The 61,759-nt window shown below is 42.2% G+C and overlaps 2 protein-coding genes across 2 annotated transcripts; both read right to left on the bottom strand.

Moving 5' to 3' along the window:
* Positions 1-10,223: 10,223 nt before the first annotated feature.
* Positions 10,224-13,009, bottom strand: vgll3 (vestigial-like family member 3). The gene is made up of 4 exons (XM_034110195.1): positions 12,692-13,009; positions 11,589-11,946; positions 10,924-11,463; positions 10,224-10,810 (listed from the first exon to the last, which is right to left on the bottom strand). The coding sequence occupies exons 1-4, from the start codon at positions 12,794-12,796 to the stop codon at positions 10,770-10,772; spliced, it is 1,044 nt and encodes a 347-aa protein (XP_033966086.1). The 5' UTR covers positions 12,797-13,009; the 3' UTR covers positions 10,224-10,769.
* A 2,447-nt stretch (positions 13,010-15,456) lies between these two features.
* LOC117466359 (zinc finger BED domain-containing protein 5-like) lies at positions 15,457-30,602 on the bottom strand. Its single transcript, XM_034109568.1, is given in 6 exon segments — positions 15,457-16,141; positions 21,132-21,140; positions 28,896-28,971; positions 28,974-29,059; positions 29,061-29,386; positions 30,594-30,602. Coding segments are annotated over 6 exon segments (1,191 nt in total).
* Positions 30,603-61,759: the final 31,157 nt, after the last annotated feature.

Raw genomic sequence — 61,759 nt, 5'->3', positions numbered from 1 at the left:
ATCAGCAATGTTTCTCCAATCACAGCTCAAAATCTGGTTTCATGAACTGGCATTCATGTCTTTAACTAAATTATTAAGTTTGCCAAAATACGGCAGCAGCCATGGCCACCCACCATCCAAGGAGGTTGATATGTCCCAGAAGTAAAACATTCTGGCAATGGTTGGCATGCTGAATAGAAGGTTGTCTGTCTAACCATCATTCATGGCTCAAGGCACATTTCGAGACACAATTCCAATCAAATGTAACCAGATCAGGCAATTTAACTTCACTTTTTCATTAATCTTAACCATGCAGTGTAGCTTCTTAATCCTAACCACAGTTAAACCATAGTTATTTGCAATACTTAAGACCACAGATATCGTAGAAAGTGAGAATTGAAGAAAAGTTGATAGTAAATTGAACATTGTTTTTCTTAGTTGTCCAAAGTTGACATTTTTTCTTTGGCTTCAGTGTTACAGATTATGTAAATTGCCCTCATGGGGTCAGTCTCTGTAAATATTAAATATGGAGAACTGGTGATCTGCAGTGAGTGCTGCTCGCATTTGACTTTCTCTGCAAAGAATAAAAGCATACATTTCGTGGCATTTTACATTTAAATGAAAAGATGCACTTGTTTGGTCCTGGATTTATTTACTTTTCAGGTTTGTTTTATATGTTACTAATTTAAAATTGGGAAGTTATCTAAACAAATGTGTACGTCTGTTGTGTTAAGTGACTGATCAAATGCAGGAGAAAGAAGGTTTTACGTTGAGTCAACTCATAAAGTGGTTAACCAGATACAAGTTAACGGCCTAATATACCCAAGTCTTTCAGACTCTATTTTAAAAATATTAAACATTTATTTCAACTTCATTTTGTGTGTTGATATTGTAACTATATGTTGTGTTCTTGTGTGGCCTGATTCAGGAAAATCGGATTGCAATATTGTCATTATTTTCCTCATCTTCACAATCCTAAAGATTGCCTTGAAATGAAGTTTGTTTTAGTGTGTTTCATTGTAACATCTAATCAAATTCTAGCCAGCTACTTGAAATTGTTTAAAACATGTGGCAGCCAAAGTGGTCCACTTGGGCAGAAATATGTATCCAAACAGAGGGTCTATTCTCCTCCAAAGCTCATTTGCATTTTCCTTGGTGTTAGCAACTCTGCTTGACAAACTCTTTCCCTCACTTACACATACAGACGCACACATAGTGAGGGGTGTGCGTGGGCAGATAGAAAGGAGAGGAATCCCTGATAAGCCAGTAGCCTGGCGGAGGGCATAGAGAGAGGAATGGCAGCTATGTCGGGCATTCACAACACTGTGTGGTGTCACCAAACAAAGCCTTCCCTTCTCCCGCCTGTCAAAGACACCATTGTGGCGTGAGGAGAGAGCCTTTATATCACACACATGCATTCTGCACATGCTCCCTGCCACCACACACACACACACACACACACACACACACACACACACACACACACACACACACACACACACACACACACACACACACACACACACACACACACACACACACACACACACACACACCACACACACACACACACACACACACACACACACACACACACACACACACACACACACACACACAGAGAGAGAGAGAGAGACAAACGTGTTGATAGGATGGAGACTTCCTGCAGAGAGGCTGGCATTCCCAGCATGGAGCCCCCAGTGAGAGTCACCTGTGAGGGGGTGGGAGCGAGGGGAAGCTCCCTGCTCACTGGAAGTCAGGGAAGTTAATGACAGCTGACACACTCACTGGGGGGTTGACAGTGAGAGTGTATGAGGGTTGTTCCTGTCTGTGTGTGTGAGAGAGAGAGGGAGAGTGTGTTCCTGTTGCTCCGACAAGCTCCTGACTGCTCCTGCCACCTCCACCTCAGCCACAATGGACTCATGGGAAGGTGGACATGACAGGAGGGAGGGACTTCCGTATGTCCCATGTCTGACTTTAAATAGTGACTCTGCAAACACCTGTCAATCAATGTCGAGAGTTACAGTACAGCTGAAATGTGCAGCTTTTATGTTTGAGATTTAACAGTATGGCATTAAGGAATCGGGATAAGCTTTGAATGTATCGGGTGTTGTGTAATGTGGCAGCAGGAAATAAAAACATAGCTTTTTGTGCTTATTTAGCAGAACAAAATCCGTTTTTGGTTCTTGCTATATTTTTTCAAAGTTTTTTATCTTAATGCCAACATTTAGTATTCCAGACTGACATAATTGATTTCTCTTCAAGTCAGACCGAGACAAAATAAGGATTTTTCGTGAATGTCCTTACAAAGTAAAAGATATTAGATAATGTAGTGTGAGAAATCTGTGTTTGGAAAGGGGTGGGTGGGCATCAGATGCTGACAAGTTGAAATTATTTGGGGCCGGCCCTCCTGTCAGCCACGTAGAGATCTTCCCAGCATGGGGGTCACCATCACAGAGGAAGTACCAACTTCACTTCCCCATGTTACTGTGACAGGGCCTACCAGGACTCTGAGCCTGGACAAGAAGCCCTGCTGGGGGGTTGACTGTCTGCAGGGTGCCTGGTTAGATTGGGGGATAAAGACCTAGACAGTAGGGGCTGAGTACAAGGACAAAGGAGGGACAGTAAGGGATAGTAGGGGAGAGGGAATTACCTGCCAATTAGGCAAAGTTAATGTGAAGACTGATGGATGTCAACCTGTCAAGAGCCCGGGAGTTGGGGGATCAGCTGGATAAGCACCATGTTATCCCTGAGATTACACTCTCTCCTGACATGATTACACACACACACACACACACACACACACACACACACACACACACACACACACACACACACACACACACACACACACACACACACACACACACACACACACACACACACACACACACACACACACACACACACACACACACACACACACACACACACACACACACACACACACACACACACACACACAGAGAGAGAGAGAGAGAAACAGTACACATAAATATGATTTATGTGATTCCCGTAATTCTGAAGGATCCATAAATGCGTGCATTAGATACCATTTTAAAACTTGAGCATAGCATTGGAGAAAAAATATGAAAATGTTATTTGACTTGGTGTTATTAGTCCGCAATCATCCATTATGGAGATTTGAGATCTATTTGTTAGTTTTTTGGGAGCTCTTTGTGGTTATCCTTGATATCATCATTAGACAAACCCAGTCACCTTATTTAAAGTTGATATTTGTTCATTGTCATGCATAACTTTTTGTCCAAGTGGCTCTAAAAAATGAATTGTAAAATGTTAGTGTTAAACTCAACATCAGTCCAGCTGTGGTTTACTTTACACACAAACCCTTACGATTATCTGTAAAGGTCCCATCTGCGATGTTCAATGCTGCACAGCTTGTGACACCAGATTTCCTTCAGGAAACTATCCTTTAGTTGTTTTTATCCTCAATGGAAACTTGCTCTTAGTAACAGTTGTAAAGTAAAAACAACAACAATGATCTGACTCAATGGTCCAGGAATGCCCCTCTGTGGCTCTGGTATGTGTGGTATGGTCATTATGGGAAGCATGGGACAGTAAGAACAGGTAGAGTCACATAACACAGGCCGGGATGATTGACAGGCAGGTGGCAGAGGCAGAGATTCCCCGCTGCTCCTTTTCAAACCATTTAGCACTGAAAAACCACAATCTAAGGATTTACAGAGGAATTCTTGGCATTTTACGCATTCTAATTGAAATTGCACTGTTTATTGTAAATTAAGTTCTATCACCAAAAGCTCTCTCTTTTCACGATAATAATAATGTTAGTTTGCCTTGTTATAGCACAATGGCTTGACTTGATTTTTAATCGTTAGCAAACACTGTCACGCACCGAAAACCAGATCAAATAATGAAAGACACTGAAAATGAAAAGCTTCTGTACTTTTATCCAAATGACACCGGTAATCAGCTGATGCAAGCCAAAGGAAGTGGATGCTGGAAAGTCAGTCTACCTCTTACAGTAAATAGTGCACATTCCCCCATACCAGTGGAAGTAACTCTGTTTTTACAATGTTAATATTAGTTTTTGCCAGCAGATGACGTCAGATAAAACACTGTGTTATGGAATAATTTTAAATAGTTTGAAAGTGTCTCAACCTTTTTTGTAATTGTAATGACATAAATAATTCTGTTAATTGCAATCTGTTCTGTAGTTACATACTGACAGTATCCCTGCCTTTGAATGGAAATGCTGTTGATTCACAACAAGTAGCAAGTAATTCAATATTTACTATTTCCCTCTTCATTATAGCCCCTTATACTTACATTAACATATTTTATAGAGCCACTAAGAATCTTTCTAGGGAAACCTTTAACATCCTAAAATGGTTGAAATGTTGTTGGATTTGTTGTTGCTGGCTTGGAGTGGGCTAACTACTACAGAGTGTGAACTAAAAATGGTTTATAAGCTACATTCCAGAAATAGTGATATTGAATATTTCACAAGAGTTGAATCCCTGCTCCATGATGCAGGTCGAGCTGTGGCAGAGCAGTGGAGACTGAGCAGGGGAAACAGGTGTTGGTTGCTAAATGTACTTTCAGTGAGCAGAGGAATGACAGCTATGTACTGGCCTCTGTGGTTACTGGCACGTTACCCAGAGCGGAGCTGACAGGAACAACCTACTGCTGCTGCTGCTGCTGCTGCTGCTGCTGCTGCTGCTGCTGCTGCTGCTGCTGCTGCTGCTGCTGCTGCTGCTGCTGCTGCTGCACTTTATGAATGGAGGGCCTTTCCCTCAGATGGAGTTTGGTTTTAGACAAAAAAGAGCAAGGAAAAAGTATAAAGTTACTCATCTCTGTGTGTTCATCTGTGTTTCCCGTAACCCAACCCGTCTTCTTTAATAACAGTTTCACATCAGCATTTTACAACTTGAGTGTCCAACCTTCTCCTGTGGCGATACTTGGAGTCAGACGTTGGTTAAGGAAAATTCAAATGAAAGATCTTCTGAAATCTGGCGAGGAATGGCATTCTTATGTATCCTGGCCGGCCGCTCTGTGTGTGGGCAGGCGGAGGAATGTAGCCGGCCTGTGTTATGGGTGGATGTTCTCGCTGTATGTTGTAAACAAGTGTAAATGTTGATCTTTTCCCGGGGTGTAAGTGTGTATTGAATTTTGATTTAACAGTGGCTGTTGGAGCTCATCCTTGCCACGCTCTGGATCATGGACCTGTGCAAATATTCCCTTCCTCCTGCCTTATGGGCCTACATACATAAACACCAGCCCTGTTGAAACTGTTACAAATGCCTATTTTGTTGCCTTCAGTTGTAATTAAACATCTTGAAGTGATAAAATGAAGACACACTCAGGGAATTGTTCAGCGCATTCCTCTCTGAGTGAGAGAAACACACAGCAGGCAGGGCTGTCTCATCCAAACCAACACTGTTTGGTACTTTTTATATTCAGTTATCTTTACTGATTCAAGATTCAGATCACGATTCAAATCTTGAATCTACTGCAGGGGTATCTTGAGGTAGTATATATCTTTGAGGCAATGGGTATACAACTATGCATATAACATCATATTAAAATCATCCTTACATAAATATAAACCATAATTCAAAATTGCTTTCCAATATTTTGTGAAGAATTTGAAAAAAAATGTAATATATGTCTCGTTAAAATTGTCATTACATATCCATTGGATGTTGAACTTTTGGCCTCCAATCCAACAGTTTTATAGAAATGACATTAGCAACTTGGCGGAGAGCAAAGTGAAGCATTGAGCAGCCTAAAAAAGTATATTTATCTCAAGAGTTCAAAACTCATAAAACTCATTAAACATAAATAAAGAGTGATACAGTATAGACTAAATATTTTTATGTAAATTCACCAACAAATTCACCACCATTAACATTTTCCAGTTGTCCTATCCTCCTATTCTTTGTCTAAGGTAGCTTCATAGAATCTAAATGAGATGTAATTCCATCCAGTGTGAACGTCCATTGCAAGTTACATAATTGGTAGTAAAATTAAAGAAGAAATTATGATTATTACACTACATAGATAACACAAATATAATTGTTCTTATACTAACACCACAGTTTCACTGGATTATCTTCTCCTTGAGTGTTCTTAGTCATTTTCTAACTAGGTATCATTTATCAAAGAAGAATCCAGGAATCAAGCACAATCAGCAGGACAAGTGTTCCCCGACTCTCCCTGCATGCTTCATTAGGCTGCCCTGTTGACACAAACAGAGTGGTGAAAGCTGAGCCTTTCACTAATACCCGTAATGCCCCTAGTACTTCGCACAAGGAGGGCAAATTATCTCTAATTACCCTGGCATGAAGCTGATTCGTGGAATAAGATGTTTGATGGGAAAAAAGAAGGAAAAGGAAGTGAGAGGAGGAGAGATTATGATTGCTTTATGGATCTTTCTCTTCCTCTTCCTTTCCTCTCCTCTCCTCTCCTCTCCTCTCCTCTCCTCTGTCTCCTCTCCGTCCTGATCTCTGTATTTATATAATTTTGTGTTCAGACAGCTGGTGTTGTGTTGCTGATTGTGAGACTAATCATCCGCTCAATTACTCTGGAATGTGAGGCTGGGCCGTGTTATGACTGATCAGCTTTCCCTCCTTCTCCCGCTCTTTCTTTTCATCTCTTTTTCTAGGAGTACGACTCCCAGCATTTGACTCTCGTCCTCGTGCTGTTTCCTAAGCAGTAGTTTCAGATCAGTTCAGTTCATTTCAGTGACTGGCTAAAATAACATTCGATATTCCAATGAGGCCTTACCAAAGCAATGTGTGAGGAAATTGCATTTTCGTCAGAATTGGTTATTTCTCAGGCACTTTAACAACGTAACAGTCACTAGTCTGGTTTTGCACTAAAAACAGAAACTGTAACTTACTGCAACTAACAATAAACTTCATACTGGACGTATTGATAATAACAACATGATATACAGAATTTCCAGATGAGGCTGAGGCAAATAACGACATTCAATCAGAAACAGTTTTAGCCAATAACAGGAGAGTGCAGCAGGCTGAGTTTAAGAGGCTTTTTCAGATATTTAACTTCTATTATGCAATGAATGAAGGACTGGAAAACACTTAACTTTCCTCCCATCGAGCCTTTCTATGCACTGCTTCTGAAAGAGTAAGCAATTACACATTTTGAAAAAAGGGAAAGTAATACAACATGTAATAGTCAATTAAATGGATAAGTACCAGGCTGGGGTTTGGAGCGCAGCAACGAGAGGAAGTTCAGTCTGAGCCTGGATCATGAGAGGTCCAACCTGAGCTCAGAAGAAGATTTTAATTCCAGGGAAATAAAAAAACAAATACAAGAATCTCCGCTCATTTCTTGAAATCAATGCATTCTCTGTAACAGAAAGGAAAAATATATTGGTTCCAAAGAGGCAATCATGGCAAAGAGGAGATGAGGACCTAAAGCCTGGGTTCACCCTTTTCTCATTTGGTGACTTTTGTGAAACAGGGTTTGTGTGTGTGTGTGTGTGTGTGTGTGTGTGTGTGTGTGTGTGTGTGTGTGTGTGTGTGTGTGTGTGTGTGTGTGTGTGTGTGTGTGTGTGTGTGTGTGTGTGTGTGTGTGTGTGTGTGTGTGTGTGTGTGTGTGTGTGTGTGTGTGTGTGTGTGTGTGTGTGTTTGCAACTTGTTAGGTCCTTTAAAAATGAACATGGCATACATTATTATTACGTTTATGTGATACGATTGCATATTATCGGCTATTTGCACTTTAATGGAAAGCTAAACTACACATGCAACATTTCCTAAATCTCTGCCATTTCTTACATTTTTACAATTTACATATTAATTCACTTTTAGATAGCTTCCAGCTCTGTCTTGCTGTATCTAAGTGTTCTTCCTGCAGTGGAAGTGCCTGTGGTGATGCTCCAATGCTGCCAGTGGGAGGCCTGTTAGCATAAAAGTGCACTACATGCTGATGCAGAAGCTACATGCTAATGCTAATTAAGAGCTCTGGAGAAGAGGACATACTGAGCTGAACAATCTTCCTTGAATCTCTCCATGTTTTTTATTCTCTTCCATTGCCTGTTACCCTGATTTAACAGAGAACTTCACATTAATCATGATACAAAATTATGAAAATGTGTGTTGCTGGAATAAATTCCATTCATGTAAATCACATCCTATTGTTTTACTGCTGCAATGAAAACAAACAGGGCACATGTAGATATATCTCCACAACAGGAGAGATCAAACCAAAAATAGATGATTTTATGGGAAGGGTTTAGTAGCATCGTTGCATTCTGGGTGGCAATCAGTAAAAGATGGAACAGTAAATTAAATTAAAAAACTCATGTCAATGCTTATTCTAATTGTCTTTGATCTGGTTGATTGCATGATTTCAGTTCTGTTTAAATTAAGATTTAAAATTTGAAACATTTGTCCCAACATAACAAACACAACTCTTGGGTTGCCTAATTGTCTTTTTTCACGAGGTTGTTGCTAGACTTTTGTGTTAAATGCATGAGTGCTGTCAATCAATTTATATTCATACAATTAGTTAGGCATTTCACATTTTGAATTAAACTGAATGTATTACAGTTTATTGGAGTTACATTTTCAGACATATTGAGTAGAGGCTACAACTGTCTCTCTGAGCATGTCCAACATATCACTTTTGCGAATTAAGATTCAATCAATCCTTTCGATAGCTGCATGAAAAATGCATTTCTAAGTACATTTATAGATTACATCATTATTATAAAAAAACAAAATCCTCTCTAGCCTGTCTGAGTAAATTGCAGCTTGCTTTATTGATCAGGGAAATATCATCAATTCTTAGAGTTAATAATCTTTTTTCACTGATGTTTTCCACTTTGATGCATCATGATTACTGTGGATGATACTTTGGATGGAAACGCAGCTGCCGTGGTCCAGATTTGAAGTCTTGCTGTTTTGCGGAGAATAAGCAACGTGGGAGAGGAGGCAGGAATGGTAGTGGGCTGCTGCTTATCAAACCACCTGGTCAGACCACTCACACACACACACACACACACACACACACACACACACACACACACACACACACACACACACACACACACACACACACACACACACACACACACACACACACACACACACACACACACACACACACACACACACACAAATAATGCTGAACCTGACACTCAACCAAATGTATATTTTGTATCAGTTTTTTTCAGGCTCATACCAATGAACATTTCTCAAATTCTTTAAGAGGAAAACTCAATATCATATATATCTATGTGTCTCAATGCATTGATTTCTGTTTAATGCATGTGATATTCATGACTTAACCTAACCAAAAATGAAATGTGCTACCTGAAATCTGTCTTAGATTTTCCTGAGTGTATGAGTAGTCTGCTAACTTCTGACAAACTTCCTGTCCAGACAGGAAATGCATTCTTTGGTGTGTACTTCTCAGTCTGGAGTGTGTGTGTTTTCATGTTTGTGTTTTGTGGAAAGGGACAACAAACATGTCATGGTATCTTACAGTAACTCTCTGTGGAATGTAACCCTCTTTCTGTGGACAACAACTCAGCTCCTGTCTGGTTGAGCCTTGTTAGTACCTGAAACATTAATGCTAATATTGAGTACTGCAACAATAAATGCTATCTACATTTGAAACTACAGCCCCAGGTCAGTTGGGTTTTAGATATGATGTTAAAAGTAAAAAAAGTCACCATTTATTGTAGAATGTTTGGAATAATTGGGACAAATCTTCACCTTTGCTGTAGATAACAATAAAATAATGTTGAAGTATTACATATTCTGGTTTGGTCCAATATCACATTCATTTTTCTGCTATTTCTGTCAGCCTTCTCACATTTCTAAGCTTAGATAAGAGTCTGTCTCCATCTGACATGTAATATTCTAGCATTTGAATTTATTCGGAGAATGAAAAGGGTCCTTGGAACTGAGGTTAAAATAGGCTTAAAAGGCTATAATAGGCTACTATACATCAATGTTTTTCTTAAGTGTACAAGAGAAAAAGCACCAATCATTGCATGAGATGTAATAGGATAGTTATGTGTGAAGAGTTGCATTACACATCTATGTCTTTTAGGAGCAGGAATTTAAATGAGTTTTACATATTATTACTTGTTAATGTTGAGTGATTTGCTCAATGCCCTCTCTAGAAAAAGTTAGTTTTACTTGGAGGTAAATCTTTTTGCATGAATGCAGCATATTGTGGGCTCAATGGGTAAATGTAGGTCTGAAAAAGAACCCCCAGTCGAAAAATTCAGTTCAACAATTTATTACAAACTGTACCAATATTTACACTTCACAATCTCTTAAGGCAAAAATAGCAAAGTAGCATTCAGGCAAGAATTTTAGCAAGAGTCATCCAGCAAAAACAACTTAGCATGGCAAAACTGTACACAACAACCCATCAATAACATTTACTGTACAAAACACAATGTGGATCAAAACCAAGCTCTTGAAACAGAACTATTTGGTCTCACATTGAACGAAAGCAAAATTGTGTTTTGTGCCTTTAGGGAAGAAGAATCCTTCCATTCTTAAAGCTAGTAGTCTGTTTAAATTGGTCTTCCAGGGCCTTGACCTGCAGCCAGAGCAGTAGATCACTGTCAATGTAGTCCAAAGTCTGAGTTCATCTCCATAATGCGTTGTGTGGACAGTGCAGGATTCATAGTCTTAGCTACAGAAAGCCTTCTTTCTACATCTTACATTACAGTGCTGGTGTTGCAGCCATACATCGATAGAGCCACATAATAGGTCCTTTTTGGTTTGAATTGATAATCCTTCTTATTGTCCGTACATCCGTTAGAACCAAACTGACGACTTTGCCTTGGTTTGATCAAGAGCTGCAGAAGAAAGAAAAATACGGACATTAATTTTGAGGCTGACTAATTGAGTTAGAACACAGTTTGACAAATTCTTAGAAGTCAATCCGGTGTAGAATTTGTATAGCATTTACCTGAGTCATACCCGTCCAGGGACCCATGGAGGGAGGACGGGGACCAGGTCACAGAGGTAGCCGGGACGGGGCTGCTGCTGCTGGGCTGCATCTCCGTCTTCACCCCCTCACTGTGCGGGGAACTCGCTGTGCTGGTGCTCGGCTGGTTCTGGTTCCTAACAGCGGGCAGCAGCAGCGAATTAAACCTGGGATCCAAGGCTGGGCTGTGGGTGGGGTATGGGTGGAGCATGGGGTGGTGGTGCCGGGTGTGGATGTGGGGATGAGGGTGATAGACGTTGTGGACATTGGGGTAGCCACTTTGGCTCTGGGGATTTAGGCTGTAGGTCCAGCTCTCAGGGAGGGTAGCCGGAGGGGGAAGGCCGGCCTGGGAGAGAACATGGTCGGCCCAGAGAGCTCCATCTGGGTGGTTGAAGGACACCGGGCTGGGGGAGAAGTCCGGGTGGACTGACACCGAGACAGACGGGAGGCAAGGACTGGCCTGGGATGGATACGTGCTGTTCCAAACTGAGCTGCTCTGCCCCTCAGAGAGAGACCCACCATCTGAAACACACACAAAGTATTCAACATGCTGCCAAAAAAACATCTCCAATGTTTTCAGATCTTTAATAATGGTTAACTAAGGGCAGCAGCTCTTTGAGAAAGTTTAACATGTGTTGCCCTCTTACCTTTCCATAAGCCTCCTGTGGCTGAAGGCTGAGTCACTCTGATTGGTTTGGTTTCGCTGTTGAAGGTGCTTGACTGGCTGAGAGCGCGGGAGAAGTGCTCGTCTACCACGTCCCCGATGTCCCCTTGGAAGTAGGTGAACAAAACACACCGGGAGCTCAAGTATTCTGCTTCTGCTGGTTGAGGACCATCCTTCAGCTCAGAATCGGACATGGATCTACGGATTGATTCAGTCCCTGGTGCTGCAAGACCCTGCCGGAGGCCCTGATCTCTGGAGAGCATCGCTCTTCCTCCTCCTTGCTGCTGCTGCTGCTGCTGCTCCATACACTCCTGCATCTTACTGTAAATACTCAACCTCCTCTGGAGAAAGAAACACATAGAGAGATTAACACACAGATCCATTACTTTTCAATAGAATAGAGACTGCATACTTTTTAAGAGCAACCAATTGATATGTGTTTATTAAATAGGCATAATAAAGAACCACATTTTCTTACACATGGTATGGCTTCTGTTTTCCAAACACTATACATAAACTGTTTAATAGTATCATACCAGTAATGATTTTATCTGGTAAGCAGCCTGAGAGCTGTGTGAAAATTAGTTTCCTTTTTCCCATACTGCATTCCAACTATTTGTAAAGCTCAGTGTGCCTCATCCACATTCCTGAGTGACTGACCGGCTGTCATTACATCACCATCTGACCGCAGGATTAATAGATCCGTGTCATCACGCCTGACCTGAGGCGAATACCGAGCATCAGGCTGGAATGTAATCATTCAAAGCCCTTACATTTAAATGAATAGGTGTGTGTGTGAATTGTAAAGAAAGTTTAAAGTGGTGTCCTGAAGAGAGGTCAGGCATCATGGAGTAAAAATGAAAGGAAAGTGATATTTTTTGTGAAAACTAAAACTTTAAAGCATCCTAAAGTTGACTTACACTTAATGGTTCTGTAGAACTTTTTTTTAATTAGTGTTATAAATAACTTTTGTTTTGGAAAGATAATTCAAACTTCCATGATACATTGAAATGGCCTATCCTGAAAAGATATAATAATAACTCTTTGTGATAGTTGTGTCACCCTAGCAATGAAGTCATGTCTCACCTGTTGTTGCTGGTGATGGTGGTTGAAGTACGTCGCCTTGTACGCCGCTGCAGGGAGGAAGTGCGCTCCATAGCTTTGGTGGTACATCACATCCAGGCAACTCATAACGACGTACCCGAGCGGGTAATGATGGAAACAGAGAAACGCGCTGTAACAGCCAAAGGGCGACTCTCTACTCCTGAGACTTCAGACGGGCTGTATCCTCCGAGCCATGGATGCCTCCATATATGCCCACACGCATACAATAGCCATGTCGTCCAGTTTGCATACAGACAATGCACCTCCTGCTGCGCGCTCCACCAGCACCACCCGGGGCCACAAAAGTGATCAAAACGGTATGAGACACACACAGTATCCTAAAAAAGAAAAGAAAAAAAAACTCTTCTCTGACAAGTTTTCAGATCGCTTCTGATTGGATGAGTAATCCTTTCCCTCCTTCTCTCTCTTTCTGTTTTGGAGGGGAGTTATATTTAGAGAGGGCTGGGGCCAGTTACCCACGCCCACCGGAGTACATGGGAGTTTAGCAAGGCACCATAACTCTGCATTGATGGTTATATTCCCTGTCATTCATAAAAGTGTATTGCACTCATATGCTACTGTGGGTCGTATAAAGATCTCACAGTTCAGCCACCTCTGACCTCAGCATGCCAAAGTTTAGGGCTGGGATTTTGGAATAGCTTAGGTAAAGAGTCCCTCTCCATAGAAAGAATGTAACCGACACATTAAAGTGTTTTAAATAGTTTAATTCAGCTCAATGACATGGATTGCACATTTGATATACCATCACGAATGCCGCTTCGAGAAGGAACAAAATTAATCCTTTGTCGATTTAGTTTTCTGATAATAATTTGAAATACTGACAAAATGGCTTTAAATTATCCACCAGCCTCTCCCTTGTAGAATTCACGCCTAAATCCCCCACTCCCCTACTCTATGCTACTGTCCTATCACCTTACTGTAAACGTATTGGCTACTTTAAAATGTTAGGAGCAGATTGTATAAACCCTGTATAAACCCTACCCTATAAACAATGTCATCTGCAGGTCATCTTTGAGCAACAGGTGCTTTTAAGGGTCAGATGCATTTCGGTCTGTAACCTTCAAAAGAAGAAATTACATCTTTTTTTAAGCTTTAGACATATAATTGAAGAGATGCCTACAGTAAAAGCAACATTGTATTAATAATGTATACTGTACTGTTTATATATGTGCATGTTCACCTTTATTATCAGATGGAGTTAAAGAGGGGAGACAAAGGAGCATAACATGCAACAAAGTCCTCTAATTGAAATCAAACAGTAGAAGTTGCAGTGTTATATCCTTCACATTCAGCTGCCAGGACTGATTACTGCCATGTACAGTGGTGACGGCTCCTTATCAGCTTATCCCTCTTTCAATGATGCTCCCTGGCTGACTGAGTTGAGCAGTTTGCTGCCACCTGTTGGCGAGGACAGGGACATGACATGTCTGTCAGTCTGACCTGGTGTAAACCTCACATCCATAATATTCTCTGTAATAGAAGCAAATTAGGAGACGTTGATCTTTTGGGAATTTATTTGCTAGGATTTCAGGGTTTCAATAAGAATAATGGGCAGGGAAACTGTGTTATATATTGTTCAAATAATCGCATGTCCATCGAATAAAGGATGAACATTTTGTGTCACAAATTCCAAACGTGTTGCTATAGAAATGGTATGTATGTAGACATTGAGATTTTGAATCATTTCTTATAAAATATCATGTTTTCCCAATGTGTAGTAAACAAGAAGTGATTCCCAGGACACTTTTATTGTTCAGTAATGCAATGTACTCTTGATTTACTATGACTATAAATGTCTACTTAAAGTACATTAAAGTCTACGATGTTGGTATTTGATAGAGCAGTGGTTCTCAACCTTTTTACACCAAGTACCACCTGAGAAAATAGTTGGCTCTCCAAGTACCACCATATGACCAATGTTAAAATACAGTCTATGTACAGTTCATGCAGGACTCGGAGGAAAATGTATTCATAATAACATTATTTATTGTCAGCAACAGCTACTTGTACAAAGGGCAGTCCCTCTCCCTCTCCCCCTCACTCATCACTCACTCACTCACTCACTCACACACCACAAGTGAGAACATAAAGAACAAAATAATAACTTATTCTCACACAACAAATGACAACTGTACAGTACTTCAATCATACATACACACACTCAATTAAATGCAATAGCTTTATTAGCATGACCATAGTGACATATATTGCCAAAGCTCTAAGTTGCAACATCTATACACAAATACACACAAATAAACACATAAACAGTTGTACACAAACTGCTTAGAATTTGGTGTAACAGCTCAGTTTGATTCTCTCAAACTGTGGTAGGCAGAGACAAACTGTCCTGCAACAATGCATCTCTCTTTATATTCCCCGAGTAGTATTTTTTGTTTTTCATTTTGAAATATTTGAGGCCACACACACACACACACACACACACACACACACACACACACACACACACACACACACACACACACACACACACACACACACACACACACACACACACACACACACACACACACACACACACACACACACACACACACACACACACACACACACACACACACACACACACACACACACACACACACACACACACACACAGCAAGTGAGAACAGAACCAAATAATGACAAATGACAACTGTACAGTACTTCACTCATACACACACTCTCACTCTGCCACACGTTGGTGTCCATTGATAAGTCACCTAAATCTAATGAGAAGGTTGCGCCTGTCTCCGTGAACACAGTCCTTTGATGTCTGGGGCAATCGAGGTGAGCTTCAGTCTCAGCTCTGGCTCAGCATTCAGCCTGCTTCTGTATTTGGTTTTAATAACAGCAAGGGAAGAGAAGCCTTTCTCGCACAAATATGTGGTCGCAAAAAGAAGGAGAAAGCGCACAGCTTTGTCAGACAGGGCGGGGTATTCTCTGTGTTGCTTTATCCAAAAGTCCACTAAAGACTGCTTTCTGAAAGCAGGCTTTAGTGTTTCATCACAAGACAACTCTATTAAACTCTCCTGCTCAGCCACAGTTAAGTTATTTGGCAGTCCAGATGCTTCCATACTGAACGGGCTTCTCATCCAGCTGCTGTCTTCGGTCATCACTGGGAAATACTGGCGGAACTGTTGTCTGAGCGAGACAAGGTGTGCAACCATGTTGTCCCTCACTCCTTCATCAAGGGTCAGCTCGTTCTCAGACAGAAAACTCTCTAAAGCAGGGAAAGCTGAAACATCACCTGCCTTGACTTTGATTTCGAATAACTCCAACTTTTTCAGCATTGTGTTGATTTTGTCCTGCACATCAAACACATTGATGGAGAGTCCCTGTAGTCCCAAATTCAGGTCGTTTAAACGGGAGAAAATGTCTGACAAGTATGCCATCTGGCTGAGCCAGGGTCGGCTCTAGAACAAATCGAATGGGGGGGCAATCATTTACAAAGGGGGGGCACACACTGCCATCAACAACCAACACACAAACACCAACGCAACTTCAAAAAACATGCTGTAAAGTCTATTGTCTTTCACACACATTGCAGGGTGTAGTGCTATTGTATAGCGCACCTATGACTTGTGCATACATGCACGGTTGTGGAACGACCACCAAAACAGAAACATATGGACATAGGCCACCATACAAAAAGTGTGCAATGAATTGTATTTAGTATCCTATCCATGTGAACATGTTTTAGGTGGGGGTCAACCTAACCTCCACTAGGAGGGTCTGGGGGCATGCTCCCCCGGGAAGATTATTTAAAAAATATTGAAGTTAAATGCATCAATCTGGTGCACTTTGAGAGCAACATGAAGAGATCTATGGATAGCCTACATCTCTCAGCATCCATATGAAACAGAACTGTACACAGATTTACTTTATGGATATTTTACTAATCACTCCCCTTTTAAACTGTATTCTTGTGTTACTGTCCTATAGTATTTCATACCCGTTTTTTTATGTATTCTCTTATTCTTTAATAACTATAATAATCATATAAAGGTATTCCTCGCAAATACTGGTTTACATAAATGGTGACCAAACCGTTTGAGACCCACTGAGATAACCTACACTAAAGTTAACTATCTAAACACTGAGAGTCCTTACCTCACTGAGCAGAGGTTATACGATCCTCTCAGTCTGACAGGAGAGGACTCTCCTCCACCTTGGTGTAGAAACAGCTCTTTATATCCGTTAGCATAGCTAGCTAACCAGATGCTAACAACAACATTCCACGTTACCGCTTGCGCACTCACAAAATGCGCTCGTGCCACACACACACAGAGCCGAGCTTGAATGAAACACAGAGGCCCAGAAGTAGGCTACTTCAGAGCCATATAATAGAAGAGTTACGACATCTCCGTTCACTCCAATGGACCACTTTTTTACAGCAATGACGGATCGTGGAGCCTCTCAATCGTTCCCCGGAAGTTAGCGCCAAGGCTAGCAGAGCTGTAGAGTTGCAGCATAATAGACCGTTCGTGACAGACTTTTAAAGGTAAGAAGAAGTTTAAAGATTTATATTGCGGATATTATCAGTACATCTGATTCAAATTAACATGTGTATTAAAGGATGTCAGTGGATTATCCCTAAATTAGTAGATTTAGGGAACGTTTACAGATAACAGATTAAGCTAGGATACTGAAGCAAGTTAGCAACACACGTTGAACAGCCTTTTAATTGTAAATTCCGTTCTCTTAATGTCATTTCGTCCAACGTTGTTGAATTAGAGAAGAGGGGCTTCTAAACGGGATTGTATGCGGGGGTGGAGGGAGTTAAATATTAGATAAATATAACTTTGGTGCGTGTAAGAGTGAGTGTCTTTAGCAGAGCCATATTGTGTCCTTGTGATTATGTTGATTATTACCTGTCTGTATAATGTTGCAGCTCAGCTGATTGTGGATTGATGGCAAAAGGAGAGGGACTTAAGTGAGAGTGAAAACACAAGGTAAGTTTAATACTACTGTTTTATATAAGTAAGCATACCAAACATGTATTATATCACTGTATTATATAAGTAATCTTGTTAGTAACCTACTGTATGGCAGGTGGAGGGGCAGTGATGTTACAGGTGGAGGAGCAAAACTGCAAGACTGCAAACTCACAAGACAGAGAAATCAAAGTTTGTTCTCCAGAGAAGAGGTTGATTTCACTTCAATTTTTTATTTCATATTTTCTAAAGATGTGGAAATGGCAACAAAAAAAACTTGAGAGCTGTAACCAAGACAACTGTAACAACATGAGTAGAGAGCCACCAAGGTTTTTCAAGTCCCTCTCTTACTCCATTTTGCCAATCCAAACTTCCAGGTACATGACGGGACACCTTGCTTGTTTTTGTTGTTTGCGCTCCTCTGGCTGGGTGCTGGCAGGTGGAGGGCAGTGATGTTGGCAGGTGGAGGGGCAGTGATGTTACGGGTGGAGGGGCAGTGATGTTAGCTGGGTGCTGGCAGGTGGAAGAGCAATGTTTAGTCCAAATATTTCCATTGCAACGGCTAATGGAAATGATTGCAGCTGTGGATCTGTTTGGGGGTTGCTGGATGTGGTAGCTTGGCTGCTGTTGTTCCTTTTCACCTTTTTGGATTGGCTCTTGCTTCCAAAATGGCCATCTTTTAATTTGATTTTTTTTCTGTCCTTTCTGATTTGTTTGGCCTCAATTCTCAGCCTCAGCCGTATGAATCTTTTTACGAGTTTTTGTTGTACTCCACAGCATGACGGAAGCCTGCTGGAGAGGGCCTGAGCTTCTTTCTCCAAGACACCCACTGCGTTGGGGAGCTGCATGAGGGAGGAACCAGTCTTGGTCCTAAATAGTTCCTCAATTTGGTAAATGAAGTCAAAGGCTTCTTGGGAGGGACGACAAAGAGCACCTGCCTTGAAGTCTTTCAAGTCCACTAACAAGCTGTTGTCACCAGAAGGACTCTCATCATGGTGCTCTGTTGCAATTTTGCATTTTTCACAGATGCTGGCAAACTTGATGATTTTGTGGACGATGTAGCCTGCAAGATGGAAGAGAATACATTTCCCAGTTTTTGTGAGGTCAGGTGCTGCTGCTCTGTTCACCGCCATCAGCTGTTCCACTCTGACTGGTGGAGTGATTTTTGGCTCCCCTGTGTCCAGGAAGTCTGCCAAAAAGCTACTGTGGTCTTCCTGGTAGCTCCCAGAGCTGATGGTGGTGAGGAACTGCCCAACAGGTATGATTCTCAGTGCATGATGGAATTCCACTGGAGTTGGGACAGGATTTTTAGACCTCACACAGCTGAATGTATTTTCAAGGCAGTCTTGTGTGAACCTTGATGTTAACATCTCCTCTGGTATGGCCAAAATTGATGTTGTTGCCATTATCACCCCTGTTTGAACAGGCTTCCAACCTCCCTTTTGACCTATCTTTATCCCACGAAACAGATGGACGATGTTCTGGAGGAAGGTGATGGCCTTTTGGTACTCCTCCATCTTGAGCCTGCTCAGGGCTGTAATTGGATGGCGAGATGACATCAGATCAAACCAACGATCAACCTGCTCCAGGAACCACGCTGTCGTCAGGTATGACAGAGGGCGGTTTTCTTGCTGCACCATGTATTTCAGCCCAGCACTTGTAGCCTTACTGAACACATTTAGAGCAAGACCAACCTTCATCTTATCAAAGTGACTTGGCTCGATGGCTGCAGCTGAAAGATGGGGAGCTATTTTTAAGGCCATCCCTTCCTGAAAGGTCAATAAGTTCTTAATGGGGACCACAGAAACCTCGTTAGAGGGGAGGTTCTCTCTGTTAACAACATCCTCAGGAATTATGAAGACCTGCCCACGGACAAGGGCACTTTTTTAAAATGTTATCAGATGTGGGACATCGGGCATGAAATAGAGCTGCCTGTCTGGTGTTGCTGGATGTGGCACCGATGTTTTATTTTGGTCCACCCCAAAGGATTTCCACATGGCTCGGTTAGGGCTACCCATGTCGGTGGTGACATCAAGCACATGTAGCCCTATGGATGCTGCCCTCTGTATTATATCAATAATGATTGGCCTGTACTCTGCTCCATTGGTAGAATTGCCAGTGTAATGATATGCTACTACTTGCTTCCACCGTGTTGTGTTTCCAGCCAACATAAACACACAAGCATGTGTTGCCACCACGGTGTGACCTGGTAAAGTCACATCACCGTACAGTTTGCCTGTAATCATGTCTAACTCCACACTTGGTGTGATTGCCATTTCATCCAAGGTCAACACACACTCCCTTTCAAGGTCTGTCAATCTATCTGCCTATCTATCTGCCTTCAATTTTAGGAAATCAAAGACCTCTGTCAACACACCAGGCTCAAACTTAACACATTGCATCCTTCTTTGCAGTGTCCTTATTCCTGGAAGGGGAATCTTCAATTCCTGCAGAGTTTTATAACCCGCAAAGCGAATTTTTAAAGCCTTCTTAATTGTCTCATTGCTCCATTTCATCCCCTTTGTGGTGAGTCTGCCTAATGCCTTCAGTTGGTCTTTTGAAAACGTTTTCTTATATTTCTTGTCCCTAATTTTCATTGTTTTCTTGAGTGCTGCATTTTCCTTCCTGATTTTTCTTAGTGCAGCCTTTGCTGTTTTGGTGATTCCTTCTTGGCTCTTTAATTTTCTCTTTAATTGTTGTAATAGATCTGTTTGACTGGCTGCTGGTTCCCTCGTATGCTGACTGGCTGCTGGTTCCCTCGTATGCTGACTGGCTGCTGGTTCCCTTGTATGCTGACTGGCTGCTGGTTCCCTCGTATGCTGACTGGCTGCTGGCTGAGTGGGTGGTGTCCGCCCTCCCTGTCTCTCCTCACTAGCCATGTCCTCTCTTTCTAAACCCTCACTTTCCTTTCTCTCAGTCTCCTCATCCCTTCTTCCCTCAATCTTTGAGACTAATGTAAGTAGAAGACATGGCACTGTAAATGTTCGAACATTTTAAATATTATACCACTTAAAAATAACAAATATTACTTTTGTTACTAAGAGTTCATACTTATTATACCTGTGTCACCTTTCACACTATAGCTGTGATCATGAGCTATGGGCTTTGTAGATACAGGTCCCGGGGTGAATCGTGGTGCAGGGGCCCTTCTCTTGACCACAGGGCGATGCACGAAGATGGTGGGTATAGCCTCTGCTCTCAGCCTTGCCCTTTTTTGTCTTGACAAACTGGTCTGCATCAAAATGTGCCTGCGGAGTGACTTGAGGTTACTTCACACACACAGAACAACTCAGTTTTGTCTGCCCACATACATATTCCATAGTGGTTGAATACACAGTATTAGGAAACACTTTATACTTACTGGACATGTTATACTCATTACATACTGTATATAAAATATGACCAAGAATGTGAGACAACTTTATAGAAATTCATATCACATCTGTTACTGATGCCATTTGTCATACTTTGTTAAACTCACAAATAATAAAGTTCCATAACTTCAGTTGGGAACAAAGACCACACCTTATCTCCCCAAGGCAATTTCCCATCCAATAGGTGTGCTATATAGGTGTGGACAGGGGCGCCGCCAGGGATTTTGGGTCCCCTGAAAATATATCACATTGGGCCGCACCACCAGGCACAGGCCACTTTGTTTATAAATTACCTCGAGGGCCGTACCAAATGGTCTAGCGGTCCGTATACGGCCCGGGGGCCGGAGGTTCCCCACCCCTGCTTTAATATAATAACATTAGTATTAATATCATAGCCAAAATGTCGGTGATTAACATTTTGTTTTCAGACTGATCACTCAATGCTTCAAACTGTCCATCATCCTAAATAGACTAAAAGCAGTTTTTTGTTTTATATAGATCATTGGCTATGTGGGAAAATACTGTGTTTGAAATGTATAATTTAAATTAGATGTTAGCTTTTTGTTATATATATATTTTTTGTATTCCAGTCTCCCTTCAGATATGTTATGTGGCATTCAACACAATGCTGCTCACCTCCTTCAGTTTGGAGAAAAGCTGGTTCAGGTTCAGCCTTATGGGGGGACAGGGCTGCTGAGCCTAAAGATGGATCTGTTGGACCTGGCACCAGGGGGAGGGACAACTGATTTAGTATGAATAGGCGCTAAAAATGTTCCTGCATTTATTAAAGGTAGGTAGGTAAGAATGGAGAAACCAGCTCGAGTGCGCTAGAATTTGAAAGTACACCACCGAAAAAAATCTGCCCCTTCCTTCAGAGTTCCTTACAGAGCCCCTCCTCCAACACACACGACCGCGCACATGACCAATGAGGGCACGAGATAAGCTTGTGCACAGATGGAAGGCTGACAGGCAGGTAGGCCATCCAGTTATTTTAGCCGGGCCGGCTCAGATGATTGGTCGTGCTTTTTACAGCGCCACGGCTTACACAGATGACATTTTTGTATGTATTTATTGTCAAAGCATTTAATATATTCATTGCTATCGGGATGTTAAGAGCATTCCATGGAATATAACAACAAGTGTATCTGAAGTGAATTACCTACCATACCTTTAAAGGTGGGGTAGGTAAGTTTCAGAAACCGGCTCGAGATACACTTTTTGTTATATTCCATGGAATGCTCTTAACATCCCGATAGCAATGAATATCTTAAGTGCTTTGACAAAAAATCCATACAAAAATGTCATCTGTAGAAGCCGTAATACTGTAAAAAGTACAACCAATCCGTTTAGCCGGGATGGCCTACCTGCCTGTCAGCCTTCCATCGGGGCACAAACTTATCTCGTGCCCTCATTGGTCATGTGCGCGTTCGTGTGTGTTGGAGGAGGGGCTCTATAAGGAAGTGGCAGATTTTCTCCGGTTGTGTATTTTCAAATTCTAGCGATCTCGAGCCGGTTTCTCAAACTTACCTACCCCACCTTTAAATGTCAGCTAAAAGAGCAGTGAAATTAAAGACCTCTGAATTTTCTGTAAATATATTAACAGTAGGCCTACTTAATGTCAGCTTAGTAAACAAAAAAACATTAGCTAACAGACTAATTTCCACCACTCATGGACCACACCCACCTTTTCTTGTGAAAAACTGTGTGACTTACTGTCGCCCTTTAGTCCCTCTCTCTTGTCTTTCTCTTCTTTTCTTAGAGCCTGACTTTGTTGGTCGTTGAAACATGGTACAACACACGTATCTAGGCTAAGTACTAGCATCCCTCCTCACATGCTTTCACTCTCTGCAAGTGCCGGTGCGGTGCCGCACCGCGTTTGGAGGCAGGACCAAACCATTACATGTAAATAGAAGGGGGGGGAACAGAGGCTTTGATAATTAACTTTTGGAAGAAAATAAGTTAAATGAATCGTAAGTTTAGTGAGTAATTTATCAATATAACGTTCTATTAATGTCAATTATTGAGGATTGATGAAAGGTTACATTATTTTTTTTCTTAATGTTCTGAACATTTTGGGGCCCCTGTCAGTCACGGGCCCTTAGAATCGTCCTAACTTTTCATCCCCTTGGCGCCCCTGGGTGTGTATAACCCAGGGGTCTGCAACCTTTTTGACCAAAAGAGCCATTTTGCTCCTTTTTCCAAAACGTTTTTTTGTCTGGAGCCGCAAAACATATTTCATAGTTTTTTATTGTTATATCAGACAAAAACTACAGTTTTTTTGCATTTATTATGCTATTTATTACATGATATAAAACTGTTAACCTCTAATAAGAAACAAAGAACTCTTATAAAGGAGAATTAAAAATAATACACAGGCCTACTTTAAAATAAATTAAACACAGCACTTGGGGAGTCCTCTGCACATTTGAAGGGAACAAAAATATTATTAAAATGGGCCCACTTTGAAATAAATAAAACATATAGCTGCACCCTAAAAAGAGTTAAAGGTAGGGTAGGTAAGAATGGAGAAACCAGCTCGAGTGCGCTAGAAAATACACAACTGGAAAAAAGACATTCTTACAGAGTCCCTCCTCCAACACAGACGAACGCGCACATGACCAATGAGGGCACGAGATAAGTTTGTGCACAGATGGAAGGCTGACAGGCAGGTAGGCCATCCAGTTATTTTAGCCGGGCCGAGGCAGATGATTGGTCGTGCTTTTTACAGTGCTACGGCTTCCACACAACAAGTCCTCCAACTCATACGACCAAATGGGTCGATTGTTTAAGCCCTTATTACGACCAAATATGTCGTTTGTTCAAGCGCTTAATACGATCTATAATTACGTTTTAAAATTGTCGGCCTCTCGTGCTCCCGTTCAATGCAAACGTTACAGAGGGTTGTTTATTCACAAATAACCCTCTCTGTAAAATCCTAAATTGTAGGATAGTTTGGCCATTAAAACGCTTTATGATTAGATTTCTAGCGAGAAGTATATATTGTACTTTTAGAATCCACATCCAGTCGATATGTAGGATCTATAGTTTGATAGATATTACGAAGATGATTTGAGGTTTCGTCAGGAGAACGTGTATGCGGCAAGCTTCCATGTAAAGTTACGGGTTGAAAACAGTATTTCCGGTCTCGCCGTTTTCATAATAAAACCAATGATCAAATGATTTAACAGTGATATCTGCACTACTCATCCACTAAAAAACATCAGTTTATCCTAGTTAATTATACGACATTAATTGGTTTAAATTGTGTACAATGCTTTTGTGTTTTTCCCATAGGTTTTTCTCTTTCGATTCTGAGAGACACATTTCTGTTTTCAGAGGTTTTGATAGGCTAAAATCACGCCGCAATGCACGTCGGGATATGGTGTTTATGTGATATGAAATCGGAAAACATTAAAAAAATTATAATAATACTTTATTCCGAGTGTTCTTGCTTTTCTCTTTGAAAGTCATCACATAACGGCATTGCAATACACGGTTCGGCTGCATTACATATTACATATCTGCCCTAGATATGTATTTATAGAGCCCTGATCAGAAGACCTTTTGACAAACTAGAGATGCCGCCAAAACTGAATACGTGACGTGGATCATAAATATATCAACAATTAAACAACATCTTCCATTTCTTTTCACACAATACGTCTCCTTGCAGTATCAACACTAATTCGGCTGACTTTTATATTTGATCCAATTAGTAGATAGTCTGTATTTACACCATAACGGTGCACAGCTGATAGAAAGGGACTTTTTTGTAGTTTTTAAAGATATTACTGATTTTCTGAACTACCTTTCCAACTCCTCATGCAGTTGACTGTTACAGGTCTATACAAGTTCATGGTACAATGCATAAGCTTCACATCGAGAGACTGAAACTGTATTTTCCTTTAACGTTCTGTTTTAATTTCACAATAAAGTTTATAGTCATATTATGTACGATATTATTATGTTTTATTAACTAGACCACTGGTCTAAACCGCACCTAGTGGTTAAAGCACGTTATTGAATTTAGTTGTTGAATAAGTTATATTTGATGAAAACATTTAAATATTAAGAGTAGCCTACATACAAAATAGGGGTCAATGATAGAAATATAGAATGAAAAATATCAAGAAGATACTGTAGTGATCTCTACAATAAAACAGTTTAGTGCAGGACGTCCAAAGATATTAACAGGAGGATGTGCAAAACAGACAAACTGATAAGGCTGAATTTTACTCAGGTGTAACTAAAGTCTGATTTAAGGGTTGTTTATATTTCACATCAATAATCAGAATCTGCAAAGTAACAAAAATAAATGTAGTAGAGTAAAAATACCAGGTTAACCTCTGAATTGTAGTGGAGTAGAACAAAGTAGTACATGCTGCTGTAACAAAAACATTTCCCAACTTGGGATCAATAAAGTATCTTAACTTAAGATAATCGATGGCTACTGCCATATTTGCTAAATGTGCATCTGAACCTTGACAAGTGCATGTTTCAGGCTTATCAATTAACAACAGGAGGGGTCACAGACATAAGACCAGCTGTTAAATAAAGCTCTTCTGACCTTAGCTGTCATGTGGTATTAATGCTGCCCATTATGGACACAAGAAATGTTCACCCATGTATTAATTATATGTTTTAAATTTGATAACACCAATGTGTTTCGTATCCCCTAAACCTCCAGGGATGTATACAGTTTAATACTGGCAACTTCTAATTGTGGGAAATACGAAAACGTCTTTTAAAACTACATTTCCCAGTAGAGACGTGCCATAGAACATGTTGCGAAACACACAATAGCCAGCAAGTGTAATTCTGGGGGGGAGGGCTGGGCTGGACCCGTCCAAGTCCAGTTTTGGAAAGTCTGCCGTGGTTGCATTCCATTTCAAAGAGCTGTTTGACAGCGTAACCTTGTCGCACTGCCACTCCAATATCCAATCACAGAGCTTGAGGGCTAATCACGGGGTTTGTAAAGCAAGGCGGATGTTGTAGTCACAAACGATAGCTGGGGGTTCTGGGTAGTGTAGTGTCTTCGGAAACTCTGTAGTGTCTAAACTCCGAAAAAACAATTTGTTTCTCCGAATCGAAGGTTAAAAACACAAAAGCATTGTACACAATTTAAACCAATCAATATTGTGTAATTAACAAGGATAAACTGATGTTTTTTAGTGGATGAGTAATGGAGATATCACTGTGTAATCATTTGACAGTGTGGGGAATACTTCCGGTTTTATTATGAAAACTTCGAGACCGGAAATACTGTTTTCACCCGCTAACTTTACATGGAAGTTGCCCCATATACAGTACACGTTCTCCTGGCGAGACCTCAAATCATCTTCGTATATCTATCAAACTGTAGATCCTACACATCCACTGGACGTAGATTCTAAAAGTACAATATACACTTCTCGCTAGAAATCTAATAAAAAAGCATTTTAATGGCCAAACTATTCCACAATTTAGGATTTTCCAGAGAGGGTTATTTGTGAATAAACGACCCTCCGGAGCGTTTGCAATCGACAGGAGCATGTTGTTTCTTACACGACCACTAGAGGTGCTACACTTTAAAACGTGCCTCTGGGTCGTATTTAGCTGCTGAACAATCGACCTATATGGTCGTTTTTTGTAGGAGGACAGGCTGCTTCCACAGATTAATTTTTGTATGTATTTATTGTCAAAGCATTTAATATATTCATTGCTATCGGGACGGTAAGAGCATTCCATGGAATATAACAAAAGTGTTTTCTGAAATAAATTACATACCCCATTGAATTATGACTGAAGATTGTCAGCTGGCTTCCTCTCCCTTGTTGTTCCTCGATACGTAAAGGCTGCACCACCGTTGACAACTTCTCTCTACATATCAAACATACCGGTAAACCAGCATCGTTTGCTGTGAAAGCAGATAACTCTGTCCACGCAGAATTAAATCCTGTTTTCCTCCGGTACTTTTATTTGATTTATCCATAGTTCGCTCATCGAGCTGGGGGTTATTCGCCTCCAAGAAAAGGCGCTCACGCGGGACCGTAGCAGGATGTGACGCATATTTTAGTTTACCTAATTAAAACCGTTTTGTTTTTTATTTATGTGTCACAGTATCACCTCAAAATACAAGATACGAAACATTTTCAACCATCCAACAAAATATAAATAGTCCTACAAATACTTTTATTTTATTTCCTTCTTATTTTTGTCTAAGCTCAAGGGAGCCAGAGCAGAGGGCTTAAAGGGCCGCATGCGGCCCGTGCGCCGCGGGTTTCCGACCCCTGGTATAACCCTTTCTCCGGTCTGTTTATCCCTCTTTCAGCACAAGAACCAGAGGGGGATTCAATGGAGCCTGAATACCTGCACTGAGACCCTCACTCTGCACCCTGAGTCTCAACTCTGTGTTTTTCAAGCCTTTCCCTGTTTTTTTGTATTAAACAAAACATTAAGCTTTCCCAATGGTGTGGTTTTCGTTTTGTGAAAAAGTGCAAATGCAGTGTTTGTATATAATTACCTCACATATTTTTTTGCTGTTGGTCGTGAAATTGCTCCTGCTGACTTGAGCCAGCCATTTTTTCCTCCGCTCTGTGTCAGTGGGGAAGCCGTACATTCGTACTCCTTTCTCGGAGCGATTTGGGCATCCCCAGGCAGCACAGCAAACCATGGTGGCGATTAGGAGGCAGCACAGCAAACCAGGACAACACGGAGGAAAAGGCACAGACAAACTGCATGATATGCTATTCAATGTTTATTGAATTCCATGTATTTGCAATGGATGTTCCTAAAACAACACATTTAACATCATCATCATCATCATCATCATGCTGCTGCTGCTGCTAGTCCTTTGATAGTCACCTGTCGGTCCACTCTCCTGTCCTTTCTGAAAGCCATAAAGATGACATTAGTCATTTAGATAACTTGTATCCTCCTCAATTACCATGGGATTACTGAAACTACCATGAATTTAAGAAAATGGTAGACATTAATCTAATCTTAATTTTAAAGCATTACTTTAGATCCCCTCCCTCTAAATATATCAATAAACATTAGAAAGTGATGCTCCTGTCTACCATACAAGTTTAAGAAGATAATATTGGTTTTAAAGAATTCAAAGCTATAAATAAACAGCAACAGGCTCTTTAACCAAGGCACTGTTAGCCTAACATGTAAACTAGTTGTTCACACTAATCCTAATATTATCACTTAATATTAGCAAATTCTATTTTATTTAAAAAAACATATTTATGTAAATACATACACATATCGATTTGTTGTATAAATATTGCAAATCAAAACCTTTATTCACTAATAATTACCAAAAATCGTAGTTCTATCTCCTGTTATCAATGCATTCACATTGCCCGCCATGAACTTCCGGGGAACGATCCTCGTTTACATGAACCACGTGACGATAACCGTTTTTGGACTTCCGTTGTTGTAACTCTTCTATTATATGGCTCTGGGCTACTTGTACTGTACTGTATATCATATTATTTTCGATGGCTTTACTGTATAATCAGTGTAACAGATGAACAGATCGCCACGGGGCTTTCATCTAAACACACAGCCACGTAATGATAACAAAACAAAGGTTGGGGGTCATTGGTCAAGCAACACACCAATCAGAGAGCAGCAGTGAGCACAGCTCAGGCTGTGTTTTATATTTGTATTCTTTATTTCTGACGTATTTCACACAAAAAACCTTTAGTGGAAACGTTTTCACTTATATGGTTTTTTTTTTAAACGGCAAAGTGGCAAGGCTTGCCCACCCTGCGTTGGGGGGGCACAGTGACTCATTTGGGGGGGCATGGCCTGCGAATGACCCCCCATGACGCCGACCCTGGGCTGAGCCACATGGTATCATCAAACACATCTGATAAGGGGAAGTGTTTGTCCTGTAAGAAGACTTGGACTTCTCTGTGCAATTCAAAAAGCCTTGAAAGCACTTTCCTCTTGATAGCCATCTTACTTCTGTATGGAGCAGAAGTTGGACATGTTCGCTGCCCATCTCATCACAGAGCACTTGGAATAGTGCTCTGCATCGGTCGGGCCTTTATGAAGTTCACACTCTTCACAGCAGAGTCCAGCACAGACTTCAAGCCATCGGGCATCTTCTTCACCGCCAGCGCCTCCCGGTGGATGCTGCAGTGTGTCCATCGCATCTCCGGTGCGACCTCTTTGATCCAAGCTGCTACTCCGCTGTGGCGGCCAGTCATAGCCCTCGCGCCGTCTGTGCAGACTCCAACACACTCTTTCCATTCAAGTCCATTCTCTTGCCCAAACGCGTCTAGGAGCTGGAATATGTGCTCACAGCTGTTGTTCTGGTCTCCATGGTTGACAGAACAGAAAGTCTTCCTGAGCTGCACCCAGGGGCGGACTGGCCATTGGGAATACCGGGAGTTTCCCCGGTGGGCCGGTGCTGTGTGTGGGCCGGAGGGCCAACACAAAAAAATTAAAATGTTTATATATAAAAAATAAAAATAAATCTTTTTTTTTTTCCTAAATCCTACTGGCCCACATTTGTAAGTGTTCCGGCCCAGCCCAGCCCAGTGGGGTGTGGCCAGGGTTGGGTTGTAACGGAATACATGTAACGGTGTTACGTAATCAGAATACAAAAATCAAGTAACTGTATTCAGCTCGCGTTACATTTGAAAAACGAGTAATCTGATTACAGTTACTTTCGTAAACCTGAAGTGAATACATTTTGGATTACTTATTGCAATTATTGGTGGAAAGATTTCCTCACAACATTTAATATTCATTACTAAAAGGTACAGCCGAATCATCACAGCGCACAAAACCGCGCAGATGGACCAAAAAGGGGAGCGTTTGAAAAAATTGTGCGGGTCCGCTCAGTGAAACAATAACAACGTAACATGGAGGAACAAAAGCCTGCGTTTAAATCGTGTGTGTGTGTGTGTGTAGAGGTGTGTGTGGTTAAAACACATCAGCCAGACCGCTCTTTAGCCTTTCTAATGATTCTGAAGGTAAACACAGTGAGAAGGCGCTGCGTGAAACTGCGGTGCGTGAAAGGCGGTGCGTGCTCCTCTTCTCAGAGGCTGAGTTAACCCTCCCGCTGCCTCCTGGCGCTGCAGAGATTTCATGAAGTGAAGGAGGTTTTCCTTCTATAAAACAGTGTTAATTTTGGCAGCTATTTTTGAGTTAGTCTTAGTCTTTAGACGAAAATGGTTATTAGTTTTAGTCACATTTTAGACATTTCTATCCTTTATAGTTTTAGTCTAGTTTTAGTCGACGAAAACTCAAAACGTTTTAGTCTAGTTTTAGTCCAGTTTTAGTCGATGAAAAATTACATTTTAGTTAACTTTAAGTCAAAATGTTTTCTCTCTTTAAACCAATTCAGTTAGGCAAATACAGGTATCTGAAATTGGAATCAAGGTGACCGTATCAAGTGTTGAAATTTGTAAAGCAACATTTCACTCTCTTAACCCTTTACTTAGTTAGTTTGATATCTCTAGCCTAGACTCTCACATTGGTGCAATACTGTTGTGTTGTCCTTGCTGATCCTCTAAGGTAAGGATAGTGCATACACATAAATACAAGTGGTACTGGTAACATAGTGGAATGTTCTTTACTCCAAGTCAAGAACCAAAACATTATTTTTTTTAGCCTTCTTATATTTATTTTCCGAAACCTCCAATAAAAGTGAAGACACGTATGCCCAAAACAGAGCAATAAATGATGAACAATGACATGACACCTGAAGTTTTGGATCACGAAAATTACAGACGTGAGTTAGCTCAGTGACTCAAACTGTAGTCCATTGTAGACTCTCTACATTTATCAATGGTGTGTCAGTAACTTGTCAGAACAGAGGGTCATCCCTCACAAGATGCAGTGCAAAGCAGTAACTTGTATAAATTATAAAGTATAAATTGTTGTATAAAACTATCCCTCATCTTAACATTATACGTTTCTGTACCTACAAATAAAATAAAAATGTTGAAAGTGCATACAGTACATACCTATAGAATAAGATAAACCTTGAATAAACTTGGCCTTATAAACAATCAGAGGGAACCACCTCTGTAGTGCACTCTCATATAAAGTAACAGACAAAGTACAGACATCCGTAGTAGCATTAACAACTTTTTAGCTGATCTCTGTTCAGTTTGAGGAAAGCACTTCTCCTCTTATCGAAGGTCTCTATCATAAGGATGAAATCCTCATCCTCAACTGTACGGGCAGGTAGACCGGTGCGTCCAATCCACTGGGCAATGACCTTTTCTTTGGTGCCTTGTTCCAGCGAGTCTGCTTTATATTTTGGTCCTGAGGAAGAGAACGCTGCTGGGATAGTTGACTGTTTATTCTTTGCACCAGGTTGCTGTTTTGGAGTACTCGTCTCTGGGATCTAGGTGAGGAAAAATAAGATTGCATAATTACTCCCTATACAGAACTACAACGCCTACAGATGAATTCCAATTAATTAAATGTAGGCTAATCCCTTTAAAATATGCCTTTGGTAATAGTATTATCATTAAAATATAGTATATCAATAATATCAAGTTTAGATTTTGAAGATTCTAATTATGTGATAATACAATACAACTAGCCTATTATATATGCCTACCTGGCCTTGGAGATAAGAAAGTATTTTTCAAATAAATTGCCGTGTACTCTTAAAAAACACACAATAATTGCAGTGACTAGATAGTTATTGCAATGCAAGCCCAGCCAACATTAGCCTGGAACTTGCCAGAATCATTCATTTGCTACCGGAAACTGAAAACGTGTTTGCAAGAAAGGCTAAGCTAACATAGATAGTTAGTACATTTGCCTCTAGTAACTAGTGACTAGCTAGCAGTCTGCATTGGCAATGGCAACTTGCCAATGCAGACTGCCCAGTAACATAGACTTAACGTTAGCAAATGTATATGCTTAGTTAGCGTTACCACATACGAGTTAGTTACGACTTATCATGTAACGTTACAGTTAGCTAACTTACCGTGGCATAAATAGCAGGATGGTGCGCCTTCAAGTGCCTCTTCAGGTTAGTCGTATTCTTCCCAACTAATTTGAAGCCACATGGCGTCTCTCCTTCTCCCGCAGTTGCAGTGCAGTGTGTTTTATTTTCTACCGAGTTATAAAGAAAGTTGGTCCATATATCTATTCTTTTTTTGCGACCAAAAACTAAAAGCGCTTTCGCTGAATCCGTCATCTTCACTGTTTGGATATCATCACCACCTGTGCTGCTGCAGTGAAGCTGGGGTGGGCGGGGGTGAGTGAGGTGTGCAAATTCCAAGAATCCCAAATAATTCAACCAATGACAGGGATGCATTTTGAAAGAGAAGACGGACAATAGAGAACCGCAGTGACGCGTCCTAAAACCCGGATGTAAACTTCTTCCGGTTCCTTCGTCAAAAACGCAATGCAATTTCTCCATAGGATTTTGGAAAATAGCTCGAAATAAGGTCTGTGGTTGACACACATTTAAGAGAAGGATCACGTTTTGTTCAGCCGGATAATCTCCACATGTCTCTCCTACTTTTATAATTTTTGAATCATAAATCTAGTCGCCAAAAGCGAAATGCTAACGTTATGCTATAAACGAACTACAAGCCAGTACAGCAGCAGGGTCGCACGACTTCAACGTCACGCCAACTTAAGATCGTTTCAACTGACTTGCACTGAAACTGCACTTTGAACACTTTAAATATATTAACATTTTAAACTGTATACCCCGTTTATCTAGGCCCTTTTTGTTTTGTTTTATGTATACCACGTTTATCTAGGCCCTTTTTGTTTTGTTTTATGTATACATGTCACAATGTGGGAAACGATATTTCTGGATGTATAACACATGTAGAATTTGTTTACAATAAAGCTGACTTTGACTTCCGTGTGCTTGCATATTTTAACAAAGCTTTTCATTTTAGCCACACTGAATTTAACTAGAAGTCATGGCTGTGTCAATTACCAGTCTGATATCGTTTTACAAAGATGACAAGAAGAATGGAGATAGAGGAGAGAACCACTACAAGTCAGGACACGTACAACAGTGCAGCCTAGATGAAGGTGTGCTTACCGGTGTTGTCAGGGCTAGCATGAGGGACAAGGTTTATAGAGTGTCGGTGAGTAGTTATAGCAAGAGTACCGTTAACCTAGAGTTAATTTATTCACATTAATTCCCATCAACAAATCCATTTTATGTGTCACATGAAATCTTTATTAGGCAAGGCAAGTTTATTTATATAGCACTTTTCAACACATGGCAATTCAAAGTGCTTTACAAAAAATGAAAGACATTAAGAAATGGCATTTAAAATCAGTCATTAAAAAGCAAAGCTAATAAAATAAACATTAAAAGAAAAAATACACGGATAAAAGTTACAGTGCAGTCTAAGATGTGAATAGTTCAATTAAAAGCAGCGGCAAAAAGAAAAGTCTTCTTGCTGGATTTAAAAGTAGTCAGAGTTGCAGCGGACCTGCAGGTTTCTGGGAGTTTGTTCCAGATGTTTGGAGCATAATAACTGAACGCTGTTTCTCCATGTTTAGTTCTGACTCTGGGGACAGAAAGCTGACCCGTCCCTGAAGACCTGAGAGATCGGGATGGTTCATCATTTAGCAGGAGGTCAGAAATGTATTTTGGGCCTAAACCATTCAGGGCTTTATAAACCAGCAGCAGTATTTTGAAATCTATTCTTTGACACACAGGAAGCCAGTGTAAAGACTTCAGAACAGGAGTGATGTGATCCACTTTCTTAGTGTTAGTGAGGACTGCAGCTTCCTAATAGATGTTTTAGTGAGACCTGTGAAGACACCATTGCAGTAGTCCAGTCTACTGAAGATAACGGGACAAGTTTTTCCAAATCCTGCTGTGACATTAGTCTTTTAATCCTAGATATGTTCTTTAGGTGATAGGCTGATTTAGTAACTGTTTTAATGTGACTGTTGAAACTCAGGTCAGAGTCCATGACTACACCTAGATTTCTGGCTTTATCTGTTGGTTTGAACATTGCAGACTGAAGCTCAGCGCTAACTTTTATACGTTCCACCTTGGCTCCAAAAACCATTACCTCAGTTTTATCTTTGTTTAATTGGAGAAAGTTCTGACACATCCAGTCATTGATTTGTTCAATGCACTTACTCAGTGTTTGAAATGGAGCATAGTCTCCTGGTGAAATGGTTAGGTAAATGTGTGTGTCATCTGCATAGCTATGGTAACTTATTTTGTTGTTCTTCATTATCTGAGCCAGTGGTAGCATGTAGATGTTAAAGAGAAGAGGCCCCAAGATTACAAATTTTACACACCAGAAAACACAGAAATATCCATGAAATAAACATACAGTAGGCTATAATTGGGAAGGCATTACAAATGTAAATATATTTTAAATAATAAAACAATCCCACCACCACAGGTATCTACAGGAGAAGAGGGAATTCTCTCCACAAAATGTGAATGCCCAGGTGGAGAATGGAAATGCAGTCATGCGGCTGCATTAGCCATCTTTGCCATCCACACTTTCAGCTGCACTGACACCCCCTGTCAGTGGAAGAAGCCAAAGGCAGCTAAACGTACGCATTCAGTGGAGGAGCTATTTCCTCCAACCAATAACTCATTCAACCCGCTGACAAGAGAGCCCACCTCCGAAGATCGTGACTGGCTGAGAGACAGACTCGGGGGCAGGTTCTCAGGAATGTCTTGGCTTCTCTCCCCCGAGCCAGAAGAGGAACACTACAGCTTGGAAACACTTACTGTTCCTGAAATTCTCAAATCTGTTGGGCATCAGGGGCCTGAGGCAATTGTGGCAAGCATGGCATTGTCTGAGGAGCAACAGAGGGCAATTCAGGTGGCTACACTGGTCAGCGAACCAACCCAAACTGGCATTTGTTCAGGAAAGGAAGGTTGACTGCCAGCAACTTTGGAGCTGTCCTGAGGTCAAAGCGTGTGACTGCTTCCCTTAGTGCCAGGGTGCTAGGGCAACAACAGACCCTTGGTGGTGTTTTGTCTGTACAGTGGGGGACTATGAATGAATGTGAGGGCGTCAGGGCATTCACCACTGCAACCCAGATGCAGGTCCATGAGTCAGGTTTGTGGCTCTCCCAATCAGGAGTGTTGGGGGCATCTCCAGATGGTCTGGAAGGGTCTCCCGCTGTGCTGGAGGTAAAGTGTCCCTACGGAGCCAGGGAAATGACAATTAGTGAAGCATTGCAAGTCAAGGGCTTCTGTGTCAGTAAGGAAGGAGAAACATTCAGCCTGCGTGAGGAGCATCCTTACTGGCACCAAGTGCAAGGTCAGCTTCACCTCACTGCAAGAAAGAAGAAGAAATTAAGAAATTGTGAATCGTTTTTAATTTACATTTACTCGCCTTTGCAATGTTGTGGTTGTTAGAGTGTTACCCCCTAAACGCACCAGGAGCGTCCGCGCCGCGTTACGTTGCGGCTGCGCCACGCTGCGACCTCCTCCTGCGACCTAACACACCAGGCGCGTTTCAAAACGTTGCGGAAGCGGAGCGTCGTGTGTGCAGCCTCGCAGTTCTTAATTAACTTTAAAACATTAATATGTAGTTGTTACCTTCCACTCCACAAACTGCAGCGACTAAAAACCAGGCCTTGTCCTTTCTGATGTTGTCCTTGTAAAAAGCATTGGTTACATCGTATACAATGGTGTGTTTCTCCACTTCCATTATGAACACCTCGTCGTCCATTGTGCGTATCGTAGTGGAGGTGTTGTGATGAAGGAGGGGGGTCTGCTAAATTAGTATATACGCAGGATGGGCCTGGCCCGGATGCTCACCTTTCCACTTCCTGCGAGGGGGGGGCTGCCTGTCCGACCTTACCTTACGGCTGCGCCGCGGCAAAAATAGGATTCATCCTAATTTTAGAGAAGCGCTGCGCCGAGCCGCTTCTGGGACGCGTCTGAGCCGTAACGCGGCGCGTGTGGTGGAATAGCACCCATTGACTAGAGTGGCCGCGATCCTTACGACCGCCGCGGCGCAGCCGTAACGCGGCGCAGACGCTCCTGGTGCGTTTAGGGGGTTAGGCTTCCTGTCAGCTCGTCTGTTGGGAAGATATAAAATATTAGTTTCATGGAAGTCACATCGTCACAAATAAGAGCATTAAGACATACAGTACATAGGCTAAAACAAAACATCTAAAGATATAACCTTGCACTTTGTCTCGTGAACATTTTCATTTTCATTTTCTTTACTTATTTTGCGGTCTTTTCAGCAGTGCCATCTCTAAAACGGCGATACACTACCCATCATTCCCGTCAGCTTACCTCATGGCACGAATCCAGACTCTCCTTTGGAAAACATTGGCCGGGAAACGATGGAACGAGCACGTTTCATGCGAAGACCTGTGGCTGCAACCCGGAGCAAAGCAACAAACCATTGCGTAGCTAACTAGTAGCGCTAGCTTTAGCTAACGTTAGCCAACGAAACGAACTGCCGAGTAAAATTGGAAAACACTGGTAATTAATTGTTCTATAATTTATAAAACTACGGTGTTAAAAATGACCATTTCAAAAATAGAGATTCTAATGGTAAGATATAGATATACAGATACTAAAGAGACTACAGATAGGCTACTAAAGATAGGCAGGTACTTGCTTTCAAGCAGAACACAGGGGAAAACAAATTTAGCGGGAGTGTTTACGTGTGTAGGCGTAATGACGTACAACGGACTCGACCATTTCTGTAGTCCTATTCAGCCACTCGGTAACAACCATCGTTTTTCAGACACGTAAACTCTTCACAAATCACCAATGGGGTCACTGCTGATGTATCTACTGTCGTAGAACAAAACGTGATTTATCTCTTAAATTTGTGTCAACCACAGACCTTATTTCGAGCTATTTTCCAAAACCCTATGGAGAAAATACATTGCTTTTTTGACGAAGGAACCGGAAGTGCTAAAAATGCTAACTTACTTCCGGGTTTTAGGACACGTCACTGCGGTTCTCTATAGAGGATGCTTCCTACGCCCATGTTTTATTCCATGTGTCAAGTCAGGAAAATTGGGTCAAAATGTTATTGCATCAATGATCTGTTAACAATAAAATCACTAAATATATGCCGTAACTATTTTGCTCTAGGCAACTCAAGGGCTCAGGTAATGTGATTACTATATGAATAATTGTCCAAAATAACATAAAATGCATAGGGTTTTTTGTTAAGTGACATACTTTCGTCGCCGGCCGGCCGATACATGCCGCGCATTAAGTGGGCCTGTCTGTCAATTAATCCCCGGGCCACTTTTTCCCCCCAGTCCGCCCCTGGCTGCACCATCATGTTCATATCTGACATAAACCATAAAATTGGCCAAATCTGCAACATAGTCTCGTCCAGCTGGATGGAGTAATAGCTACTACTTTAATGCGCTCAATCAATGTATTTTTAACATCCTCTGCCATCTCTACTATTCTCCGTGACACAGTGTCATTTGAAAGTGACACCAAATGTAACTGTTTGGCAGCCTTCTCGCCACACATGATTTCTGTCATTTCTTTTGCGAGTGGGAGACAACGTTTTTCGCCAATTGTGTGTGGCTTACCGGCTTTTGCAATGCGGAGGCTGGCTCGACACGAGGCTTCCTGGGCCTTGGCTATGGGTGTACAGCTGGATTGGATCGTTGACTTGCACTTATTCAGTAGATCACATTTTCTTGTAAAGAATTCCGCTGGCTTGTCTTGCAGGTGGGCGTGTTTAGTTGTAAGGTGCCGTTGGAGGTGCGATGGTTTCATAGAATTATTACTTAACACTTCACCACAAATCACGCACTGTGGTCTGGGCTCATTATCTGTCCCACTGCAGCTGAATCCAAATTTAATGTAACCCTGGTTGTATTTCCGAACTGGTTTGTGTCTCTTTTTTATGGACTCACTTGTGCTGCTGCTGATGGAGTCACTCGCAGCTACGTTAGCACTGGGCGGCGTTGTGGCTGCGCATATCACTGTTGCGTTGCTGGTGGAGCCTGCGCTTGCGCTCGCTTGACTGTCCTCCTCCTCATTCACTTGTTCCCTTTCGCTGGTAATGTTCTCCTCTGTACCTCTCTTCCATATACCTCCCGTTTTGAGCCACGATTTTAGCATAATTTAGTTTTCTTCTTTCTTTCATAGCTTGCTTGCAACGTTCTAATCTTTCGCGGGTAGTATGGTCGTCATAGCAACGCCAAAAATAAATAAAAACATTTGTTTTCGTTTCTAAATCTAAAAACAACAATAGCCTATAACAGGGGTCGGCAACCTTTTTGATATGAAGTGCCATTTAAAAAATGTTTTGTTATCAGCGTGCTCAATAAGATCAAGAATTATCAACGGGGGGGGGGGGTTGAGGAGCTGCGATCAACGTCTTGCTAGTGCGTTGCATGATGGTTAGTCATTTTGTCCGACTTGCTCTGGAGGCTCGCCCACATGAGACTTTGAAATCTTGCGGGACAAAGACGCCCGCAGCCTTGAGAGCGAGGCGAGTTGGCGCAGTTGCTCTCCACGAGCTGCGGAAGCGAAATGCTTGATGGGAAACGGCTCGCTGGTATCTCGAGCTGAGCGCTCATTGGTGGTTTTTACCACGTGCTGCTGATGAAACTCTCCAATTGGCTGGCAAAAGTTTGTTGTTGTTTTGTGTCAGTTTTACGTCGCCACATCCAGAGCCATAGAGAGATAAGAGTTACGACACTCTTTGATGTCGCCGCCAGCCGGTCACGTGGTTTATGTATGCCGGGATAGTTCAAAACGCACTTCCGTGGCAATGCTTCTCTATGGCAAAAACAGCACAAACATGGTCAAAATAGTCATAGATTAAACCAACGCTGTTATTTTTTAAAGATTGCTTTCATATTTACATGATGTGGTTACACTTTGTATGGATTGGCAGTATTTACAAGTTTCGTTATTTAACGATATTTTGAGGGGAAAGTGTGGTAGCACAAGCAGGCTATGTTGCTGTCACTGTCAGGGCAGTCACGTCCGTAGTATAGTTGCGCTGCGCTGTCATGTTCTTCTATGGGACAGACAGACAGCAGCGATTGCGTTATTGAATGGTAAATATATATATTAAAAAAACACACACACCCAAGTACTTTTTCAGCTGTAATTGCATTATTGCATACTTTTTATTGACAGTTTTGCATTTGGAGAGGCAGGGTGACAACGGAAAGCTTGGTAGCATATTACTTAGATACGTTTTACATTTTTGGAGGGAAACGCTTGTGTTTATGTTAGCATGATCATGTTAAGACTATGAATATCATTTTACCACAACAGTGGATGAACAATTGATATATGTGTTTGAACAAGAACAACAGGAAGAACAAAGTAAAAGGGACGAACAAATGTGTGAACAAGTATTAAGAACAGTGTATGGAAAAAGTGATGTCTGTTAGAACAAAACAAAGTAAAATGAATGAGAAGGAGAACAAAGAGGGTTAGGGTTCAACAGAAAAAGATTAATTCAGCCAAAAAACACAATTTTGATTAATCTAAAGTATAAAACAATCTTCAACACAGACCAAATTAGTGCCCTTGGACAACAACATATATGGTGGGGCAAAGAAACGATAAATTAAATTGAGAGAGAGTGGGAGACTGAAAATTGATACTATGATAAATACTCAAACTATTTACAAAACTATTTACAGAAGCTCCTGTTGAACCATGGTTCAACAGAGCAACAAAAACAGGTTTGTCAACAATAAAAAATAAAAATGACGAGGCCACTTTGCCAAGGGGAGGTGATCCAGCGACGAGACAATAAAGCAATTCATATTAAGTTCTGTTGAGACACCACAGGATATAAAACCTTCCAAGCGATGACCTCTCCTCACCTTTCACCTGTATTTCCTCAGGAGACTCAGGTCCTTCAACGTCTGCAGCACTATGTTGCAGATGTTTTATGACTCGGTGGTCTCCAGTGTGATCTTCTTTGCTGTAGTGTGTTGGGGCAGCGGGGTGAAGACAGCTGATGCCAACAGACTCAACAAGCTCATCAGGAGAGCAGGCTCTGTCCTGGGAGTGGATCAGGAGTCGTTGGCAGTGGTGTCGGAGGGGAGAATGCTGAGGAAACTCCTCGGCATTCTGGACAATGGGTCTCACCCCCTGCATGCCACGCTGGTTTCCTACCGGAGCACTTTCAGCCACAGACTGAGATCACCGAAGACCACCACACAGCGCCACAGGAGGTCTTTCCTCCCAGTGGCAATCAAACTTTTTAACTCTTCACCCCTAAGTAAAGGGCACTGAGTTCTTACACACCAACACTATGTGCAATATACATATCAATATACATATCAATATAATTAACATCATTGCAATACACTCGCTGCTATATATATATATATATATATATATATATATAACTATGTACAATATTATATTATTATTAGTATTATTATTAATAATGCTATGATGACGTGCAATTACGTAACTGCCACGATACGTTTTAATTGTTGCACTGCTAGCTACTGAAATACTGCTAATAATGATTGCATTGATTGTGTGACCATCTATGTTTCTATGTTTCATGTTGTCTGTGGATGTTTGATTGCTCTTTTCTTCTGCTGTGTTTATTGTATTTTGTTACTCTGGCACAACAATTTCCTTCGGGATGAATAAAGTCTTATCTTATCTTATCTCTGCCTGAAATCAGGACCACTCAGAGGAGAATGCAGCTCAAACTGGAGTCAGGAGTGTGAATAACACATTGTGGCCAAAACAAATTGTTGCTTACCAATAAGTGGCTGAACAATGGACACCAAAAAGTGAAAAACAGAAGCATAATTGTGCGAACAACAATTGTGGGTGGTGGGGGGGGCATTTCACAAATATTTACAAAAAAGCAACTATTTATAAAAAAGCAATACTATTACAAAAAAGGGTTAGGAACTATTTACAAAAAAGCAATACAGAACTCTAGGGCATCCAGGGGCCTAACCATTTTGAAAAAAACAAGAAGGTTCCTTTGTGAAAGGGACATCCTCTTCATCTGTTTCCTGGGCCCTAAGAAGGAGAGCAAGAATAGGAACAGTGGTGAATAAGGGGAGAGAATACAGTTGGGAGCAGACTGAACAGAGGACATAGCAATATTCATGTTAAAATGTTTGCACAATAAATATTATGGCACTTTCGTTTATATTGCATTTTAATAGATCAGTTGTCATACCATGGTTGGATGTGCGAATTTGGATGCTCTGATCGATCCGAGAAGGGGTTCCGGATGTATGGCTTCCGGATGTATGGCTTCCCTAAGGACGTAGAGCGAAGGAAGAGATGGATGGCAATGGTCAACAGACAAAACCTGTGTCTGAAAGAAGACAACAACAGCAGAAAACTCTGTCATGTAAGTAATGTTCACAGAGGTGACATGACTTATTAACATTTTAAAGGGCATCATATTTCCAAGTGTAGAGAATTATTATTACTATCGCCAGTGCATACTGGCAGTTACGTGGAGGATGGATCAGACCACTTGGCAGACTTCCTGGACACGCAGAACAGCAGCTGCAGTCCTCCTGACGTTCTGAGAGTGGAGCAGCTAGTAGACCTGACAACACCACCTGACATCACTAAAACCGAGTCCTGTGTGCACCACCTTGCAGGATACATCGTGAAAAGGGTCATCAGCTTCTCACTTTGTGACAAATGCCAGTGTGCCCTAGTGAAAAATGTCAGTGATGGTGAAAATGAGAGAGCTGGTCTGCTGGTATTAAAATAATTTAAAAGGGGTGCACTTTACCGTCCATCAGATGAGGTTTTCACCCTTGTTCAGAACGTGGAGCAGCTGTTCCGTGTGAGAATGAGCGATTCCCTCATGGAGTCCTCAAATGCAGTGTCACAGCTGGAACAAGAAGCCATGTTGCTGGACAGCAACCTGCCCTCATGCCATGACCTGAAGAAAAAAACCTCTCAACATACATCAGGCTGAGGTTAAGGATTGCATCAAAGTGCATCAGGGCTGAGAGGAAGGATAAACATAAAGGGTATCTTGGCAGCAAGAGTCAGAGTAAGAAGGCAAAGAAGACCCAACAGACCTCTGCACCGAAGGTCATAACATCTAGGCCACTGCCAAACACCTTACTCGTTGCCATCGATGTACTTGGCATCTCCATTCCCGGTCCTCCGTCAGCAGCCTCCAGCCTCCTCTTCCTTCAGCAGCAGCAGCCTCCAGCAGCAGTACCCTCCTTCAGCAGCAGCCCCCTCCTTCAGCAGCAGCAGCCTCCGCCAGCAGCAGCAGCAGCAACAGCCATATGAGGCTGACATATGAGGCTGAATTAAAAAAAGTGCTAATTATTCTTTTTTTAAGTGTTTATTTTGTTAAAAATAAACATTTTGGATGCATGACCATGTTTTAGGCTCATCCTTCATTCACTGCTGTAGAGTAGCCTATTCAGTAGGCTATTATTTGTTTAAGACTGAATAATACCTTTGAAGAACAATCATTAAACTAGTGTGTATATTACAATACAAAGGAATCTATCCTAGCATGCCATCAAGCATTAAAAAGTAGCGCTAGTTGTACAGTACAGATGAGTTAACACGGAACAGTACAACAAAAAACTAAGTACAGTCAACATGTCACATAATGAAATGTTAGTATATCCCAAAATGCAATGAAATATTAAATGAAATATTTATCACAGACGCCACCTCATTTCTACTAGTGCTAGCAGTTAAGTCATATCATACAGAAAAAGCCGACTAAGGATGGTTGACACGGTCAGGTTCAGCAGATAAAAACCAAAATAACAATAAAAACACATAATCAATCTAATCCTGCTTGTTAGTTACCCAGCATCATTGATATATAAGCTGCTAGCGATTCATTACTGAAATCTTACCTTCAAAGCTGACGAAGTCGCGCTAGCTAACTAGCAGGCAATGCTAGCAAAATTGGTTGTAACAACCAAGATAAAATATAGATAATGACGCTGTGCATATACAAATGAAGACCAGTATAAGCATCATAAAGGGCCTCTGATACAATATAGACAGTTGACAATTCAAAAGAGTTCGATATTTCAGCAACTTACCTCTGGAACTATTCGACGTGCCGTAATGTAAGTGAATGAGGTCCAACGCCCAAATGACAATATTTTGAACTATTTCGATGTCCATACCCCGGAAGTAGGCGCCGCCATTTTTTTCAACGGAGGTCTATGGGAGTGTCGTAACTCTTATCTCTCTATGGCTCTGGCCACAACCATTCCCATTTTTCATCATTGTTCCACAATGTTTATCATCATGAAATTAATATCTATATATTTTATACTATACTGCTTACCGTTTTCATACTTTATATATCTTAGCATATTCATACACACTGTTCATACTGCTCACAGGCTGATATCTAGTGTATTCATACCCCACTGTTTATTCATCATTCAATTCATTCTATATGTTATTCTGTAGATTGTGTACATTACTTTCCATTTCACTGCTTGTTGCACCTGGTTAGAAGCTAAACTGCATTTCGTTCTCTCAGTACCTGTAATATGTGCAATAACAATAAAGTTTAATCTAATCTTGAGCAGGAACAAATGTATTTACTTAGTACATATCTGACATTAACGATTAAACACATTTGTGCATTCTTTATAAATGCAAACCGAGTCAAGCCGACTCCGGAGGTGGCGGTATGCACCTTAAAGTTGTTTGCAATCCGCCAAAAAACCGAGAGAAGAAGAAGAAGATGAAGAAGCCGTCTCCGCAACACACTCTCACTCCCTAAGCGTCCAATAGCGACGTTTGGTCAGTGTCCGTGGCGTCCAATTGTGACGCTCCTAGGCTCCTTTAGCGTCATAAAGAGACGCAAATAGCTTTCAACTGATTGCAATGTATTCCCATCTGCGTCGGGATTTGACGCTCATGGAAGCACGGCATTCGTTTATGTCGGCTGCCCTTAAAGGTAATGTGATCGTCCATTCCCAGGAGTAAAGGATGGCAGAAGACACTACACTACCCAGAATCCCCAGCTATCGTTTGGACTACACCATGTGCTCTTGACAAACCCCGTGATAGTCCTCAAGCTCTGTGATTGGAGAGTGTGCTCCGAGGGTTAAGCCGATTCTCGAACAGCACTTGAAATGGGATGGAACCACGGCAGACTGTCCAAAACTGGATTTGAACGGGTCTATCTATAAGAGTATAATACATTATGTATAATATCAGTTAAAATAAGTGCTTCAACATAGTTAACATTGCTGGAGGTATGCACAAATATTGATAGATGTCTTGTAATGCACTATTGAGGAACCTGCAACCCAAGTTTTTCATTCAGTGCAGAACTACACCACAGTTGTGTAGGCCTATATGATATGTCAATAAACCTTAGAAAATCTTGAAATCTTGAAAGGGATGTGCAAAATAGTCATTACATACAGTCTTTAATTAACAATTAGTAGAGAATAACGAGTAATGAATATACTTTATAGGGATCGTATTAATATCTAATAATAAAAATATTGAAATTCAATAACATGCTTTAACCACCAGGTGTCTCTTTATATCAACTGTGCACCTTTATGGTGTAAATACAGCCTATCTACCAATTGGATCAAATATAAAAGTGAGCCGAATTAGTGTTGATACTGCAAGGAGACGCATTGTGTGAAAAGAAATGTAAGATGTTGTTTAATGGCTGATATATTTATGATCCACGTCACGTTTTCAGTTCCTCATGTTTGTCTTCTCATCAGGGCTCTATAAATACAGAACTACGGCAGATATGTAATATGGCCGAACCGTGTATTACAATGCCGTTATGTGATGACTTTCAAAGAGAAAAGCAAGCACACTCGGAATAAGGTATTATTATTATTTCGGTCTGTTTCCGGTATTTGTTAATGACGGTGTGCTCTGAGATGTGAGACTGGAATTGCACAGGGGGGAAATAACGTAGGCTATATTTAGATGCGGATTTTGTTAAACTAATATGTTTAGGCTGTGGACCAACACTATACATTGACGGGGAAGGGGGTAGCAATACAGATAACACCATTAAACAGTTACACAACATAACAGAAATAATATCGATAGCAGCGTCCCTAGCAACCACCTTGGTAACAATGAAAACGTCGCGATTTCCTGAAGTAATCTTCGTAATAACTAGCAAACTAAAGATCATGTACATCTACTGCACACATAATCTGAAATAACAACTCATATTTCTCGCATCAAATGAGATTCTGGGTAGTGTAGTGTCTTCTGCCATCCTTTACTCAGAAAACATATTTGTTTCTCCGAATCGAAGGGGAAAAATACAAAAGCATTGTACACAATTTAAACCAATCATTGTTGTGTAATTAACAAGGATAATCTGGTGTTTTTTAGTCGATGAGTAGTGCAGATATCACTGTAAAATCAATCGACAGTAAGAGGAGTACTTACTTCCGGGTGTAAGATTCTCCGTTATCCAATGGGAATGGATGCTCACATTGCCTTTAAGGGCAGCCGGCATAAACGAATGCCGTGCTTCCATGAGCGTCAAATCCCGACGCAGATGGGAATACATTGCAATCAGTTGAAAGCTATTTGCGTCCCTTTATGACGCTGAAGGAGCCTAGGAGCGTCACAATTGGACGCCACGGACACTGACCAAACGTCGCAATTGGACGCTTAGGGTGTTAGTGTGTTGGCCGACGCCACTCCACCTGCACCTGCACCTAAGCAACAGCGGCTGGATTTTAACCAAGGGACTGCTAGCCAGGGAAAAGTCGATAAAGCCATTGCACGGTATGTTGTAGAACACATGCAGGCTATCGCTACAGTGGAGTCACCCGCTTTCAGGGAGCTAGTTAGCATGATAGCATGTCCGGGCGGCACACGGCATATGGGACGGAAAACTTTTTCCAACTACCTGGAGAAAGAATATACAAAAATGTAAAGCCAGCTAATATCGATGCAATCAAGATTGCATATAATGCATGTCAAGTTGATCAACAGATTGTATTATTCTCCAATGCAATAACAGTACTGAAATGAAGGCTATAAGGGCATTAATATAATGGGAGCCCTTTTTTAAGTAACTAAAACGTTACCTTTCACAGTAACGCATTACTTTTTGGTGTAAGTAATCAGTAAAGTAACTGAGTTACTTTTGAAATGAAGTAACTAGTAATGGTAACTAGTTACTGGTTTTCAGTAACTAGCACAACACTGCTTACGTACAGTACTCAAGTTGTAAAAAAAAATCAGGGGGGATGGTGGATTTTATGGGGACATAATTTGTGCTGATAACCCGCCGAGGGTGGGAGACCGACCAGCATAAAGATAATTATTATACTCCTAAAACAACATGCATATTATGGATGTTCATATACTCCTTTCATTGCTCTTGACCAAGGCACCTCAGAATTAGAGTCGGTCCCCGGGCTGCCATGGCACCACTAACATTTAGGGTCAAATGCAGAGGACAATTAGTGCAAAATCTTTTTTTCACTTTAATTTAAAGGGGGGGAGGGGATACAAAAATGTGGTTATAATGGAAGTCTATGGTACAAATCTTGTAGGTTAACAGTCCCTCATTTATTATTTAGATGGATCAACTGATTATACTAATAATAAAGTCAAAATAGTTTTTAGAATATTGAATTATAGTGTATTTTTTCAAAAAAGCAGTTACTGGTATACGATCAAAACTGGTATCTAAAGGGTTACATTTTTATCGTAATTAATTAAATCATTATGAAAAATTTGAGGTAAAAAATTAGAAAAATATTGATCCGTCATAATTTTATTGCAGTTCAAATACAAATATTTTATGTTAACATTCCTAATGTTACTTTTTTAACAGGGCATTAAGTGCAAATTGAAATTGTTTACAAAATATGAAAATATATTAAAAGATTATACAGATAATACAAAATAGGACCAATGTTGTCAATGGCTGCCTACTCCACTCTCCCCCATCTCATAGAAGTTTCCAAAGATTTTCATAATCATGCTTTTTGTTCTCAATTTTTCCGGGACTTGCTTTCGGATTGTTAGCTAAGCAATGGTCTGAAGTTCTGAACTTGTTGTTGGACACACTTGATGAAAAGCAAGGCTGACATGCTTTTTACCTCTAGGGAGCTTCTAGTTGTGGTTAAAATGTTCATCTGACTAAACCAACCTGATCTCACCAGAATGCGTGACTCCACCACGACTCCTTAACACCACAATGCGTGGTAGAGTCACGAACTTTGTTACATTTACGTGTCGGCACCACGCAAACAACCCCAATGTAAAGTGAATGAGGCTCCTTTGTCGTGGTGCACACGCATTTCTACAACGTCCCGCAGTGAGCTTTTATTCTATAAAACGTTTTTTAAATCTACTTTATAGCTTGTAGTAACTCACGGGAGGCTTCTTTTATTTTATTTGTATTCATAATTATTTAAATTTTTCGTCAGAATGTAAAAATTACATTAGTTACGAATTTGTGTTCTCAAAAAACAGTGCGTAATGTGTGTAATGCAACTGTGATTTTTATTAAATGAGTTAGTTTTTAAGGAAGGCCAGAGCTTCAGCTGTGTCAAATAGATTGTTCCCTTTAGTTAACGTTATTTAAAAGATAATGATCATGTCCCCTGTATTGTATTACGAGTGTCCATTCCCATTGGATAACGGATAATTTTACACCCGGAAGTAAGTAGCCTATTCTCCTTACTGTCGATTGATTTACAGTGATATCTGCACTACTCATCGACTAAAAAACACCAAATTGTCCTTGTTAATTACACAACATTGATTGGTTTGAATTGTGTACAATGTTTTTGTATTTTCCCCCTTCGATTCGGAGAAACAAATACTTTTTCGCAGTTTTAGGATGGCCGAAGACACTACACTACCCAGAATCCTCAGCTATCGTTTGGGACTACACCATGTGCTTAGCTTGACAAACCCCGTGATCAGTCCTCAAGCTCTTTGATTGGTTGACCTCCAACTGCATCCCATATGAAAAAAAAACGTTTCGTAAAAGAGAAAATCATACTTTATTCAGCAGTGCTTGCTTTACTCTTTGAAAGTCATCACATGAATGCATTGCAGGCCCGGTTCCAGAACAAAATGACTCAGGGTGCATCTGAGATTAGAGAGGGTGCAGTGGTAAAGTGATATTTTTATAAGTGGGGAGTGGACCTAACACCCTCTAGGGGGGTCCTCACCTCCCCTGGGGGGGGGGGGGGGGGTCCGGGGGCATGCTCCCCCGGGAAGATTTGTTTTTTAATATTGAAGTTAAAACCATCAATCTGGTGCACTTTGAGAGCAACATTAAGAGACGTATGGATCTATGTGCTCTTTGTTTGATTATGCCTTCCCAGTCCCTTATCACGTAGCCTATAAGAGCATGGCGCCAGTTGTTGTAGCCGCAATGTCCCCATGATCTGAACTGTTATTACCTGCAGTAGATGCAGTGTTACTGCTGGCGATAAGGGCTGGTTGTTTTAACCATTTTCTGATGTCCATCATTGACTGCTGTGTAAGCACCTTGCAGATGATGAATGTGCAGCGGCACAGGTCACGCACACCTGACATAATAACGTTACTTACCGTTTAAATTGACCAAATAAATGCAGCAGACAATGTTATTCAACCACAATTACAATTTATTTTATTTCAACTATATTCTTCTTCTTATTATTATTATTATTATTATTATTATTATTATTATTATTATTATTATTATTATTATTACTACTATTGTTATTAATAGTAGGCAAAATGTAATATTTTTCACTTTTCATTTTTTTACTTTTCATTTTTCAAATGAGGGTGCATAACGACTCAACTGAGGGTGCAATGCACCCTTATGCACCCCCGTAGAACCGGGCCTGATGCATTGTAATAAATGGTTTGGCTGCATTAAATATTACACATCTGTCGTAGTTCTTTATTTATCTCCAGAGATCGGGCATCAGAATAGACCGGAAACTATTCTTTTACCGTTCTGTTTTAATTTCACAATAAAGTTAGTAGTAATATTTTGTTTTGATATTATTGTTTTTTTTAACTACTAGACCTCTGGGTCATGTTAAGACCATCTTTTTTTTGTTGCAATGCGTTTTTTCCATCGCTTTTGTGTTACAAATATCAAAACAATAACAAAATAATATTCGTCGTAAACTAAACCGGAAACAGCAGTATATTTTATTTTGTTAACACTGTAAACTTGACAGCCTTTTAACCTATGCTTTTAACCCAAACCACCTACTGGTTAAAGCACGTTATTACACGTTTAGAGTAATTGCAATGCAGGAAGATTGTGTTGCTTTTTAATGACTGTTTAAAATTCCTTTTTCTTAATGTCTTTCATTTTTGTAAAGCACTTTTGAATGTGTTATATTTTATGAAAACATTTAAATATTAAGAGTACATACAAAATAGTGGGAAAGTAGAAGGTCAATTATATAAATATAGAATAGAAAATATCAAAAAGATACTCAAATGATATCTAGAGTAAAACAGTTTAGTGCCTGATAGGAGGATGTGCTAACTAATAAGGCTTTATTTAAAGAAATGTGCAGAATACGACAGTGTAATGGTGGAAGTATACACACATTGATAGATGTCTTGTAATGCACTGTTGAGGAACCTGTGACCCAAGTTTTTCATTCATTGCATAACTACACTGTTGTGTATATGATATGTCAATAAACCTTAGAAAATCTTGAAATCTTGAAAGGGATGTGCAAAATAGCAATTATATACAGTCTTTAATGAACTATTAGAGAATAACGAGTAATGAATATGCTTTAAATGGATCTGCAGATAAATATTTAGTCTTCTCAAGCACCAACTATCAAATATCTCTCCTGATTGTTGGCACTTGACAATCACCTTCACTGAATTTCATTCAGGTGTAACTAAAGTCTGATTTTTAGGGTTGTTTATATTTCACATCATTAATCCAAATCTGTAAAGTAACTAAAATAAATGTAGTGGAGTAAAAATACCAGGTTAACCTTAAAGAAAGCCCTCAGGATTATAAAAGACCCCATCACCCCAGCCACAAACTGTTCTGTCTGCTGCAGTCTGGCAGGCGGTACCACAGCATCCGGACTAAAACCACCAGACACAGAGACAGCTTCATCCCATAGGCTATACGATTATTAAACACCTGAACTTAGAAATAACATTCATCTGGCTGCTACTTAGAAATTATTTATCTAATATATCATATTCCAATCACTTGTATATAGACTCTTATTGCACTATTTCACTATTTTTTCTGTGTATCTGTTTTATTGCGTATCACTGTTGGAGGAGCCTGTGACCTAAGGGGGGGGGGGGGGGGGGGGGGGGGGTGGTAGGACACGTTCGATTCCTGTTTTGAATAGTGTGCCGTGGATGGGTTTCATTCCATTTCCATTCCGTCCTTTTGGACGCTCTGTGTAAACTTCGCGCATCCAATCACAGAGGTTGAGGACTGATCACGGGGTTTGTCAAGCTAAGCACATGGTGTAGTCCCAAACGATAGCTGAGGATTCTGGGTAGTGTAGTGTCTTCGGCCATCCTAAAACTGCGAAAAAATATTTGTTTCTCCGAATCGAAGGGGGAAAATACAAAAGCATTGTACACAATTCAAACCAATCAATGTTGTGTAATTAACAAGGACAATTTGGTGTTTTTTAGTCGATGAGTAGTGCAGATATCACTGTAAAATCAATCGACAGTAAGGAGAATAGGCTACTTACTTCCGGGTGTAAAATTCTCCGTTATCCAATGGGATTGGACGCTCGTAATACAATACAGGGGACATGATCATTATCTTTTAAATAACGTTAACTGAAGGAAACAATCTATTTGACACAGCTGAAGCTCTGGCCTTCCTTAAAAACTAACTAATTTAATAAAAATCACAGTTGCATTACACACAATGCACTGTTTTTTGAGAACACAAATTCGTAACTAATGTAATTTTTACATTCTGACGAAAAATAAAAATAATTATGAATACAAATAAAATAAAAGAAGCCTCCCGTGAGTTACTACAAGCTATAAAGTAGATTTAAGAAACGTTGTATAGAATAAAAGCTCACTGCGGGACGTTGTAGAAATGCGTGTGTGCACCACGACAAAGGAGCCTCATTCACTTTACATTGGGGTTGTTTGCGTGGTGCCGACACGTAAATGTAACAAAGTTCGTGACTCCACCACGCATTGTGGTGTTAAGGAGTCGTGGTGGAGTCACGCATTCTGGTGAGATCAGGTTGGACTAAACCCACGTGTACACTCAGCTGTGGAGATGACCAGAGTGTTCACTGCTTGAAGGAGGGGTGTCAGCTCTTCTGGTGCTGGTGGTATCATTTCATCAACAGTTTTGAGTCTTACCAGCTAGCTAACACGAGAGAAACGTAGCTAAACTCCAAACTAAGTTGTTATTGCTGCTTATGTCCATAGATTCCACCTTTGGTGCTTAAAGTAATGAGTAATGATTAAGATTACTGACTCTTGACTTACCTGAAATGTTATTTTTAGTATTTTTAAATATGAAGTCCCTCAGATCGCGTTGTCCTCCTGGTCGCTTGGCCATTGTGATGACCGTTACCTGCGCTAGTGCTGCCATGCAGCTTCTGGCATCGATCAAACCGGCGCATCACGGCGCTCTGGCGCCCTCTAGGGCACTCGCATAGTATAGCGTCAGTGACTTGGTAAAAATGTCATTGCGTTTGTGCGTGCTCACTCGCCCACAGTATTTTACTCAAAATGCGCAAAATTAATGTTGAAATAGCAGTAATACCAGTGCCACGTTCATAACATTACATAAAGGGATGGAAAGGGGGAATGGCAGTTTTAGAAGGGGGATGATTTTGACCGTTTTATTTCGAGTACTGCTTACGTAACCCCAGGTCTCAGAGTAACATGTAGTGAGATGTCTCACTATGGGATGCGCCTCATCGCGGAGCAAACAGAAGCATCAATCTCATTACGCCAATCCTGATTGGCTGGTAATCTTGAGGTCAGCGTCAGGGAATCCACCCCCTATAAGTAGCTTGCGCTACGTCGCATGCGTCATTCAAAATAAGCACCTCTTCTCGCTTCACCATAGCAAGGAGGGCCGTCTGGTGAGACATCTCACTACATGTTACTCTGAGACTGGGGTTACGTAAGTAACCTATAGTTCACATTCATAACACTCCGTTCGATGTCTCACTATGGGATATTGTAGCTCCCGTATTGCCAGACGAGCTTATCTCGAAATTCACCAAACCAACCAGAACTTAACAGGTAGAGCTCTGACTCAACAAGGTGCCCAGCACTGCTCGAGCCACGCTTGGAGCGGAGACGTCTAGCCTGTAAAAGCTGACAAAAGTGAGCGGCGAGGACCAGCTCGCTGCTGCACAAATGTCTTGGATGGAAACACCCTTGAACAAAGCCCAGGATGTAGCCAGACCACGAGTCGAATGAGCACGCAGACCCGAAGGTGCCTGCAAACCCTGACTCGTATAGGCCAAAGCAATTGCCTCCACAATCCAGTGGGTGAGCCGTTGCTTAGTAACAGGCTTGCCCTTCTGAGGGTTAGCCCAGGACACAAAGAGTTGGTCATTATGACGAAACTCTTTTGATCTGTCCATATAGGTGCGTAAAGCACGGACTGGACACAGCAAATCCGGCTGCTGTTCCCCGGAGGAACACAGCGGCGGAGGAAATGCCTCAATGTCAATTGGGGAACATGAACCAACCACCTTAGGTATAAAGGCAGGGTTCGGCTTTAACAACACTCTCGTTTGCCCTGGGGCGAACTGAGTGCATGAAGGATGTACAGATAGCGCATGAATGTCACTGACTCGCTTGGCGGATGCCAGGGCCAGTAACAGCACTGTCTTGAGTGACAAGTGCTTCATGTCAGCTTCTTCAAGGGGTTCAAATGGGGTTAGAGTGAGCCATCTAAAACCACTGCCAAGTCCCATAAGGGAACCAGTGACCTGGAAACAGGGAGGAGCCTGCTTGGTAAAGCGTGGGGCTCCGTTCTCGCGTCTCTTGCCGCCACCGGGTCCCAGCCTGACACGGCGCGGGACTCCGGTTCCGCAGCTGCCGCTGTTGATGAGCCCCAGACCGACACAGTGCTGGGCTCAATCTCTGCGGCGGACGCCCCCGCGTCTTGATTGCCAGCCAGCAAATCAGCGGACATGAGGGGGTCCTGTCCCGACAAGCTAGCTTGGCGTGCTAACCGTCGGCGGAGGCTCTTTACGGTGAAGCGGGCACAATGCCCGCACGAGCCGGGGTTGTCAATAGCCTCCTGGGCGTGTTCCAGCCCGAGGCAGGACGAGCAGACCTGGTGTGAGTCTGTGCCTGATATTTTCAACCCGCAGCCGCAGAACCGAGCCTCCGTGTCCCTGAGTCCTCTGGTGTGAGAGAGAGAGGCGTCCATCTTGTTCGCCGCGTGGTGTGGAGATGACCCGCTCGTAACAGGTACGTTGTCGAGAAAAAAAATAATTCTTTCAACCTGTCCTTAATCCGGAGAAAACAGGACGGCGTAGATTTTTTCTCAAAGAATATTAACTGGTGTGTTAATATTCTTTAATCTTTTCCTCCTCTGTGAGAGAAAAAGAAAAAACGTCCTCGCTACCGTGGTGTCGGTAGTGAGGGAAAGCAAGCTAGCAACAGGTGTGTTATTAGCTTGAAAAAATCAAATCCTTACCATAATTTCCGAGGAAAGAAACGGCGAGGTTGATTGTAATACTAACTGGTGTGTTAGCATTAACAGTCTTCTTGCGAAGCAGAAGAGTAGCCGGCGAGCGCCCGTCGACCAAAAGTTAGCTTTGGGTTCAGTCTGTGGACTGTTAAGCTAGCCCGGTTACCATCGAGATGTGCTCTGAAGCGAGAAGAGGTGTTTGAATGACGCATGCGACGTAGCGCAAGCTACTTATAGGGGGTGGATTCCCTGACGCTGACGTCAAGATCACCAGCCAATCAGGATTGGCGTAATGAGATTGATGCTTCTGTTTGCTCCGCGATGAGGCGCATCCCATCGTGAGACATCGAACGGAGTGTTATGAATGAGAACGTGTGTATGTTTCTGGAAGTGAAACGAGGAAGCAGAAAAACAGAGGTCTGTGATGTAACAGAAGAACAGCTAAATAAATACAACGGCCTCCCAAGAAGAGCTCGCCTCTCTCCAGTCATTTAAGCTAAAGTTGGTTATTGAACCTGACGCTTGTTGCTTCTGCCCTCCTCGACTACGGTCTGGGAGCCGACAGGAAAGTTCAACACACAGATGGCCAGTCCGCCCATTTGTAGCATATTATTTCGATGAGAGATGAGCAGATCACCACTGGGCTTTCAACTAAAGACACAGCCACGCAAAAACTGCGGCATTTGTACAGCTCCTTATGGGTACTGCAATTAGTGAAGTGCTTTCCTCTGTGGTAAAACGATCAGCACTGCACCACGGAGGAAAGCGGCAGAAAGTCACCTGGAGAGAGAACGGGGCTGCGTTGCGTGCATGGCTTCCTTCTGCAGGTAACGGGGAGACGTTACCTGCAGAAGGAATGAAAAAAAAAAAATTAATTATTGTTTTTTTTATCCATCCATCAATCCATCTTCTCCCGCTTATCCGTGGTCGGGTCGCGGGGGTAGCAGTTCCAGCAGAGAGCCCCAAACTTTCTTTTCCTTGGCGACATCAACCAGCTCTGACTGGGAGATCCCAAGGCGCTCCCAGGCCAGCAAAGAGATATAATCCCTCCACCTGGTCCTAGGTCTACCCCTTGGTCTCTTCCCAGCTGGACGTGCCTGGAACACCTCCCTAGGGAGGCGCCCAGGTGGCATCCTAACTAGGTGCCCGAACCACCTCAACTGGCTCCTTTCGACGCGAAGGAGGAGCGGCTCATCTCTGAGTCCTTCCCGGATGACCGAACTTCTCACCTTATCCCTAAGGGAGACACCAGCCACCCTGCGGAGAAAACCCATCTCGGCCGCTTGTATCCGCGATCTCGTTCTTTCGGTCATGACCCATCCTTCATGACTATGGGTGAGGGTAGGAAGGACAATTGCCCGGTAGACAGAGAGCTTTGCCTTCTGGCTCAGCTCCCTTTTCGTCACAACGGTGCGGTAAAGCGACTGCAGTACCGCTCCTGCTGCTCCGATTCTCCAGCCCATCTCACGCTCCATTGTTCCCTCACTCGAGAACAAGACCCCGAGATACTTGAACTCCTTCACTTGGGGTAAGGACTCATTCCCTACATGGAGTGGACAGTCCGTCGGTTTCCTGCTGAGAACCATGGCCTCAGATTTGGAGGTGCTGATCCTCATCCCAGCCGCTTCACACTCAGTTGCGAACCGATCCAGTGAGTGCTGAAGGTCGCAGACCGATGAAGCCATTAGAACCACATCATCTGCAAAAAGCAGTGGTGCAATCCTTAGTCCACCGAACTGCAGACCCCCTCCCCCATGACTACGCCTCGAAATCCGATCCATGTATATTACAAACAGGATTGGTGACAAAGCGCAGCCCTGGCGGAGGCCAACCCTCACCAGAAATGGGTCCGACTTACTGCCGAGGACCCGGACACAGCTCTCGCTTTGGGAGTACAGAGATTGGATGGCCCTGAGTAGAGACCCCCTCACCCCATACTCCCGCAGCACCTCCCACAGTAACTCCCTGGGAATTCGGTTATACGCCTTCTCCAAGTCTACAAAACACATGTAGACCGGATAAGCGTACTCCCAGGCCCCCTCCAGGATCCTTGCGAGAGTAAAAAGCTGATCCGTCGTTCCACGACCAGGACGGAATCCGCATTGTTCCTCCTCAATCTGAGGTTCGACAATCGGCCTGACCCTCCTTTCGAGTAACTTAGAGATGCCTCTGTAATTGGCACACACCCTCTGATCCCCCTTTTTAAAAAGGGGAACCACCACCCCGGTCTGCCACTCCTTCAGTACTGTTTCCGACTTCCACGCAATGTTGACGAGACGTGTCAACCATGACAGTCCCTCAACACCCAGAGCCTTCATCATTTCTGGGAGGATCTCATCCACCCCCGGGGCTTTGCCACTGTGGAGTTGTTTAACGACCTCAGTGACCTCCCCCCGGGAGATTGGTGTTGATCCCCCGTCATACTCCAGCTCTGCCTCTAACATAGAGGGCGGAGTTGTCGGGTTCAGGAGTTCCTCAAAGTGTTCCTTCCAACGCCCTAACACTCCATCAGTTGAGGTCAACAACGTCCCATCCTTACTGTACACAGCTTGGATGGTTCCCTGCTTCCCACTCCTGATGTGTCGGACAGTTTTCCAGAACAACTTTGGTGCCGCCCGAAAGTCCTTCTCCATGTCTTCTCCGAACTTCTCCCACGCCCGCTGCTTTGCCTCGGCCACGGATGAGGCTGCTGCCCTTCGGGCCTGTCGGTACCTTGCAACTGCTTCGGGAGTCCCCCGGGATAACAAATCCCTGAAGGCCTCCTTCTTCAGTCGGACGGCTTCCCTGACCACCGGTGTCCACCAGGAGGTTCGAGGGTTACCGCCCCTTGAGGCACCTAGGACCTTGAGACCACAGCTCCCCGCCACGGCTTCGGCAATAGAGGCTTTGAACACCGACCACTCTGGTTCAATGTCCCCAACCTCCACAGGAATGCCTGAAAAGCTCCGCCGGAGGTGTGAGTTGAAGGCCTCCTGAACTTGGGCCTCCTCCAGACGTTCCCAGTTCACCTGAACTACACATTTGGGCTTACCAGGTCTATCCAGAGGCTTCCCCCGCTACTCGACCCAACTCACCACCAGATGGTGATCAGTTGACAATTCCGCCCCTCTCTTTACCCGAGTGTCCAAAACATACGGCCTCAGGTCCGATGATACGATAACGAAATCGATCATGGACCTTCTGCCTAGGGTGCTCTGGTACCACATACACTTATGAGCATCCTTATGTTCGAACATGGTGTTTGTTATGGCCAATCCACGACAAGCACAGAAGTCCAGTAACAAACCACCACTCCGGTTCAGATCAGGGGGGCCGTTCCTCCCAATCACGCCCCTCCAAGTGTCTCCATCATTGCCCACATGTGCGTTGAAGTCTCCCAGCAAGACTAAAGAGTCCCCTTCAGGAGCCCCATACAGGACTCTTTCCAGGGTCTCCAAGAAGGCCGTATACTCTGAACTGCTGTTGGGTGCATAAGCACACACAACAGTCAGAGTTTTCCCCCCCATAACCCGCAGGCGTAGGGAGGCGACCCTCTCGTCCACAGGGGTAAACTCCAACAACGAAACACCCAACCGGGGACTTGTGAGTATCCCCACACCCGCCCGGCGCCTCACACCTTGAGCAACTCCGGAGAAGAATATAGTCCAACCCCTATCCAGAAGTAAGGTTCCAGAGCCGACGCTGTGTGTAGAGGTGAGCCCAACCAGATCCAACTGGTAACGCTCCACCTCCCGCACAAGCTCCGGCTCCTTCCCCCCCAGAGAGGTGACGTTCCACGTCCCCAAAGCCAGCTTCTGCCGCCCGGGTCTGGTCCGTCGAGACCCTCCGCTTACACTGCCACCCTTCTGGCAGCGCACCCGACCCCATTGCGGTTTCCCGTAGGTGGTGGGCCCGCGGGACGGAGAAGCGGAGGTGTTGCCCTCGTTGCTTTTTCGGGCTGGGCCCGGCCGGGCTCCGTGGCAAGCCCGGCCACCAGACGCTCGCCGACGAGTCCTCCTTCTGGGCCTGGCTCCAGAAAGGGACCCCGGGCTTCCTCCTGACTGCCACTGTGTTTTGTTTTGTTGTTTTTGTTGTTTTTCTTAGTCTGTTGTCTACCTGCCCCAGTCTATCTACCCCCCCATATTGTAAAGCGTCTTTGGGTACTATAAAAGCGCTATATAAATCCAATATATTATTATTATTATTATCCTCACTTCTTGTTCTTGTTTCTTTCATGAGGTCTTTTGAACCAATTAGTCTGGCCCCTTGCCTGAGACCAATTTGCCATGGGAGACCCTACCAGGAACACAAGGTTCCAGACAACACAGCCCCCAGGTTCATCAGGGCACACAAACCTCTCTACCACGGTAAGGTGCTGGTTCTTCAGAGAGGTGTTTTTTTATATGTTTTAATATTTCAGATTCCTCCGCGTACCACCTAGCGGGAGCTCGCGTACCACAGGTTGAGAACCACTGTGATAGAGGATACAGACTGTGCCAATATGGCTGTAGACACTGTCTCGTTTACCAGCTTTTTCCTTTCTCTCCTGTTTAATGAGAACATACTCAATTTACTGCAGATTAAAAAAATGCCAATAGAGTGCCACAGTGACGTGTCCTAAAACCCGGAAGTAAACTCCTTCCGGTTCCTTCGACAAAAAGCAATGCAATTTCTCCATAGGATTTTGGAAAATAGCTGGAAATAAGGTCTGTGGTTGACACAAATTGAAGAGACAGATCACGTTTTGTTCAGCCAGATAATATCCACATGTCTACCCTACTTCTATAATTTTCTAATCATAAATCTATCGATCAGATGGTAAAATGCAAACTTACTTCCGGGTTTTAGGACGCGTCACTGTGGCACTCTATTGACATTAAGATTGCCACAGAGTTATAATAACAACTTTATTTTGGAATGAGTATAAACTCAACATTGACAATAATAACAAGGTATGGCACTGCATGTCTTTAGCCCTATATCATCCTTGAGTGCTTTGGTTAAAGCAGGGTCTGGAAGGCGGCATCAAACTTAATTGTCACCCCTGCCAGCAGTGTGTTAGCTCTCTTCTCTGCCTGCCAACAAGATGTGGTGAGGAGAAATGCACAGCTTGTTGTTATCATACTGCCATTTCCTGCCAGCTCCCAGACTTCAGTGCAGAGGTTTCTTTTTCCTATCAACCCTAAGGGGCCCTTAACCACAAGCACCACTCTCACCATATTTGCCCTTCCTGAGCAGTCCATGGTTGCCCCTCAGAGAAAGTGATTCTACTTCCCATCTTGGCTCTGGGACTTTTCTCACTGGCCAGAGATCTTCAGTCCAGAGAAAAATACAGGGTAATTCCATTCAACTGCAGTAACAAATTACACTGACAAAAATGTCAAGCCAAAGAAGAACAGGTCATTAAAAGGGCTGACATAAAAACTCCAAAGTGGTTTTAAATATTTAAATAGGAGAGCCAATTTCATTTTAAACACACGGTTTCACCAATTATTCTCCTTCATGTGAAGTCGGGCTTCTTTGCTGCTTGTTCACCTCGATTTGGCTTTCTGTTATGTAGAGGACCTGACCTTTCGTCTGTCTCATATTCAGTAAATTGCAAGAACTAACCTGGAGAAACTTACTCGACGATTTGTTGCAGAGGGGTTAAGTGTGTTTTTATAAAAAGATAATTAGATCATACATGAATAGAGCTATACCAAACAAAGTGAAAATCACCCCTCCCATTTCCGGACCTACTCACCAATCCATCATGCAGTCACACTAATAGGCCTTTTAGCTGGTGTTAGTAAATGCACAGGTGTTACTAATAACGTTAATGATGGCTCTGTTCCATTCAGGTGTCCCAGTACATCCTGACAGTGAACAAGCATGCACAACACTGACACTGAAGAGCTAAATGGAATTCAGCCATCATTAATTGATTTTTTTTAACACCTGTACTTTTAATATAGTGTCATATCCACATTTCTCGAGTGAAAAAGGACTCATGGCCACTAAAATGTGCTAGTTTAGTCCTTTTTTTTCAACATAAAGTTGAGTTGGAATACTTCAACATCAAGACTTATGGAAAAACTAAACCCATTTTTCCCTTCCAACAACTTGCCGAATCAACTGAAAACACCCAAATAACAAAGAGGCCAAAAAGGATTTCTTAATTTGTAGATTTGCTTGCCTCTGAATGAGAGAAATACTTTGCCCCCATGATACATTTTTCTCCTCTCAGTCTAACTTTCATCAGAGTTCATTTCCCCAACGTTGGGATCTGTTGAAAGGTAAATGTTTAGGAAAGACAACAGGAAAATTCCCAATTTATTTCCTGCTTCAACGCTGCATCCTGGTTGCCAGGTGCCACATCTGATGAGACTTTGGAGACTGTGGCAAGTGAGTAACATCTCACCATTTTTCTCATGTTTCATTCGCTTTGATTTCACAAAAGGGAGCGTGAATTATTCAGTTGCAAGTTAATGATGCGATAAGACTATTATGGAAGTGGGGCAGCATTTTGAAAGAAAAGCACATGGAGAAAAAAACATGGAGTTTTGCTTATTTCAGAGGAGCACAGCTGTACCCATCAAGATCCATGATAAGAAAATGTGCCAATTAGTATTAACAAAACCTTTTTAGATACGGGTTTAAGAAGATTGTATTTTGTGTTTCTTTTTAAATGTCTTGATTGTCAAAAATGTATGTTGTGTCCTAGAATTTGAATTGTATAAAGAGAAAAATGATGCCAATACATGGTCAATTTACAGATCAACTAATAAACTATTCCAAACCTATCAGAACAAAGTTGGAGAAAAGTGACTGGGGCATATTTTACCAAACTGTCAATATCAGCCCCATAACTCATTGAAATGTTACTGCCACCTCCCTATCTTGACAGACAGATCGCTCATGGTGACAGCAGCAGCAGACAAAGAGACAGATAATAACACTGTGCAGGGAAGCAGAGTTAGTCTTATCTCCATCTAGTGTTTTCATGGAGGATATCTCGTCCCTCGCTGCCTCCGCCTGCTGTGGAAGTGGGGCAGTGGAACACTCACAGAGATGCCTGAAGACAGTGCAGGAAGTATCAAACGCATACAGATTTAAAGCGGTGTCTCACACACACACACACACACACACACACACACACACACACACACACACACACACACACACACACACACACACACACACACACACACACACACACACACACACACACACACACACACACACACACACACACACACACACACACACACATACGCAATCATGCACACATGATGATGCATATTACAACAGACAGATACACACGAGCTCTCTGACACTGACACTGGACCTCAGGGGTTTTCCACCAAACATCTGGAGCAGCCTGTGCCTCCCTGCTCCTCCGCTTCTTAATGAGGCACAGAGATGATTATTAGTGGATGTTTTAGAGGGGGAAACGGAGGGAGGAGAAGGGAAAGGGACTGAAATTAAAGTGGAGTTTGAGAATTGTTTGCTTTTCCGGCTGTAAAAAAAACCCTTCAAAGAACGAGGGGCACCTCCAGTGCTTTAGATCTAAAGAAACTTCTCATGCCTAATAAACTTCCACTACTTTAGATCACAGACACATTTCAGAGGGACATTCTGCTCTGGGAAGGAGGGGGTTTCGGGGGTACATCCCAAGAAACAAAAAAAAAAGTGTTGTGTCCCAGATTTTAGTCTCAGAGGTAACGGAAAGTTCAACCCTCTCCGTCTTGAGACAAAAATATATCATCAAACATAAATGCTTTTCGTCGAATACCTTTACTGCAAATGATGTGGCATCTTGCCAAATAAAATTATCTACCGTTATCAACTTTACACCTTCCTGATTAGGCAGGTGTGAGATAACGCTGAGTGCCGTTCATGATTATATCTCACATTAGGCAGACTGCAGCATCAAGAGTTGTGCTGTGCGGTTGCCCTGGGGAGAGTCCATAGAAACGCACACCTGCCTGAGTCCACCTGAAGACAATGATGATGATGATGATGATGATGATGATGAGGGGGATGATTAGGTTGACAGCGCCTGTGCAGGCAAACAAATTACCACAGCCTCTTTAGGGAGCAATTCCACGACATAATTTCACATCATTGTTAACATATTCTTGGAAGTCCTACAAAACACAATATCAGTATGTAAGGGTTTTGGTGACAGGTTTAAAATTGTGGATG

This window comes from Pseudochaenichthys georgianus, chromosome 21 (assembly GCF_902827115.2).
Source record: "Pseudochaenichthys georgianus chromosome 21, fPseGeo1.2, whole genome shotgun sequence".
Taxonomy (NCBI): domain Eukaryota; kingdom Metazoa; phylum Chordata; class Actinopteri; order Perciformes; family Channichthyidae; genus Pseudochaenichthys; species Pseudochaenichthys georgianus.
Note: the sequence above shows the minus strand (reverse complement) of the source record. Positions and strands in the feature narration are given on the sequence as shown.

What these genes read in the sequence shown, in the direction of transcription:
- vgll3 (XM_034110195.1), bottom strand. Translation starts at nt 12,796, where the DNA reads ATGAGTTGCCTGGATGTGATGTACCACCAAAGCTATGGAGCGCACTTC. An exon ending in ACCATCACCAGCAACAACAG is followed by an intron (nt 11,947 to 12,691) that starts GTGAGACATGAC and finishes TTCTTTCTCCAG; the next exon opens with AGGAGGTTGAGTATTTACAG. An exon ending in CACAGGAGGCTTATGGAAAG is followed by an intron (nt 11,464 to 11,588) that starts GTAAGAGGGCAA and finishes TGTGTGTTTCAG; the next exon opens with ATGGTGGGTCTCTCTCTGAG.